Source organism: Heteronotia binoei, chromosome 21 (assembly GCF_032191835.1).
Source record: "Heteronotia binoei isolate CCM8104 ecotype False Entrance Well chromosome 21, APGP_CSIRO_Hbin_v1, whole genome shotgun sequence".
NCBI classification, from domain to species: Eukaryota; Metazoa; Chordata; class Lepidosauria; order Squamata; family Gekkonidae; genus Heteronotia; species Heteronotia binoei.
This window is the reverse complement of record NC_083243.1, coordinates 163,589,326-163,651,764: the sequence shown is the minus strand read 5'-3', so window position 1 is coordinate 163,651,764 and position 62,439 is coordinate 163,589,326. Positions and strand designations below refer to the sequence as shown.

General features: G+C 42.4%; 1 protein-coding gene across 1 annotated transcript; it reads left to right on the top strand.

Annotated features, from left to right (window-relative positions):
• The first annotated feature begins 3,185 nt into the window (after positions 1 to 3,185).
• On the top strand, positions 3,186 to 53,350 carry TESMIN (testis expressed metallothionein like protein). The gene is made up of 12 exons (XM_060262097.1): positions 3,186 to 3,773; positions 7,806 to 7,923; positions 24,545 to 24,603; positions 27,246 to 27,407; positions 27,579 to 27,693; positions 38,862 to 38,938; positions 41,027 to 41,100; positions 42,172 to 42,243; positions 44,195 to 44,297; positions 48,968 to 49,105; positions 51,236 to 51,408; positions 53,047 to 53,350. The coding sequence occupies exons 1-12, from the start codon at positions 3,243 to 3,245 to the stop codon at positions 53,237 to 53,239; spliced, it is 1,815 nt and encodes a 604-aa protein (XP_060118080.1). The 5' UTR covers positions 3,186 to 3,242; the 3' UTR covers positions 53,240 to 53,350.
• Positions 53,351 to 62,439: the final 9,089 nt, after the last annotated feature.

Genomic DNA, 62,439 nt, shown 5'->3' with positions numbered 1-62,439 from the left:
TTAATTTCAGAGTAGAGGCTGTCCCTCTTCTTCTTCCCTGTAGTGAAAATTCCTGGTTCAGGTTGGAACATGTTTCCTTTCTGTGCTATTTTAATAATTCCTTTTAAATTTTATGCTTTCAGTTGCTTCTATAAAGGATTATAGAGCAGTAAGGGCAAAATATTTCTGGGTGTTAAATTGTTAGGCAGATGCTTTACTCGTTTTTACAAGGTCTGGACCCCCCCCTCCCCCCCACACACACCCCATCTCATTTGCCGGATTCTACAGCCCTATGCCACTTTCGGTGTACAAAAATCAATGAGATGCAGTTTTACAAGCCTGCCATGAAGTATTGATTCCTTTCCTCCGTAAGAAAAAAAAATCAGTAGCCTTATTACTTCCTTATGAGGCTGAAGGATGTAAGTAAACCAATGAACTTACTATTGGATTTTTGCAAGAGTGTGTAGTGGTTTTATTCTGGGACTGAATCGTACACCGCACCTTATTTTTCCTCATACTTAAAATCGTTTTTTTTGCTGTTTCATACAGCTGTTCTCTCACAAACTGCCCGCGCTCCAGCGCACTTGAAGAGTAGCTGGCGGGACGGAGAGCAGCAGTAGGAATATTTGCTCAAAAGGCCTGCATCCCTCACCGTCCACAAGTTTGGGTTAGACAAAATTTTAACGGGGAAGCCTGTTGCGGACGTGACATTCCTCTCTGCTAGTTGCGTACACGAAAATTGCTGAAACTGACCCTTCTCTCTGCCTGCACGTTTTCTGCCCTGGTACCCGCTGGGATTTAAAGGCGCGTTACTACTTCGCGCGCTCCAGCTCCGCCCACAGCTCTAGAGGGCTTGTCTTTTCAGCGGGACTGAAGAGAAATCGGTTTCTGTCTTTCAGTCTTGCGCGTGACTTTCTAGTTTCCCCAAGGGAGACCACTGCTAGCGCCAACGGCTTTTCCACACACTGCGACGGACTACTTATGATGGAAGAAAAAAGGCGGGAACCTGTGGAGGGGAAAGGTGAGGGAAGGGGAGAAAAAGAGACGTGTGTTGATAGCCTTCAGCGCACTGTGACTACAGAGAGAAGAGAGGCAAACGAGCCTCATGTCATATGTATTAAGAGTAAACACCCCCACCGCTGAGGCAGGTGACCGAGCGCAGTTTCCGCCGCAGCATACTTGTGAAATATGAACATTTGTTCACACATGGGGAGCTGTGATAGACACAATCGCCATGTAAAATAGGAAGTGGCCAGCGTTCTACTTCACCTACGCAGCAGGGAGCCTTGCCTGCCCATTGTTCCCTGTGAATCGATGTACAATATCGTGAAATAGAGATGTGTGGTAACGTAACAGTTTTGTATAAACTGAGATGGCAAAACTTAGACCATGTGCGATGTACTAGGCAGTTATTTATAGTCCATTGTAGTAGGCTGGTGAAACGTGAGAAATCGTAGCAGACTGCATTCTTAGTAAAAGGAAGTGGCTAGCACACAATGCACAGTTGACACATGCATTCATTTTCATAGGATAGTTTTAAGCAGATACACTCCTCCAAAGAAGAAATAATTATAAAGGTCTGATTGGAAAATTTTGGAAAGCATAACCTAACGTTTTAAAAGGACGTTACCTTTTGTATTAAGTATTTTTTTTGTACAGGTTGCTGGGAGGCATACTGGTGTTATGCTTAATATTGTAGCTAATAGCACCTATTTAAGTTGCATGATAGTCTTACATCAGGACGATATCATAGGACAATATTTCCCAACTTTGTAAGTGTATACTGAATATCAAAATGTTAATGTTTATTAACTTTTGCTTACCTAATAAACTATGGGAAATTAATTCATATTAGTATAAAATATGAAAATGTTCATTTTACACAAATATCTTCAGGGGAAAATGGAAACACAGGTAATTTTAATGGAATGGAATATCTAATGAAAATGAGTGGGTTGGTCTCTTTAGATAAGTCCCTACCCCAATATGTCATTCAGGACCTCAGAGATTTAGAAAAGTCTAACATGTCTGTAATAATTGCTTTAAAAGTAAGCAGGCATGGTAGTGATACTGAAGTAAAAACAACCAATAGTGCATTCACAGATTATTTAAAACAAAGTGTTGCACTAGTATTTTTAAGCAATCCCATATCTACTTGTATCTACAAAGTAGTTAAAAATGGGTCATTTTGCAGAAAAAGAGGTGCTGGAGCTCATTAGCACAACTCATTCACATAACTAATTTGCATATGCCACGCACCCCTGACATCACCAGAAGTTGTACTAAATTATATCAGCTCAGCATCTGCCTTAAAATGCTGCTTGAATTATAATTGTCATAATAAAACCTTACTCCCATCCAGTGTTCCCTCTAAGCTGAGTTCGTGTGAGCTAGCTCACAGTTTTTTAGCCTCCAGCTCACACATTTTTGTCTCAGCTCAGGAAAAATGGCCCAAGAGCAAACTAATTTATACAGCAGCTCACAACTTTAATGTCAGTAGCTCACAGCTTTAATGCCAGTAGCCTACAAGGTAGAATTTTTGCTCACAAGACTCCACAGTTTAGAGGGAACCTTGCTTCCATCCAGTGTTCCCTCTAAGCTGAGTTAGCATGAGCTAGCTCACAGATTTTTAGCCTTCAGCTTACACATTTTTGTCTTAGCTCAGAAAGGATGACCTCGGAGCACAATAATTTATGCAGTAGCTCACAACTTTAATGCCAGTAGCTCACAAAGTAGAATTTTTGCTCACAAGACTCTGCACCTTAGAGGGAACATTGCTCCCATCCTACTTTTAAAATTACTTTATGTGACAACAGTAGCATGATGAATATTTCCATCTGTCTTCTTTATCTGTTTTGGTTATTTTCCATTTTGTGGGGGGAAATATTAGAAACTTTGTCAAATCTTAGAGTTCAGCAAAATTCTCATGGGGGGGTTGAACAATGGAGCTCAAAAGCAAGTGGCACCTGGTTTTTTGGCCACTGTGTGACACAGAGCGTTGGACTGGATGGGCCATTGGCCTGATCCAACATGGCTTCTCTTATGTTCTTATGTTCAAGTATTTGGGGGGGGGGGGGTTAAGGCTCTAATTGTGTGATTCTGTGTATAGAACTAATGACTGATTTTTATTCTGAATTTATTTATATGTGTGATCAGGTTTATGTACTCCACTAGACAAATTAGCCTATTTTAAGACTGGGGTTTATGTTGGATGTGTTTTGCTTGATTTTTAAATTTATTCTGAAGGAGACTCATCTACCAAGATGAAAAATGACCTAGGACAATTGGATATCTCTACAGAGGACAAACACAAACAGATTGAAAGCCTGGCTGTACCTGTGGAAAACCATGTAAATAATATGGATAATGGATTTGTAAATGAAATATTTAATCAACAGGACATACTTAGTTCTGAAAAACTTAACATGAAGAGTGATGGGATTAATAAACCAGCTGACAAATTCCTCTGCAGCCAAGATACCTGCTTAAGTAATGTAGACAAAGCAACAGTTGATCAGCTGACATATACTCTTAGAGAAAGTGAAAATGTAGTTCTTGAAGTCAAAATGCAGCCATGTACACAAGATTGTGATGAAGACTCTGGGAAACATCAGAGATTATCAGAACAGACTACTTCTGAAGAATCAACATGTACTTATTTACCTCAACTGCAACTGCACTCCTACAATATACATTTTCCGTCTTCCATAATGATGCAGCATAGAAATTCTGTGTTATCTCTTGGTATCAACTCTTCTGATGAAGCAGTCAATACGAATGTTGAAATAATACCAGTAAGATTGTCTAAATTAATAATTGTTTTTTAATTATATCAGATAAAAATTCACCCAATGAGCACTGTGTTTCTACAGCATAAGATATATAGTACTATTGATCTAAACTAAATTAACTTTTCAAAACATGGATGGAAAATAGGAGCAATGTATTTTAACTGGCAAATACATTTTGTAAATACAGTTCCTTAATTAGAGAATTTTTAAAGCACAGGCCGCTTCTAGCACTGATTCCTGTGCAAAAGTTCTTTGTGACTCTGTTATTATGCTTTCCTGCGACTTGTTGTCCACCCAAAAACCTGGGAGTTTTTTTTTCATAAACTTGCTGCGTCTTTTACTGGATGAATGCTACTGTTTTTGTTCTCAGCACCTGGTATTCAGAGATGCATTGATTCTGAACATTTATATATAATAGGTATACATAGAATTTTATTGTATGAGGCCAAACGCCCTAACAATATAAAAATAGCTGCCCAGGCAGTACTAAATATTACAGTAAAAACACAACAAGGTTAAAAACAATGTTAAAATTGTCAAGACCATAACATAGTGAGAATACAGCATATTGAACATCAGGGTAGAAGTTCTGCACAAATCTTCTTGGCAGCCAGTGCATATATTGACATCATATAGATGACATAATGATCACCATAAGATAAGAGGTGGCTGATTTTGTCTGCCAGTGAATGCAAGGCTAGCCTGGCTAAAATGGCTGCAAGCAATTTTGGCACTGGCCGTTCCTCTGAGCCTGCCCAAGCATTGCAGAAGCCCATGCCACTCAGAGCGGGCTCTGAGCAGCACAGGCTCTGCCCCTCTGCTTTCTCCTGCCTGGGCCTGACCCAGACACGCAAAAGCAATGGCACGGTGGCAACATGCATGCAGTTCCGAGTTTTTCTTCCCTGTAATCAACAGGACAATTTAAGGGAAGGAAGGCTCTGAGCTGCTCCTCCACTTTCACCTGCCTAGGTATGTCCACTAAGGCGAGCGACATGTACACTGCTCCAAGCCTTCTGAAGGCTCTGAGCAGTGCAGGTGCTGCCCCTCCTCTTTCACCTACCCGGGTCTGTGCACAGCCCAGCAGGCGAAAGCAACGGTACAGCAGTCACATGTGCACTGCCTGCTGCTCTCACCCCCCAGCTGCCACACTCACCCTTGCTGCTTCCAGCCCCCCCCCCCCCCCCCATGGAGGAAGAGTGCACCATACAGGCGGTGGGGCTGGAGGTTCTTGCCTGGGGCAGCAGAACCCCTCGCACTAGTCCTGCCTGGGAACTGAGTAAAGGTCCCAAAACAGGGCATAATGAAGGAGATCCTCCCAATTCCAGGGCTCCACAGATGCATACTGAGCAACTGGTGTATGCTGATAACAGCCAGTTAACATGGCGGTTGTCATTGTTCGGAATCTGAGAGCTGTAAAGACTTCTCTAAGTTTCTGGAAGGTGATGTCAGACAAATAGGAAGCTCTGGTGTGATCCCATTTGAGCAGTTTAAATTATGGGAAAAATCTAGAACTGATGATAGCTTCTCTATCTAAAACAGCATCTGTCTTGAATATCAGATCCCAACTTTTGAACCCACCCAAAGGAAAGCCCTGGGGAGTCAACAGGTATTGAATAATGGCAGAAAAGCCTGTGATAGCTGACAACCCAAGAGCTCGCAACCTAAGCTTTCTGGAGCTGGATAAAGCACTGCTTAGAAACATGACTAGATGGAGAATTCTTCAACTTTTTCCAGTAATCAGTTGGCAGAATGGCACAGGCCCTAATGGGAGGCAAACCAGATTCAGCTTCTAGCAGGGCAGCTGGAGTGCCTTGAGGCTGGATCAAAATTCTCTTTAGAAAGGAGTTTTGTGTTATCTCCAGGCTAGCTGTTGTGTTGTCATCTCAATCCCAAATCTCAACCCCATACAGGAGTTGGGTAATTATTTTACTCTGGAACAATTTCAAGGCAGGGTCTGTCAAGAAGCCACCTTGTGAGCAATAGAACTTAAGTACAGCCCCAGTCATTCTTGCAACTGAGGACTTCGTTGTCTCCAGATGAGCCTTCCAGGAGCGATTTTTAGAAAATGTTACCCCAAGGTGTTTCAAACTGCTGAGCTGATCGATAGCAATGTTGGCTAAGTGCCAGTGGAACTTACAGGGCTTCTTGCCAAAAAAATCACCTTAGAGTGATTGATACATAGAAATTCTTCTTTGCAGATGTTGCTAAACCTGTGCAGCATTCTCATTAGGCCAATGTGTGACAGACAGCAGAACCATATTGTCAGCATACAGAAGAATAGATACTTTCTGTTGATCACATGAAGGTGGAATGAACTCTGGGCCTGTCATTCTCACCACTGTGTCATTGAGATAGGTTGAAGAGCAGGAGAGCTAGAACACAATATCTGTTTTACCTCTCTGAGGACTGGGATCTCCTCAGTTAGTGAACCAGAGGTGCCCAGTCTTATTTCAGCTGTTAGATTGCTATGGAGTTCTCACAGCAAAAACAGTAGCCATTTATCAATTTATTGACCAAAGCTGGTCCCTATCCACTGAGTCAAAAGCAGTTTTTCCACAAAAACTGCAAACAGATGTTTGGTAGGGCTCGTCATGCTTTTTAGGACAAAATGTTATAAGATCATGCAATAATCAATTGTACTTTGTCCTTTTTCTGAAGTCTGCTTGCTGTGTGGGCAGATAATTTGGTCAGAGGCTTCCCAGTCCTCCAGCTTACCCAAGAGATATTTGCTTTACATTTTCAGTAGGCTAAATGCTTGGGAACCCGATTATCCCCATTTTTATATAATGAGACCACAATGCTGCATTTTCAACCCAACGGGAGGACCCTGGTTGTGTTGATTTGGGTGAATAGCTTGACCAAAATTGGGCCCAACAGTCAGGGAAGTGTTTGAATAGTTTGGGAGTATCACGTTCTTTCCTGGGGCCTTGTCAGAAGAAAGGGAGGATATCAAACCTTTAATCTCAGAAGCTGATATGGAAAACCACTCCACTACAAACCTGTGACATAGGCTAAGCTGAAAGTGTGTGACTGACCCAAGGCCACCCAGCAAGCTTCCTTGGCAGAGTTGAGATTTAAACCTGGGCCACTCAGATCCTACCCCAGCACTCTTAACTACTACACCACACTACGTGTGGTGACAGGTCAGGATGGCAGGAATGACTTCTGTTGGCAGAGCTGGGGTGGAACAGACAGGAGAAGGTTTGAATGAGGGGGATATAGACAGGAGTACCCTTAAAGGGTGAGTGGGCTGTCACATTCTCACTTTTTGAGAAAGTAGTCCTCCCACATCTGAAAGTTACTTTTGCAATGAAGAAAATGAGGTTAAAATAATGGAAGAGGGGAACACTGATGATTTTTCCCACCTTTTAATTGATTCCCAGATGTAGCTGGCTTCATTAATTCTGCCTGTTAGATGAATGAAGAGGTAGTGTTATTGTGATTTTTTTTAAAAAATTTGCTTTTGTTTGGCATTGCTATTTTATTTATTCTACTGTTTGGCTATAGCAGTGATCTTATGCATCTTATGATCTTATACATTTTAGAAGCTTCCTTATTGACCCTATCCAACCAGTAGAGATCGCCTCTATTGGTTGTGCCATCTTCTGCTACAATTATTTGCTACTGGTTTTAATTTGTTTTTAAATGATGTTTTATGCCCTTGTTGCACTCCAGCCTGAGCCTGGCTTGCCAAGGGAAGGGCTGTTAAACTAATTAAAATAAATTAAAAGTAACACATAAAATGAATTAATATTTGTTCTAATGTCTCTAGATTAGTTTTAATTCTACAAACAAAAACATAAGTATAAATGTATTCATTCTGAAACAGAGAATAACATGAACATGAAAGCATCTTATCCAGTTTGATTTTTAATAAGGCAGACATCCATAGAGCTGACTAAAGGAATTAATTACTCCTTGATTATTTTATTGTCATGTAAATATTTTAATCTCTTACATAAATCAAGTGTTTATTTTTTACAATATAAATAAAAGCTTACTATCAGATTTGAAGATTATGCTTGCTTTCTCCAGGTACTGACGCCATCATTCCCTTCAGGTGCAGGTGCAAATAATTGTGTTTCTTGTGACCAAATTAAAGAAATTATTAATAGTTCTGTATCACCACAAGTCCTACCAGGTTGCTGTGGGGGTAAGTGATTTTGAGAATAAAAAATCCTTGTGTTTGTTTCTATTATTTTTTGCTCCCTTTTATCCCAGATAAAATGTTAATTCTATGAGCAGTTGTGCTGCTGAATAATGCAGTGATTAGTAGAAGATAGCATGGATTTGTCAAGAACAAACCCTGCCAGATTAATCTTATTTGTTGTATGCATTTTTTTTTTTTAAAAAAATGGGTTACTAGCCAGGTGGATTGCTGGATTCAGTTCTGGTTGGAGAGCCATATTAAAAAGTGCTTATCTGTAATACTTCATCAATCTGGATGGGAAGTCATGAAAGGGATCCAGTTTCTGGCACTGCACTTTAAGAAAGATGTACACAAACTAGAATGGTTTGTAAAGAGGACAACAAAGTTTATTGAGGTTCTAGAAAACAAAACTGCTAGGAAGGGTTGAAGAAACTGGCATGTTTAGCTTAGTGAGAAGAATAAAATAGATGAAGGAATGTCACAAGACAGCAAGGATTTGTTCTGTGCATCTCTAGACTAGATCTAACAATTAAGTAACAGGACAGACAATTTCATTAAATAATGTGAGAAAGTTCCTAATGAACATATGAAGCTGCCTTTGATGGACTCTCGGTCCATCAAAGTCAGTATTGTCTACTCAGACTGGCAGCGGCTCTCCAGGGTCTCAAGTTGAGGTTTTTCATGTCTATTTGCCTGGGTCCTTTTTAGTTGGAGATGCTGGGGATTGAACCTAGGACCTTCTGCTTACCAAGCAGATGCTCTACCACTGAGCCACCATCCCTCCCCAAGAGTAGTTTGGGAATTACTCAATGGTAAGAGTAGTTTGACTATAGAAACAGTTGCCTGGGATGATGTAGGAAATGAACTCTCCCTCATTCAGGATTTTCAGAGAGAGGCTGGACAGCCATCTGTTGTGAATGCCCTGGTTTTAGATGTCCTGCATGGAATGGAGATAGGCCTACAAAGCCCTCTTTCGGTTCTATGATTTTATGTTGTGATTGCATTTTCTTACTGAACATCCAAACTTCTGTGGAATGGAATGAAGCACACGGTAAACATCTTCATTAATCCCACTGTCCCTCTGAAAAGTTTGAAAACCCTTGGGAATAACATGGGATGTAGTGGGAAGGATTAATAGGTAGAAATCAACCTCACAAAGTTCTATCTTGTCCACTGTGCTCTTTAACATCTACATGAAAGTGCTAGGTGAACTCATCTAGAGGTGAATTTGGTTGTAACTAGGGTTGCCAACTTCAAGGTGGTGGCTAGAGATCTCTTGGGATTACAACAGATCATCAGTTCACCTGGAAAAAATGGCTGCTTTTGAAGGTGGCTTCTACAACATTATACCCCACTGAAGTCCCTCCCCCCAAACCTGGAGCTGCCGACTCAAGTTGATATTAATAATGGGATGACCCTCAGCTCTATCTCACACTCCCAGCTGATAGCAAAAAGGTTGCAGAGACCCTGAACCCACATCCGATGCATGAAAGTAGGCCAAGTAGGCAGCTGCCTGGGGCCACACCTGGCCTATGGGGTGCCGCCAGGTACCCCCTCTCCCCATGCATGGCATGTGTACTCAGGGCCGGCGTGTGGGAGTTGGCGAACTAGGCAATTGCCTAGGGCGCCTGCTCCCAGCAGGGGCGGGCGCCCCCTCCCCGCTCACACCATCCCTGAACCTCCCACTCATTTTTTTTCTTGGCTGTGAGGGATCATAGGAGTTCCCCCAATCCCTCAGAGCTGAAACAGCGGCGTTTCCCTTCCCCAGCGTACTCCGAGGACACTGAGGAAGGGAAGGGCTGAGTGATCTGGCCCTGCTCGGCCTTCCTGCGCCACAGAAGGGTCATGCGGGGGGGGGGGGGCTTTTGACATGAGGCCTCTTCAAGAGGAGCTATGATGGACTCAGGCAAGTTAGCCTGGAAGTTGGGAACAGCCTTGCAACAATTGGCTGGGATGCAGCCATGGTAACTAAAATGTAGCGAAATGAAGGGGCTGCAGAAGGAAAAAAACACATCAGAGAGTTTAGTTTGAGGTCTTCAGTGAAAGTCTGGCGTGTGAAGACTGGGACTTAGTCTGGTCAGTTGTGCTGTGAAGCAACTGGACAAGAAGCTGAGAACAGCCAGTGGGACTGAGTTCCTTGTAGAGACATAGCTGGGCTGAGTTTCTGTCTGAGAGAGAGTTTGAAGTCAGAAGGGGGCAAGACCAGGCACCTTCTGTGGGAGTTCTGCCAGTTCGTCTAGGCAGACTCTTTGTATAAACTGAGATCACGCAAACACTCTGGAGGGAGGACTGGATTCTGGTGGCTAGAAGGGAATCTCAAGACTCAGACAAGGAATCTAGCTGGGGCTGAGACAGGAATGAGGGGCTGGTATTAGCTCTCAGAGGTGTGAGTCCTGGAAGCTAGTGTGTATTCCAAAACAATTTTGGAATGTATGTCTGTGTGGGAGAATTAATCTGGCACCAGTCAGGAGTGTGTGAAAAAGAGTGACTGTCAGTTTATTATTTTTATGATTTGAGAAGCCAGAGCAGAGGGCTATATCATCTGAACTACAAAGCATTCCTAGTGCTCAGTAGGCACTGCCTGTCTTAGGGTATTGTATAGTTCTAAAGCCTTTCAGTGTTATATTTATTTTTTATGTTATCTCAGCCTGATGAACCTCTAATAAATACATTGATTATTCCAGTAACCATCTGCCTGCATCTCCCTTGCCTTTTGTAATCCAATAAATATTTCTTTGGTTTTTGACTTTTAAACTGTCTGGTGCCTAGTTTACTTTAGTTTTGACAGGATTTCTGTGTGTGTGCCTGAGGGACTGAGGGAAGGTGACTGGGGAAAAATTTATAGTGGTCACCCTCCCAAGCTGACCCTAACTGGTTCCTCACAGGAGCCCTCTGTGCAAGTGAGGCCATTTGGCCCCGCTCAGCCTTCCTGCACCGTGGGAGGGTCGAGTGGGGGGTGTTTGCACGGAGGGGAGGAGCCCTTCATGCAAATGAGGCCATGTAGCCCCGCTCAAACTGGGTAGGCTCCGAGGACCACATTGCACAGGCGCAACCCAGCCACTATTGCATTCCCCAGGTCTGTAGCACAGACACGAGGAGTGCAAAGGCAGCCGCTTCCCAACCCTGCTTAGGCTTCCCAAGACCTGGGAAGGCTGAGCGGGATTGGCAGGGTTCCTCAGCTGTGAGTGCATTCAGAGCCTGGCTCCAATCATGGCTGCTGCTGCGGCGACCCCACCCAGGCTTCTCAAGACCCAAGAAGTCTGAGCAGGGTCAGCAGTGTGCCTCAGCAGCGAGCACACTCAGAGCCTGGCTCCAAGTGTGCCTGCTGCCACCCTGCTGAGGCTTCCTGGGTCCTGAGAAGGCTGGCGAAGTCAAGGGCACCCACTGCCACCATAACCCCGCTCAGCTCTCTCGGGATACAGGAAAGCAAGGCAAGATCAGGGGCGGCATGGCAGCAGGTGCATTCGGAGCCAAGCTCTGAGCAGCCTGCTGCCACACTTCCCACCCATCCCACTGGAAGTGGGGGGCGGGGTTCTGTCCAAGCGTCGGTCCTACCTGAACCAATAGCTAGAGGCAGTTTTGGAATGAATGCAAGCTAAAAAACTGAAAATTAATCCCAACAAGACAGATGTGCTACTGGTGAACAGTTCTGAACATGTATTTAAGGTGTCACCTGTTCTGGATGGGGTTGCACTCCCCTTGAAGGAAAGGCCTGTAGTCTGGGGATGCTCTTGGGCTCAGGTTTACTGCTGGATAAGAAAGTGGAAGCTGTGGCCAGGAGTGCCTTTTTGATGGCTTTGACCGGTTTGCCAACTGCAGCCTTTCCTGGGCAGAGAATTTATAAGCTAAAAACTGTCTAAATATTTCTTCCTCAAATCCTCACCAAAACACCAGAAGAGCAAAAAATGTTCCAAAGTCTCGATATGACCATCCCCACACTCACATCTTCTATCTGAATAAGAAATACCTGCATAACAGCTCTCAGTAACCATTGACAGAAAGTCAGTATAAATGCCCTTCTATACTGTGACACTGTGAAGTTAAAAACATACTGTGGAATAAAATTAAAGGGGGTTAGGTCAGAGGTGTCAAACATGTGGTGCAGGGGCCAAATCAGGCCCCTGGAGGGCTCCTATCAGGCCCCCAAGCAACTGGCTGTTATCTGCTTCTTTCGCCCTCTCTTTTGCTTTCTTCAACATCTCAGCTTGCTTTGCCAGGCTCATTCTATCGCACAGGAACTACAGAGCAAAACCTCTATTTTCTCAATTTGGCTGAGGCTCCCCCCTTGTGGAGGAAGGGGGGAAGGCAGAGCTTATTTTTCCAGGCTCTCTCAATCGCACACTAGAGTTACTGAGCCAAGCCTCTCCTCCTTCTCCCTCCTGGTCCCCTGGGGAAAGAAGGAAGAAAAGACCCAGAGCTTCCTTTGTCCAGTTCCCTGGATCCCATGGGAGAGATAAAAAAAGCACCTTTAATACCAGCAAGTGCTAACGTTTTAAGCAGCCTTTAAGGTATTATTTTTTTAAAGTATTTAATTATGTTTGTCTGTGTCCTTTATAAAGTTGATATCTCTGCTACCTAATCTTAAATAGGCCCAGCCCAAGCTGTCATGGCCCGGCCCAACAAAGTTTCATTTATATCAGATTTGTCATAACAAATGAGTTCGACACCCCTGGATTAAGTCATGAGTTCTCTCCTGCATACTTCTAAAATCCAGAAATATCACTGCTAACTTGTTTTCTTTCATCTCATATGCTTGCTTTGGGTTGAAGCCCAACAACTGAAACTTGTTTTCAGTTATCTTTTTCCAAGAGTTCAGCAACTGACCTTTTCTAATAAGACTTAGGAGCATCTTTTTAGACATAAGCATCTTACCATATAACAAAAAATGGTATTTGGCATTGTCACACAGGAGGGGACCAAGGAGGGCCTTCTAATGGCTGCCACCACTCTGGCAAGGGTCTGTATGGGAGGTTCCAGAGCATCCATCCAACCCCCGTATCTTCCCTTTTAGCAAGTACCTTTTAACCATGACCAAAGAGGTGTGAGGACCCAGGCAGTTTAACAACAAGAAGTTTATTATAAGTGCTCTAGAACAAGTGGGTAGTAAAACATTTAGTGCACAGTGAATATAGAAAATAATAAAGGTCAGGGCTTTTTTTGTAGAAAAAGCCCAGCAGGGACTCATTTGCACATCAGGCCATGCCTCCTGATGTCACCATTGTGTCACATTGAAATGAAATGAAATGAAAAAATAAACACAGGGCTTTATTGTAGAAAAAGCCTAGCAGGAACTCATTTGCATGGCAGGGCACACACCCTGACACCAAGCCAGCTGGAACTGCATTCCTGTGTGTTCTTGCTTTTTAAAAGCCCTCATAAAGGTTGGTATAAAGAAATAAAAACCCTGACACGCCTAATTAGATGTTCCCTTCTTCTAATACCAAACAGACTCACCTCCTTGGTCAAGGGAACTCTCCAGCTGCCTTTTCTCCAGACTGCAGCCTCTCCATAGAGAACAGCCCTGTCTGCTGCTTGGGCTATTTATGCTTTCCTCACAGATCCCACCTCTCCAGTCCAGTTTTTCCTCCAAAACTGCTTTCACCCTATCAGAGGGGATCCTGGAGATACAGGTCCTGTAGCTACTCCTACACAGGCTTCCCTAGAGACTGTAGGCCTCACTAGAGTCTGTAGACCCCACATGACAGCCATACTAAAGCTTCCACATATTTCTGATTTAAATCTGCTCTGATGGCTACCCCAGAGACACAATTTGGCATGCCTGGTATGCTAAAGAGAAATGGCGTTAAATGTTGGTTAATTGCTTTGTCTACCACATCAATCAAAACTCCAATACCATATAATATTTGGGGAATTACTTTAGCATTAAATGTTTTGATTGCTCCAGGTATAAAATTCCCAGCCCAGGTATGCAAAAAAGCAAATTAGAGCATTACTAGATACTTCTGCTTTTTGTTTAATGTTTTTCAGATGTAATTTCTAGTTTAAATTTGCTTGAAATACAATTAAATTGCATAACTTGATCAGTTTTCGTTCCATTTATCCAGTTGTCTTACCATTTATATTCAGAAATATTTCTTGCTTTAGAAAAGACCATGATTTTAAATTTCCGGGTGTTTACAGCATTAACAGTATTTTTTGATCTGCCCAAGTAGGGACATACAACAAGTGGGGAGCTAAAAAGACAGCTAAATCATATAGTTCAAACAAAAAAGGGACCAATCAACAACCTTGCCTAACTCCCTTATTTTGGGGTATCTCTTGTGTTAACTGGCCTAAAATTCCCATTTGAATTTGGGCCAAGGTAGTAGAAATAATTGTTGGATTAGCCTTAATAGCCTTTTGTTCATTGAAGGTTTTTCTAACTTTTTCTAAAGTTGCTGTCTTGTGATTGAATCAAAAGCTTGTTCTAAATCCATAAAAGCTGCATAGAGAGTTCCCTATTTTACCATTTCCCCACTAGCGATTGTAAAACCAAACTATGGTCTTCAGGAGACTAGCCTTTATGAAAGCCAGCTTGTTCAATTCCAGAATGTTAGATGAAAAGCCCCTTATTATATAGGAATGAATAATAATAATAATAATATGTCCTTATTATACAGGAATGTATAGAATTTTCCTACTATGGTTTATTATTATTTATTGTATGGCAGAATTACACACGGAAAGCATCTGATATAAAATATGTAACAAGTTGATGCAACAAATATGCAGACCAAATGGGCAATCCCTGTAAATACTAATATCTAAATTTTCAATCCACTCAATCACAGCTGGGAAGAGTTCAAAGAACTCTGTCACATCTTCCTAGAAAACATGGCACTCACATTCCTGTGAGAGATAGAAAATAGTTTGGCAACTGCACTACAATTGCATTTGGGTCCTGGTATTTTGCCCCTTTTAAATAGCAGGTCTGCACAGCTGCCAAAGCTTGTTCATAGTCTATTAGCCATCTTCCATACTTTACATGGCAAGTCAAATCCTGCAAACCTCTTGGTGTTTGTCAGGTTATGGATAACAGTACGGTTAATAGGTTTATAGGTCAATGATTTTGTGGTTCTGAAAAGCTTCCTTGCTTGTATATTGGAACAATAATAGTCCTCCAAGAATTGGGCATAATTCCCAAGCTTCCTATTCTTCACAAAATAGGAGCAAAAATCCACACTGGATTGGCCTTAAAAAGTTCAGCTGGGCATAAGTTTTGACCAGAGGCCTTATGAAGTTTTAATCCTTCAATTAAACTTGATATTAATCTAGTAGTAACTGGAGACCACTCTGGGCCACCAGTATATTTTGTACCTTTGAATTAACAATGGTGGGGTCAAAAAATAACGGACAAAAACATTGTTCCCACATGGAAGGAGCAATGTGACACATAAGCTTTTCTCTTGACCCTGTAGCCTCTGTTATCAGTTTCCAAAAGACATTTGAATTGGCTGATAATGATACTTCTACAACAGTTTCCAACCCATCTTTGTATCTTCTTTTTTTCTTTTGGTTCATCAGGTTTTTTAGGTCCTTTTCCAGTCCCAATAACTATAATAGATCCCATTTGAGGTTATATTTACGGAATCTTCTGTGTGTTTGTCTTACCAGCCTTCTTAGAGAACTGGAATTGTCAAACCATTGATTTTCATGGGGCTCTGATTCTTTGAATAAGCTTGTTTTAAAAAATAGGTTTTAATTTTTCAAAAGACACTTTAATGATATCAAATTTTGCACCACTGAAGATTCATCCCTTATTTGTTTAGCCATATTTAGGCACTGATCTGAAAACTTAGTAACTCTCACCTCTCTTTCTACGTCTGCTGTCCAGGGTTTCACTTTTACTTTAACATCTTCCTGTATTAAAGGATAATGGGATGAGTTAGGGAGATTGAATTTTCAACAGTAAGGGAAGATGATCACTCCCCATAAGATCACCTACAGAGAAGGCTAACACTAGTTGTTATCATCATTAGTCAATATATAATCAATAATGCTCCCCCCCCCTTTATCTGTTTATTGCATTGAGTTAGAACATTTTTATTTTCTTGTTTCAACTCTGTTGAAATAGCTTTTATTTGTCATGGAACAGATGACATCTTCTCAGTTATTATTTCTATATCATCTGCAAAACCATATTCTTTTTTTTACTGCCCTTGTTTCTGTTACCATTTTCCCAAGTTTTCTTAATTTTTTTCTCCATTTAAAAGCTTTATACAATTTTTTCCATATAACTATAAGGTCACAAAACCATATGTATGGTCCTGGAGAGTCCTACCCCTGCTCCCAGACACTGAACCACAGCCACCTGGACCAGCCAGGAGCCCCGAGGGTTCTAAAATTTTATTTTATTAAATCTAATTCAATACAAAGGGAGCACAGGGAAAATAAATAATAAAAATATAAATCTAACATAAAAAAATCCAATTTAGATAATTGGATACATATAACAATTAATTTACAAAAACAATACATAATATGCTAGGTATTAAGAATTGAGAAATAGCCTAACAATTCATTCTATTAGGCAAAAAGGAAATATTCCAAAAGAATTCCAAAACCGGGGCCCAAAGCAAATCATAATCTATAGCCAAATCAGTATCATTTTTGAAGAAAGGGTTATCCATTGTCTTTCCCATTACATACTGATCCCATAACTTATACCACATTTCAATCGTGGGGGTATGTGGGGCTTTCCAATTTTAGCAATCGTCATGCGAGCTATCGCCAACATTGTCAAGATTGAAGATTTCTGATCTTTTCTCACCAATTTATCAAGCCAGATATCAAATAAAATAAGTATAAAATCTACTAGAGTGGTTAGATGGAATATAAGTTTTATTTGCTCTATCACTTTATTCCAAAAATTTGACACTGTTGGACATTCCCACCACATATGATATGGGGAGCCTTTAGTTTTACAATTCCTCCAGCAATCTGGACTTGAGACCCTAGAGATTTTACTCATCGTGACAGGGTTTAAATACCAAAGTGCATACATTTTTAAAAATTGGATACCAATGCTTTTAGCCTTAATGGAAGGGAAGTTCCAGATCATTTTCCAATCTCTTTCATCTAGCCTTTGAGATAGCATTAAATTCCAGCATTTAATATAAGAGGGTAGATTTGAGTGAAGAGAGCCAATTAAATAATTACCGGTATATATTTTAGAAAGCAAACCCTTCTTGCCATTGCCCTCCTCTTTAAGAAGGACCTCAAATGGCATCAATTCATGTCTAATAGTTTCTTTCCTCTGAAGAGAGTGGACCATATTCTGAACTTGAAGGTATTGATACCAATTGATATTAGCTCCTAAATTATCTTTTGCTTATTCCTTAGTAATAATATTATTTCCTTGTATCCACTCCCCAATTCTATCCAACCCCTTAATCTTCCACGGATTGCTGGAGTTAGCCTTAATGAATTGTGGAAAGCAATCTTAGTTGAAAAAGCTATCTACTAAGGAAATATCCAGCACAATCCATTTCCTTCGCTTATCCCATATTCTTAATGAATTTTCCAGGAAGGGATTTGCTGGTATAGAATGTGATCTCTTCTGATGTTTAGACTAAAAAGTTCCTCTCAAAGAGAAGGGGAAAACATACTCTTCAGCACACTTCTTCAGATTAAATGAGCTGGAAGAAAACCATTCATACTATCAAACTCTTGTTTGATACTGATCCAAGCTTCTACTGGATTTGTCCTAATCATATTAACTATTTGGGCAAGATTAGCTGCATAGTAGTAGATTCTTAGATTGGGCATTTGAAACCTCCCCTTCTTGATGGATCTACACATTGTTGAAAATTTATCCTAGGCCTACCATTATTCCAAATAAATCGATTTAAGATTTGTTGCCATTTATTAAAAGTTTATTCTGATATTTCTATTGGAATAGCCTGGAAAAAATATAAAAATAACACATTTGATACTCATGATTCTTTCATGCCAAGAAAGGTTGATTCTGTTCCATTTAACTAATAATGCTTGAACTTCCTTTAGCAACTCAATCGATTTAAGATTTAAATCGATTTAAGATTTGTTGCCATTTATTAAAAGTTTATTCTGATATTTCTATTGGAATAGCCTGGAAAAAATATAAAAATAACACATTTGATACTCATGATTCTTTCATGCCAAGAAAGGTTGATTCTGTTCCATTTAACTAATAATGCTTGAACTTCCTTTAGCAACTCATCATAGTTGAATTTCATTAAAGCCTTAATTTATTTTGGGATATTTATCCCTAAATATGACCACATCCACCCATGAATAAGGGACTAGATTCCTTAGTTTTGCTTTGGTATCAACTGACAGATTAATAAGATGCAAAAAAAAATCCAGGTTGATTTTTAACCCAGACACAAGACTAAATTGTTTTAAGATCTGATTGATAGCCTGTAATGACTTTATTGGGGAAGTAGTATATAATACAACATCAGCAGCAAAGAGCACTATTTTATGGGGTTTAGAACCTATTGAGACACCCACGATATCTTGATTTCTTCAAATACGTTCTGCCAGAATCTTTTTTAATTGTGGGAGATTAACTGAGATTCCTTTACAATTTATTTATTTATTTACTTTAATCTTATATCCCGCCCTCTCTGCAAGCGGACTCAGGGCAGCTGACAATCAGTTCAAAACATTTACGATTGTAATTTAAAATGATAAAATAATTTAAAATACATTTTAAGGTGCTGCTCAACCTCCGTATAGGCAGGATCTTCTCTCTTCTGGCAGTGATCCTATAATGATTGTAATTCCTCAGCAGTGTAGGGTGGCAGTCCTCTCCTGGTTTAGATGTTAAAGGCTTGCCAAAATAATTCAATTTTGCAGACCCTGCGGAATTGAAAAAGATCCTGCAGGGCCCTTATGGCCTCCGGGAGGGCATTCCAAATTTCTGGTGCTGCCACTGAGAAAGCTCGAGCCTGTGTGGAACACAGTCTGACCTCCTTTGGTGCGGGGATAGATAGTAAGTTTTGTGTCCCTGAACGCAGTGCTCTCTGGGGAACATGTGGAAAAAGGCAGTCCCGCAGATAGACAGGCTCTTGACCATATAGGGTTTTAAAGGTCAATACCAACATCTTGAAGTGGACTTGGAACACAATAGGTAGCCAGTGCAGCTCTTTCAGCACTGGTTGAATGTGCTCCCATCGAGGGAGCCCCATTAACAACCGCACTACAGTGTTCTGCACCAGCTGAAGTTTCTGCATCAGGGTCAAGGGTAGCCCCTTGTAGAAAGCATTACATTGATCTGTTCTTGAGGTCACCATAGTGTGGATCACCATTGCTAAATCATCATGCTCCAGAAAAGGGGCCAGCTGCCATACCTGCTGAAGATGGGAAAAGGCAGATTTAGTAGTGGCTGCTACCTGGGCCTCCATTACCAAGGAGGGCTCCAGGAGCACGCCCAGACTCTTGACCTTAGGGGTCGGTATTAGTGGCACCCTGTCAAGAGTTGGTAAAGGAATCTCCCTTCCTGGGCCACCCTGGCTCAGATAGAGAACCTCAGTCTTCATCGGATTCAGCTTCAGGTGACTCAGCCTGAGCCAAGACGCTACAGCTTCAAGAGCCAGGTCTAGATTATCCGAGGTACAGTCGGACTGGCCATCCATCAATAGATAGAGCTGGGTATCATCTGCATATTGGTGACATCCCAGCCCATACCTCCTGACAATCTGGGCAAGGGGCACATGTAGATGTTAAATAACATTGGGGACAGAACCGTACCCTGTGGCACACCACGTGTAAGTGGGTGACTTTGGGATTATTCTTCCCCAATCACCACCCTTTCTCCCTGACCTTGAAGAAAAGAGGCCATCCATTGCAAGGCTGACCCCTGGATTCCCTTGTCGGTGAGGCGGATAGACAGTAGCTGATGGTCAACCATATCAAATGCGGCTGACAGATCTAGTAGTTGATCCAGGTGCTGCATGGGGTCATCTATGAGGGTGACCAGAACCATCTCCATCCTGTGACCTGGCCAAAAGCCGGACTGGAATGGATCCAGTGTGGAAGTGTCATCCAGGAATCCCTGTAGCTGAAACGCCACTGTCTGCTCTATGACCTAACCCAAAAAGGGTACGATGCCCTTTTCATCTCCCCTTAAGCATGAAGATAACAAACAGCATTTTTTCTTTTAGTTGGGGGTGGGATGCGGTATATTTCAAGTTTCATTGCATTACATTATAATCACTATATGTTGTTCTAAATACTGTACCAATTTATATATGCCAGGTCCATTAATAACAAGACCAGGACACTGCAAAATTATCTTGCAGCTCAGTCAATGGACCTGGTTTGCATGACTGAGACCTGAGTTCAGGAGGGCAAAACAGTCACCCTGAAAGAACTTGCCCTGCCAGGCTTTTTGGTCCTGCATCAGTCCTGAACATGGGGGCAGGGAGATGGCCTTGGTCATCCAGGAGGCTTTCTCTTTTGAACCACTCTCCATCTCAGAGATCACTGGAATTGAATGTGTTGGTCTGGTGTGGGAGTCACAGGTGAGTCTGGCCTTCTGTCTAATATACTGATTGCCTAGCGTACCAGCAGATGGCCTTCTAGGCCTGCTGGAGGTGATGACCAGGTGGGCACTGGAGTATCCCCAGCTATTGGTCTTGGGGGACTTCAGTGTCCTCTATCCACCTCTGTCCTGACTTCAGAACTAGTGTCTTCCATGGTGGCACTAGGACTCAATCAGATTGTCTCAGGCCCCACTCATCAAGCAGGCCACACATTGGATTTGATCTTTGGAATGGGGTTGAATGTGGATCTGACCTCAAAGGAAAAGGTCCCATGGTCAGACCACTTGGTTTTGAAGACCTGGCTGGATGTTCCTGCTCCTTCCTGTCTAGGCAGTGAGCTGATTTTTGCTTGCCCATGAAGACTGATGAACCCTATTGGTTCATTGTTTAACTTCTATATGTGCTCCCTTGCCCAGCTGGTACGGAGTTTTGGGCTAAGGTGTCATCAATATGCAGATGACACTCAGCTATATCTGCTGTTGGGTGACTGGCTGGCCTCAGCCTCATTGTGTCCAAAGTTTTGGAGACCATGGTGGGCTGGCTAAAGAAGAGCAGATTGAAACTGAACCCCTCAAAGACAGAGATTCTTTGGCTAGGGGGACCGGGGCTGGAGTTGGAGTGCAGATTACCAGCTATTGACGGGGCACTATTAACGCTAGTGCCAGCTGTCAAGAGCTTGGGAGTGACCCTGGATGCCTCTCTTTCAATAGAGGCCCAAGTTGCACATATTGCTAAAGTGGCATTATTTCATCTATGCCAAGCCAGACAACTGACTCCCCTGCTGTCTCATTCGGACTTAGTCACAATCCATGTGAGACTTACTCCATGCGATGGTCACCTCCAGGCTAGACTACTGTAACTTGCTGTACTCTGGCCTACCCTTGACTTTGACCCAGAAACTCCAATAGGTCCAGAATGCAGTGGTATGAGTCCTAATGAGAACGCCACATATTCTACCAATGCTACATCAGAGAGCACATATTCTACAGACAGCACATATTCTACCAATGCTACAACAGCTACACTGGCTTCCAGTTAAGTACCGAGTCAGATTCAACGTTTTGGTTATGACCTTAAAGGGCTTGAGCGGTCTGGGACCAAAGCATCTATGGCAGGGGTGGCCAACGGTAGCTCTCCAGATGTTTTTTGCCTACAACTCCCATCAGCCCCAGCCAGCATGGCCAATGGCTGGGGATGATGGGAGTTGTAAGCAAAAAACATCTGGAGAGCTACCGTTGACCACCCTTGATCTATGGAATTGCCTCCTCCACTATGTCCCTGGAAGAGCATTAAGCTCCACAGGTTGAAATCTGCTGGTGATCCCTGGCCCTAAAAAGATTCTGCTGTCCTCAAAGAGGGCCAGGACATTTTCAGTCCTGGCCCAGACTTGGTGGAATGCTCTGCTGGAAGACACCAGGGCCCTGCAGGATCTTTTACAATTTTGTAGGGCCTGTAAAGCAGAGATGTTCCACCAGGCTTTTGTTTGAGGACAGTGATGGTTGCTGGGCTGGCACCCCACTCCTTTCCCCCTCAAGGGGAGCCCTCTGCCCCGATGCAGCATCCAGTAAGCAGAAATTTGGTAGCACTTTATAACAGACATCATTGGGCTTGTAATCCATTTTTAGTTAATTGGTTTCATTGATTATTGTATATGTTTTTACCATGTACACTGCCTAAAGCCCGGCACTAGCTGGAATGAGGCAATTCATAAAATCAAACAAACAAATAAATAAAATATTGTTCTGTCTTTGCTTATTAGAGTTGCTGTGTCAGAAAAAAAAAATCTATTCCTATATATTGCTTTGCATTACAAACAGTATTCCATTACATTATTCAAAAGGGAGATGGGGGGGGGAGAGGGAGAGAGAGAGATGCATAAAAATACAGGGGATGTATAGGCCTTCTTGGTGAAAATGTGTTTAGCATATGTAATAAGAAACCAATATCCCTGTTAAGACCTGGGGGGGGGGGGTTTGTTCTGAGTGCTGTAATAACTTGGAATTCAGCAATTTGCCTTTCCATTCTGTTCCTGAAGTTCCTTTGCAATAAAACAGCTACTTTGAGGTCACACATTGGATGCTCTGGGTGGTTAAAGTGTTCTACAGGTTTTTCAGTTATGTGATTCCTCATGTCAGATTTGTGTCCATTTTTTTTTTTTTTGCGTAGTGTTTGTCTAGTTTGCCCTATGTAGAGAACTACAGGGTATTGTTGGCATTTAATAGCATATACAATGTTAGAGGATGAGCACATGAATAAGCCTGAGATGGTGTAGTTGATGTTGTTGGGTCCAGTGATTGTGTTGTCTGGGTGTATGTGGCAGCATAGTTGGCATCTGAATATATTGCAAGCTGGTACCAGTGTCAATGTTCAAATTAGATGTTGCATTATTGTGAGTGAGGAGTTGTTTGAGATTGGGTTGTTTGAGACTGAATTGTCTGTGTGCAAGAAAAAGTTTGCCCCCAGTACTTGTGAAAAAGAGCTGACATTGTTCAATAGAGATTATAAGTTGTTGATGATACATTGAACTGTTTTGAGTTGAGAACTATATGAGACCATTAGTGGTGTTCTATTATTGTCTTTTTTAGACATGTCTTGTAACAGGTTTTCTCTGAGTACCATTCTGGCTTTGTTAACCAGTTTCCTGACATCATCAGGTGGATACTTCAGTTCCTAAAAGGTAGATCCTTCAGGTGGGAATCTCTGCAGGATTGGAGCAGATGCAACTGTAGCGTAGAGCCTGGCTGTATACAATGGATTGTTTGGTATGTTTAGGATGGTAGCTGCAGGCATGTAGCTATGTTTGGTGGCACCCCCTCCCCTCCCTTGTCAGATTTGCAGTGCCGCAACGTGGCACCACACTCCAGCCCCACCCACCCTGGTGCGCTCAGAGGAGTGATGCTAGCTTTCCCCTTACCCAGCCGCTTCAAAGTGGGCATCTCACTAAAGCGTTCTCTTAAGAGAGTACACAATGCAGCAAGGCTTCGCTTCCCCTTCGCTTTGAAGGGAGTGGGGAGTGAAGCCTCATCACGTTGTGCGCTCTCTTAAGAGACCACTTTAGTGAAATGCCTGTATCAAAGCAGGTAAGGGGAGACTGGCGTCGCTCCTCTGAACATGCCGAGGGGGCAGAGAATTAGGCATTTGTCTGGAGTATGTGGGGGGGGGAGCCCAATTTGGCACCCCCTCGCAGCGCCCTAGGCAAATGCCTAAATTGCCTAATGGGCGAGCTGGTCTTGTTTGTTGGTCAGTAAGTTTCCTTTAAGGTATAAGGTGGTGTCTATGTGTCCATTGTGTATTTTTACAGTACTGTCTAGAAGATTTATTTCTTGCATAGATTGATTCATTGTCAGGTTGATAGTGAGGCAAAAGTCATTGAATGCCTGCTACAATATGTCCAGGGCTTCTTTACCATGTGTCGAGATAATAAAAATGTCATCAATGTAATGTAGGTATAGGAGCAGTATGAGTGGGTGGGAATTTAGGAAGCATTGTTCTGAGTCAGCCAAGTAACATTGTATGAGCTCAACCTGGCTTTCATTTCACTGGGTAGAAGTGGTACTTTGATGCAGACGAGACTCTATATTCATATGTAATACCATTAGTTGCATGCAGCAAGAACTCGCTCAGATCCATAATGCTCTATTTGAACATTCCCTTTTTGAACTTGAGTTTTTCGGACCATTGTAAAAAATGAAATTATTTTTGGTTTTATTTCTGCAAAATAAAATGGATGTTTCTCCATCAGCTAGCATTTTATATTTGTGCTTGTATTCCTTTAAAATTTATATTTTAAAAAATGTTCTTGTTTAGAATCTGTCATGGTAAGATTAAAGTTTACTATAGAAAAATTTCCCCAGTGAAATGCTTTTGACAGGAGAGTTTAGATTTCAGTAAAAAGAGCTGGGCTCAAATAGCAGTGACAGTTTCTTCTCCCTCTCCAATATTCTGAATAAGTCTGGTACAATATATTCAGTGTCTAATGAAGAGTGCATTTTCGGTTAGCTAATTTCTTTCTGGGCTCAATTAATTTAACATAAGCAAAGGACAGATATAATATTGTCTGAATATCTTTAATTCAATTTTGTTTTGTATTGTAGAATCTTGTAACGGTATCAGCACTGTGCCTCAAGATACTGCTGCTTTCTGTGATGAACTTGTGAGTATGCATTTTGTATTTTTGCTATTTTATTGAAAATTCATATTTTTGTGTCTCAGAAAAAAATTGTTGATGATGAAGTTTGTGTAATGGTGTTCCTTATGTTGGTGGGTTTATGTTGCTTAATTATTTTATAATTTGCATGTGGTTTTTAAGTTGCTATGAGAAAACCAGGATACAGGCATTTTAAAATAAAAATATAAGAATATACAGCAGGGGTGGGCCAAACCTACTTAACGTAAGAGCCACATAGAATAAATGTCAGATCTTTGAGAGTCGCAAGACATGAACAAGTATTACACACATGTTCTTGTTAAAACTCTTAATACTTCCTTTACACAGAAAGATAAAATACGTATGTATTCACTTTACAACGTAACCAAGCTGGGAATAACAGTCCCTGTAAGACTAGCACAGGGAAAGGTTAGGGTTTGGGGGGGGGTTGCACCAATGGGAGAAGGAAACACACATGTACCATATAAATCACTGAATACCATTTGCATCATTATGCATCTCTCTTTGCTTTGTCATCAAGGTTAGTAAATACAGTTCCTACAAGAGCTATGAAACTAAGGGGGAACTTTGCAATCAGAAGTTGACTGAGGTCCTGATGCTATGTACACTTACTTGAGAGTAAGTTCCTCCTCAACCTTCAGGAGTTGCACAATATGTGAAAGAGCCACATACAGCTCCTGTAACAAAAAACTAAGACCGTTTTCGCACACAGCTTACCTCGCAGTCACAATCCTGTTCCCTCCGCAGCATCTGGTCGGATTTCCCACCATCTGTGCCGAAGTTACAGGAAGTGCCACAGCTTTTGCGTAGCAAACGTAAACTACTAAAACCCAGTTTACATTTGCTACGCAAAAGCCGCGGCACTTCCTGTAACTCCAGCACAGATGGTGGGAAATCCGACAGACGCTGCGGAGGGAACAGGATTGTGACTGCGAGGTAAGCTGTGTGCGAAAATGGTATAAAACATACAAGAGAAGCCACGACCATGAAAAGCCCACAATAGCTATAAACATTCCCTGCAATACACTCTTATTCAAAGTCCTCTTATTTAAGGTCTGATATTGTGAATAACAAACTATCTTGTACATATAAATCACCTCGTCATACAGTTGAATTTAAACAGTCCTCCACAGTGACAGGGTCTCAGTGTTTCTATGGTACATTCCAACAGTCAAGGTGAGGATATCAGTCCACAGCAAGCAACAATAGTCCACAGTCTTCTTCTTAACCCAAGGCTTACATCAATTTAAATGGGCAAAATAGTTTCAGTGTCAGATCTTCCAGGCTTACATCAATTAAGGAGCAAAATAATTGCAGCACTAGAAAATAACTGTGGTACTAGGAAAATAATTGCAGTGCCAGGAACGTTTTTAGGCTCCTCCTCCAGTACATTGCTGTCCTATTTGGAGGTTACACATGGTGTTGTATGCCCTCGCAAAGTTTCCCTTTGAGCCTTTCAGGGAAGTTGGTCTGTAGTTGGGTATGTATGAAGACTCTCTCCTCTTAATTGTTGTAACCTCGGCTCACAGAGTCTCAGAGATCACTGCCTTATCTGGAAAATCAAACCTTTGCATCTTTCACATAGATAGGGTAATGCTCAGGACTGATCCAACATTTTTGCCTAACGTTTCTTTGAATTTTCATATCACAAGAGATCTATCTTCTCACTTGCCCATAGTCCAAGTATGCCAAGGGAAAATATGTAAGAAAAATTTGGAGTTTAAGAGTTAGATAAAGATCTAAGCTGCTCTTCCTGTAGAGGCAGGAAAAGAACTGAGGAGAGGGTCATTCCAAAGGCACCGACAGGAAGTGGGGAAAAGTATTTTTTGCCTTCCTGAAGGATGGATGGGAATCATCCACTGAGAGAGATAGCCTCCCCCTCAGAGGGAGAATTGATTAGCAATAGATTCAGGGCAAAGAAAATGCAGAATTTACACAATGCATAGTAAATTAACAGAATCCGCTGTGACAAGATGTGGTGATGGCCATTGGCTTAGGTAGCTTAAGACGATTTGACACATTTGTAGAGACATAGCTACCTATGGCTACTATTAGCCATGATAGTTAAGTAGAACCTCTAGGGGCAGACACATACAAAACAGGGAAAGGCGTTGCTTTCATAGGCTTGCTTTGTAGCTTCCTGGAGGCATGGGACTAGCCACTACTGAAAACAGGATGCTAGACTAGATGGCCCCTGGGTTATAACTAGCAGGACTCTTAGATTCTTGTGAATGTATGCCAGTCCTTAGAAAAAAAAATACTTGATGGTTATTGAATTTTTAGGATTAATATAGCTGAAAGCCATTAGTGATTCATATTATTTATTTAATTAATTTAAATTTGGCATTTCCAATTAACTGCTTCAAGGCATTATGGTTTTAAATAATCCAACAGCATATATCTATAGCTATATATCTATATGTTTCAGATTGTTTGCCATATTTTATTTCTTACTGTTTAGACATAATCATGAAATAAATTTTAGTTGCAACAACAACAATTTGAATTATCAGTTCTGTCTATCACTTGAGTATAAGGGTTGCTGTCAAATTTCTTATTTATGAAATGTTGGGTTTTTTAAAAAAAAATATAACGTGCTTTTAAATTATGAAATTCATATAATCTAGGCAGAGGTGAGAGAAGCAGTTGTCAGCATTATTTCTAATAATCCTGAAGAAGTAGTGTGTCAAAGTACAAATGATGGAGAACACAGACACAGCTTGCCTGCTTCACAAAATGCAGTGGAGGAACCCAGCTGTTCACAGAAAAATTATTCCAGTCCTCAAGTGGTAAATAATCACTACATCTTTCTTTCTAAAATGCAAATATATTCATTATCACCTTTTGAAATTAACAAGCTAACTTTAAGTAACTATTCCAAAGACAACGCCTTTGCATAAATGATTTTGCTATCTTAAGAATGAGTATTACTGTGAGATAACAATGATTATGCATTTCAGGTTATCTTTCAGCTGAAGGGTGGTACTCATATACTCTGTGTAAACAATACTGACACAATGAAAACTGTTAATTTGGTCCCCCAGTATCAAGATCAGCATAAATATCTTCCATCAGGTATCAACATTTTTGAAAAATATAAACAATTTGTCAGATATCATCTCGAGTATTTATCATATAGCTGCATGCTTAAGTTTCTGTATGTAGATGTTAGGTAAAGACAGATTAGCCCATACAGTTAGGTAGACAGATTTATATGTTGCAAATGCACAATAGAATTTCAGAGATGGAAGGATTTGGGACCAATTCTAAATAATTTGTGCAGCTCATGAATTGGGGCTCACAACTGGGATATGACTTTACCTTAAGTAGGTCAGTCTAGAATGGGATGGTTATCTTTTTGGAAAGAAAGATCCCAAGAGAAGAAGGAAATTGAATAAATGGAAGTCTTGCTTCCCTTTACATCCTACCTGTATTATATAAATATCCTTGCATCCCTATATTTGTATGGTTAAGATATTTTATCACTGGTTTTCTATTATCATAAAATACCTTGAACACCTTTGATAAAAAATATGGTTTGGATTTATAATAAACAAATAGAGATGGTATGTACAGCATTAAAAGATACATAGATGAAGAAATATGCTGAGAGAGAGGGAAAGGATAGCTCTATTGCTCTTTCTAAAAAAAATAAATCTGAAAGTGCATAAGAGTATGTGGTAGCACAGAAGGAGATGGATAGTCTCCCACTCCCCACCCCGTCAAGTCTCAGCCAACACGGTGACACCATACAGATCTTCTTCGTGGTCTCTGTGCAGTCCCACACATGGGTTTTCCCGCTGGAACGAACCCGACCTCGGAGAATTCAAAGCTAGCCTTAGGCGTTATTTTTGGCGCGCACTTCCTCCCGCCCTGGGGAGCAGGCATCCACTGCGCATGCCTGGAGCGGGGGGAAGGCGCTCCACCCACCAGTTTCTTTCCGACCGCCGCCCGGGATAGTCCTTCCTCGTTGCGTCTCCTCTCAACTAGCCTCCTCAACTGTTTTTTTTCCGCTACCGCTAACGTCTTTCTTCGTTTTTCTCCACGTTTACTTCTGTCTGGTATAGTATAACAAAAAAAAAAAAAAAAAAAATTTCTTTGTATATCCTCCTGTTTCCTTTATCTCTCCCCTTTTCCTCCTTCCCCCCCCTCCCCCCGGGCGTATGGAAGGAAAAGTAACTAAAATCACTTTTAAAAAGTGTATTCGCTGTGGGACTAAGATCCCCTCCTCAGACGGCCACGCTTTGTGCTTAATTTGCCTGGGCGACACCCACAGGATTGACGCTTGTGCTCACTGTGCCCAGTTCGGCAAACAAGCTAAAAAGAACCGCGCAGCTAGACTGAATAGTCACCTACTGACCCAATCTCTGCGCCCGGCTATGTCTCAGTCTTCTGATCCGCAGAAGTCTCCACAGAGGGTCGGTACGGTCCAGGCAGCTTCTGTGGCTATGACTCCCAGGAAGCTTAAGCCCTCAAAACACCCGAAGAAGCACCATGATTCCAAGAAACAACATGGTGACTCGACGGGAAAAGAGAAATCTTGTTCGCCTCACCAGTCAGCTTCGGATGCGAAAGCCGCCTTAGCGGTCTCTTCACTCCGAGTGCTCACGGCTCCAACACCGCCTCCAGTCCTGACTCCGGTAGATGCTATCGAATCCGAGGTCATCCGAATTGGCTCTCGTTCGCCTTCAATACAGGAATTCCTGCCGGAGGACCTCTTGGCGAAGGAACCTACACAACCATCTTCACAGCTTCTTCAGCAACAGCAACTGCAGCAGCAAAAGTTTCTACAGCAACAGCAAATGCAAAAACAGCTCGACCTTGACTCCTTCCGGGACGTTACTGTCCCTCGTACCTACAAGGACGCTATGGTGTCTCCACTTCGCTTCGACTCTCCACGCCATCGAGACCACGCACCCGATAGACGTCACGGAAGATCACTCTCTAGGGACAGACATCTGGCGTCCCCCAGAATGAAGCACCGGTACCAGACATCCCCATACCGGGAGAAGACCACACGATACCGTGAGCGATCCTTCAGTAGAGACGAGGGGAGTCGGTACTATAGCAGATCACGCTCTCCATCCCGCTGCTCCTATCCGCGCTATACGCCGTCAAGATCCCCTTCTATAGAATCCTACCGCACCTGTAGACACCGTGACCCACGGCACCAGGATGTGGGACATCGAGAAGGGTACCACGGCCGGTATCAACGACACGACTCGTCTAGGTACCAACAACAGGACCCGGCACGGTACCAGCAGCAGAAGGAATTGGGCCGGTACCAACCACAGGATTCAGCAGGGTACCAACAACAGCACAGCCCAACACAGTACCAACAACAGCAAAGTCAAGCACGGTACCAACAGCAGCAAAGTCCAGCACGGTACCAACAACAGCAAAGCCCAGCACGGTACCAACAACAACAAAGTCCAGCACGGTACCAACGCCACCTGTCATCTCGTTCCGAGCATGCGGTATCGCCTCGCCATCGAGTTCCAGTCTCTCCTACACCGTCAACATCCAAGCAAACTAAACCGCCTTTACCACCGGATCCCGAGGATCCACGGGACGAAGACGAGTCAGACCTTGAGGCTTCAGACTCTTCACAGTCCTTATCTCAGCCGGCCTCCCCAGCCTCTGACATAGTCAAGCCTGCAGATCTCTCTCCCTCAGAAGGGGCCAAGTCCTATTTGGACCTCATAACCGACATGGCCACAACTTTGAACATTAAGTTAACCACCGACCTTCCCAAGGTTACCGATGTCGTCCACGATTTGATCAATGCAGACCTACCTGCTACTTCATCATTGCCCATGCTTCCAGTACACTTAGAGGCCCTCAAAGAGGCCTGGGATAAGCCAGCCTCTATACCGCCAACATCCAAACGTGTCGAGTCACTGTACAAAATTCACGCCCCGGAATCAAAATTTTTGTTTAACCATCCAGCGCCTAACTCTATGATTGTGCATTCGTCGTCAAAAACTAAGCAAACACGCCACCCTGTACCACCGGAGAAAGAGGGGCGTAAACTAGATACACTGGGGAGAAAACTTTATTCAATCTCCACAGCATCAGTAAAAATTAATAATTACATGGCTCATTTTGCGGCATATGCACACAACATTGCAGCACAGCTCACCACTCTGGTACCATCGCTACCTGAAACATCACAACGACAGGCCACCAAACTGCTAAGAGAGCTCAATCGTCTTAGCAAGCAACAGATTAACACTGTTCGCCACTCAGTCGGATGCACATCCAGATCAATGGCAACCGCCATAGCTCTCAGGAGACACGCCTGGCTTCGCTCGTCCTCCTTACAACAGGACATTAAGTATAAAATAGAAGATCTCCCATTTGATGGGCAGGGCCTGTTTAATGCCACCACGGATGACATCCTTACCACCGTGGATGACAGTAGGAAAAGGGCGAAACGACTGGGGGTAACCCAACAGCAACCTCAAGGTAACAGGCAGAGACCTTGGAGGACCCCCTTTTACAAGCGCACCAGATCTCCAAAGCAATCTGATTATTGGAGAAGAAGGGCACCCCCTGCAAAGCAACCCTTTCAACAACGCCAACGACCGCAGGCTCCCAAAAAGACCACTCCTCCAAACAAGCAGTCTCTTTGACTTCACCCCCACTCCCAGACTCCTCCCCTTCCTATCGAACTGGCAGTCCATAACAACGGACTCTTGGGTTCTGCAAATTGTAAAGAAGGGTTACTTCATAGAGTTCACCTCACAACCAAAGAACTCGCATTTCCTTGTAACCCCCCCCCTCACAGGCTCTAAAAGACGAAATCAACATCCTTCTGGCCAAACAGGCCATAGAGCCAATCCCCCCCCAATACCATCGCACGGGGTTTTACTCCCGGTACTTTCTGGTACCAAAGAAAGACGGGGGCCAGCGCCCAATCCTGGACTTACGCAGACTAAACAAATACATACGTCCCACAAAATTCCGTATGATTACCCTACAGTCCACACTGCCACTCATTCCCAAGGACGCGTGGATGGCCCTGATAGACCTGCAGGACGCGTACTTCCATATTACCATCAGCAGCTGCCACAGAAGATTCCTGAGGTTCGCCATAGGGGATGCCCACTACCAATTCAGGGCACTCCCCTTCGGCCTATCAACCGCACCAAGGGTCTTCACAAAATGTATGGCAGTGGTAGCAGCGTTCCTCCGTCAGCGGGGCATAGCCCTTTACCCCTATATAGACGATTGGTTGATGGTGGGAACCTCGGAAGAGCAGCTCAAGGAGCACATTCAAATAACACTTCACCTCCTCGCTACCCTAGGGTTGCAGGTCAACCACCGAAAGTCTCAACTCTCCCCCTCGCAGACAATACAATTCATCGGGGCATATCTATCCACCACAGACCATATGGCATACTTACCCATGGACAGGGTCACGACTATCCAAACCCTGGCCAACAGTATAATCTCCCATCCGACACAAACAGCTCTCGTGTTTCAGCGCATGTTGGGTCTGATGGCAGCAACAACCGCTGTTCTCTCATATGCTCGGCTCCACATGCGACCTCTTCAACTGTGGTTCGTCAAAACCTTTCATCCACAGAGGCAATCACAACGGACGCTACTTTCAGCTCCCAACCACATTCTGCCATCCCTACAGTGGTGGACAAGCCAGCACAATCTTCTACGAGGAATGCCATTCCTGAAACAATCACCCTCAACTGTTGTCACCACAGATGCGTCGAGGTGGGGGTGGGGAGCTCACCTCGATTCTCTGATGGCCCAAGGTCAGTGGACGGCGAACGAAAAGCTCCTGCATATCAACTGTCTCGAGCTCCTTGCTGTTCACAGGTCACTGAAATCCTTCCTGCCATCTCTGCACGGTCGCCACATACAAATAGCATCGGACAATGTGGCGACTGTGTTTTATATCAATCGGCAAGGAGGGACCGCGTCCTCCCGTCTCTGCAAGATGGCACTACGCTTGTGGCATTGGAGCATCGCCCACAAAATCCATCTGACTGCAGTGCACTTACCAGGAGTGCAGAATACGCAAGCAGATACTCTGAGCAGGATGACAGTGAACGATCACGAATGGTCTATCAACAGGAAGTATCTCCTCCCTGTCTTCACTATGTTTGGTGTCCCAACCATAGATGTCTTTGCGTCCCCGGACAACGCTCAATGCGACATTTTCTACATGAGAGGCCCCCCATCCTTCCTGTCACCAGGGGATGCGTTCCTACAAACGTGGAACGGCCCACTTCATTTCCTTTTTCCACCGATCCCGCTCATAACAAGGACAATTCAGAAATTGCAGCTGGACCACACGAACTGTGTCTTGATCACTCCTTGGTGGCCGCGCCAGGTGTGGTTTACCACTCTACTCCTCCTATCGAACAGGACTTATCACTGCTTCCCGCAGGTACAGGATCTTCTGTCACAACAGAAGGGCAGGGTCCTACACCACAATCCTTCAGTCCTCAAATTAACAGCTTGGAAGATCAGTTTTTAGGTTTTCCTGACGATGTCAGACACATCCTTCTAAACGCCAGGAAGCCTTCTACTAGGAAATCCTACACCGCCAAATGGAAACGCTTTACTCAATATGCCATGCGCAATAATTTCCACCCTGCGTCCTCCTCCATCTCGCAGATCCTTACTTACACCGTCTCTCTTTCGGAATCTGGCCTCACTTACTCCTCACTTAAGGTGCATCTGGCCGCCATCTCCGCCTTCCACCAGAGCATAGAGGGCCGCACAGTATTCGCACATCCTGTTACGAAATCCTTCTTGAAGGGCATTCTCCACCTTAAACCGCCGACGAGGCAATTCTGCCCTACATGGAGTCTATCTGTCGTGCTTAGTCAATTGATGAAGCCCCCCTTCGAACCAATGGGGTCTATCCCCCTGCACCTTTTATCGTGGAAAACAGCCCTGCTAGTTGCACTCACCTCAGCTAAAAGGGCCAGTGACATTTGCGCTTTTCGATCTGATCCACCCTACACTGTCTTTCATCACGACAGAGTGGTTCTAAGGCCGGACCCAAACTTCTTACCTAAAGTGGTGTCACCCTTCCACCTCCAAAGTGTAACCACTTTGCCATCCTTTTTCCAACACCCCTCGGACTCGGGACAGAAATCCCTCCATAACCTCGACGTGCGTCGAGCCCTTGCCTTCTATTTGGACAGGACTGCTGCTTTCCGTAAAGATACCGCATTGTTCGTCTCCTACGGAACCCACAAGAAGGGACAGAAACTCTCTATACAGAGACTGTCTAAGTGGCTGGTTGAGGCTATATCACTTTGTTACAAGTTAGCTAAACAACCAGTTCCAGAACCTCTAAGGGGACATTCTACTAGGGCACTAGCCACATCCTCCGCCTTTGCGAGGGGCATACCCGTTGAAGACATCTGTGCAGCAGCAGTGTGGTCTTCATCGTCCACCTTCGCCACGCATTATGCTATGGACATTCATGCAAGGCGAGATTCTTCTTTCGGGCAAGCCGTACTCCGCTCCATTTTCAACTGAGATGCCATGCCCTCCAATGGTGAGTGGAAGTACCTTTATCCATCTGTTATGTATAACCTAACTTCTGAAATTTCTCTTTCAGAAACAGCACCCACCTCCGTGCAGGTTAGCTTATCAGTCACCCATGTGTGGGACTGCACAGAGACCACGAAGAAGATAAACAGGTTGCTTACCTGTAACTTATGATCTTCGAGTGGTCATCTGTGCAGTCACACACGCCCACCCATCCGTCCCCGCTGCTGTTTATGCGATTCTACATTTCTCAGACTATCTTGCACTTAACAGCGGCTGGAAAGAAACTGGTGGGTGGAGCGCCTTCCCCCCGCTCCAGGCATGCGCAGTGGATGCCTGCTCCCCAGGGCGGGAGGAAGTGCGCGCCAAAAATAACGCCTAAGGCTAGCTTTGAATTCTCCGAGGTCGGGTTCGTTCCAGCGGGAAAACCCATGTGTGTGACTGCACAGATGACCACTCGAAGATCATAAGTTACAGGTAAGCAACCTGTTTTTTTCAAGGCAAGGGACATTCAGAGGTTGTTTGCCATTGCCTACCTCTGTTTCAGGCCTAGACTCCCTTGGTGGTCTTCCATCCAAATATTAACTGCACTCACTCTCTCTGGCTTCCAAGATCTGATGAGACTGCACTAGCTTGGGCTATCCAGATCAGTGTGGATAGTTAAAAAGGTCATATTATCCTTTAGATTAAAATGTAAACGATCACAAAATGGTGTGAGCATGTGGGTTAATAAACAACCATGATCCTCCTCCTTTCCCTTTCTACCAAGAGATACACAGAAGGTGATATATATTCTTTTATATGGATTTTTCATCTAGACTGAGCTGAATCATTTGGTAACAAATGGGTATTTGTGACATTAAGAAATGGTTGTGCATTGGAAGCAATGAATGTTGCAGTTACTCAGACTATCCACCTTATGTCACTGTTTTCAAACTATAAAAGCATCAGATGAGGGGGAGAGAGATTTCAATTCATTGTTTTTTCTAAAAAAAAATCTAGTATACTGATAATATTTAAACAAGAATTTGTTTTTCAGTGGGACTGTCATATGTGGTACATACAACTCCCTTTCTAGGATTCACCTGGACAGAAAGTTTGCCCATCCTATCATAGCCATAGTCTTCATTATCAAACCCTTTTTCTTTTAGATTTTTTAAAACATGGTGGTCATTGTAGCTGTGCACACAAGTGTCATCTATATAACATTTAAAAAATAAAGTAAATCTCGATCTTTCATACTTCTGGAACAAGTTCTTCCCTTTTGGGGATGGGAGAACAACTTGCAGAATAATGCATCTGGTAGTTGCACAAACTTAAGAAAAAAACCCTTCCAACTACCATTCATCAAGTTAATATGAAAGGAGAAAGTGTAAATGTAAGTATTGAGAGAGCTAGGAAAAATTGATTTGTCCAAAGCTTTAGAAGCTTGATCCCCAGTCTCCTGTTATTCCTACTGAGCTTCAGTAGTTTCCTGTATGGATGTTTTTTTCCCCATAGTATCTGTGCCTTTTCTGTCCATGTATGATAAATATTCAGTTTTATTTGGATACATAAATTAAAAGATAGATGTCGAACTCACAAACTGTTCCCTTCTTTAACAAACACCTTCTTTAACAAAAATGGAAATCTGTATTATATTTAAACAAATACTAGGAATAAGGCACATTGTGAAGAAAAATACAATGGGCCTTAGAAAGGCTCTGGGTGAATGCTCCCCACCCTTACTGTCTTCCCACCCAGCCAAGTGAAGGCATTCACTCCCCCACACACTCAAAGGGAGCTGATCTCTGCCATCTGGAAAGCAATTCTGAGTGATCTCCAGCCCTCACCTGAAGATTGGCAACAGTGGTTCCCCAGGAGGAAATGGCTGGTTTGGAGGGTGGAGTGTATGGCATTATACCTGTATGAAGTCCCACCCCTCTTCAAACCCCACCGTTCCCAGGCTCCACCCCTTAAATCAAAGAAAAACAAAGAAGGGAAAGAAACTTAACCCAAAAACTGGAGTAAGAAACCTAAAAGGTTAATATGCAATTAAAGGGCCGAACATTCAAAACAAAGTGTAAAGAAATCATAAATCAACATACATGTATTTATTGTTGAAAGCTAAAACCATTTAAGAGCCCATCATAAGCCTCTACCTTATGTAAAATCATAAAACCTCAATGGGAACCCACTCAACTTGACCTGACGTGTTTTGACCTAAATTGGTCTTCTTCAGAGGTCAGAAAGGTAAGTACACATATTGGCTCATAATACAGAACAGAATAAAACAATAGAACAATGTTGGACCACAAGAAAATTTCTGTAATATAAAAGAGAAAAATTATAAATTTGTAAAAATATTTTTTCATGCTATTTAAGGATAATATTTAGAATTCATTACTTTCAGTGAAGTGACAAAGGCTTAGAGATATTCTTGAGGCCTCTTGTTCTATAGCTTTATGTCTTAATCAAGAGCATACCTATAGCATTCAGTGTTCTTTTGTATGCCTAAGAACAAAATATTAACCAAAATATAAAAGTTAAACCACACTAAAAATAATACCGAATAAAACCATAAATGTCAAATTTAATCAGTTGTCTCACCATGTGGTCCAGAACTGATGAAGTAAAGTCAGAGCCTATGTGCCAAGAGTTGTGTTGCATTGAAACTAGTGCTTAGCTTAAAAATGCTAGGAATCAGATGATGCAATCCTGGCCCAATCAAAGCACATGATGTAATTAGAACAAAGGCAAAACCAATCAATTTCCTCATTCAAACCATGAGGTGTTAAAATCCCTAGAGTACGAATCCAAAATGTCTCTCTGGCCTTCAGACGTTGCGCAAGCTGTAATTTTGGAGCATGTATTTGTTCCAAGACAAAGAACTGCAGGTGCTTATCAGAGTGATTTGATGAAGTCCAGTGTTTTACCAAGGGAGCATTCTTCCTTTGAAGACGGATGTTACTTCTGTGCTCACCAGTCCTGGTTTTCACAGTCCTAGTTGTATAGCAAATGTACATTAAGTCACAGCAGATTATACAATAAATAACAGATTTGGAATTACAATTAAGGAATGACTTAATGAAATACTTCTTCTACTTGGTAGAGTCAAGAAAAAAATCAGTGCAATGCATTAAACTGCAAACAGAGCAGCCCCCACATGGAGAGCTACCTACTGGTCTGACCCTGCCATCCACTCCCATCTGTCTTGTTTGAATGGATTTTAATCTGCTGTTAACTAAAACATCCTTCAAGTTCTTAGATCTCCTATATGTAAAAAGGGGAGGAGGGCAGCATCTGGGAACCTTGGTGAGGAGATGCCCGCGTTTCATAATAATTTCCTTTACCTGTCTTGACCTGCCATCAAATGTTAAGGGGATAATTAGTTTCTCAGTTTGACTTTGTCTAGTTTTAGGGGCCAATAAGGATGACCTGCAGGTATTTTTTGCTTTGTGATAAGCTTGTTTAACTATTCTGGAGGAGTAATCTCTCTCCCTAAACTGTCTCATCAATAAAGAAGCCTGTTTAACAAAATCAGAGTATTGGCTGCAATTCCTTCTCAGTCTCAGCATTTGAGAGTATGGTAGATTCTTCTTTAAATGTTGGGGGTGGAAACTCACTGACAAGTAAGGAATAACATCAGTTGGTTTTCTATAAGTGTCAGTCTCAGTCACATTGCCCACTCTCTTCACTACCACATCCAGAAAATTAATGGTATTTTTATCACAATTCATCTCAAATTTAATACTATCATGTCCACTATTGATGAATTGTTGAAATTCAACCAGTAGTTGTTCTGAGCCTCTCCAGATTACAAATATATCATCCAAAAATCTTTTATACATAATGATGTTGCTTGCATAAATATTATCATTCAGGTTATACTTGTTTTCAAAACTGTTCAAAAACAAAATTGCCAACTCTGGTGCAAATTTACAGCCCATAGCTGTCCCAGATATTTGCCATAAAAACTTATTTTGGAATTGAAAGTAGTTTCTCTTTAAACATAGCTCAGCTATTTGGCATAGGAATGCAGTAGGAGGGTTAGTTGGATCCTCTCTCCCATCAAGTGTTATCTGCAGTACCTCTTCTCGCCACCCCTTAAATCACCAGGAATTTCCTAACCTGCAGTTGGCAACCCTATCTCCTTGCCTTTATCTGCCCCTCTGACTTCAGCTTTCCATTGCTTCCCCCTTCCCTGCAGCTTCCACCTAGGGGAAGGACAGTCTTTCTCCACAGCAGGGAACCAAAGCAGCTTACATCATTCTCCTCTTCCCCCTGTGGTCTGCACAACAATCAATGGCACACAAGTACTCTTGAGTCTTGATGGTTTGACTGGCCAAAATTTGATGCAGCGCAATCCCAACCAATGAAGGAGCTAGGTGTTTTTACATATATATATATATATATATATATATATATATATATATATATATATATATATATATATGTGTGTGTGTGTGTGTGTGTGTGTGTGTGTGTGTGTGTATACACATACACACCTACACATATATACACATATATATATATGGCTTTTTTGAGCAGGAGCACACAGGAACACAGTTCCAGCTGGCTTGGCATCAGTGTGTGTGGCCTAATATGCAAATGAGTTCCTGCTGGGCTTTTTCTGCAAAGCAAGCCCTATATATAGAGAGAGAGAGACAGACATATGTATTTGTGTAAATCTCTATTGCATTGACTTCAATGAATAAGTATTTTCTTATTAGATTCAACTGATTCTGTGACATCTGTACTGGAACAATTTTTACCAGTTGGAGGGAAACTGAATACCTGTGCTCAAGAGGTGAGGATGTTTATTCCACCATTTATTTACAAATTTAATTGGATAATCAGTCTCCAGAGACTAAAAGCCACCATAAATGTGCCCCTTCCTATTTCTATCAAGATATATGCTAGATGTGCTATATATTCTTACTAGGTAACCATTGTCTGTTCAGGTGCCTTATCTCACACTTCTGTGTCATCTCTGCATGGATGTATGTTTTAAGAAAGTTTCATGGCAGAACATGATGGCAACTGCATTTTCCAGATATGCTTCCCTTAAACACAGAGCGGATCAAGAAACCCACTTTTCCTATAGGCTACAGCACTTGTGTATTGGAAAAGCTGCAGTAAAGACAACAATGACATTGGATTTATATTCTGCCCTCCACTCTGAATCTCAGAGTGGTTCACAATCTCCTTTATTTTCCTCCCCCACAACAAACACCTTGTGAGGTAGGTGGGGCTGAGAGGGATTTCCCAGAAGCTGCCCTTTCAAGGACAAGCACTGCGAGAGCTATGGCTAACTCAAGGCCATTCCAGCAGCTGCAAGTAGAGGAGTGGGGAATCAAACCCAGTTCTCCCAGATAAGAGTCTGTGCACTTAACCACCACACCAAACTGAGAATTTACAGCTACAGAAAGTAGCAAACTAACATAATAATCCCTTAGCGGGTAAAAAATAAAACAAAAAGATTGTATCAGAATAATCAACATCAACAAAAGATGCTGAGAACTGAAGACTTAATAGTATGAAGTCTTGTGGCAGCTAAAATAGCAAGTTTTTGTTTAATTATTAAAACAGAATATACTAACATTCCATATAATATTGTTTAAAATATATAAAGTTATATATTTATTGAAAAATTGCTAGAAGTTTTTCTTGGATTTTCCCCAAAGTCCTTGCCTTTCTCTTTTAGTGCTTCAGGTGTGGGGTTTTTTTTAAGGCTACAGATCTGTGGATAGAACATGTATCTGTAGACAGCAGCCAGCAGCTACTATGTTGTTCTCCCATTTAATTGTCTTTCCTGGTTTTATTTATTTATTAAGCACTTTTAATCTGCTTTTCTCTGCTCAGTGCAGACACAAACATAGCTTACCATATCAAAAAAGCAACAACAGAAAACCAATTCTAAAAAACGGGGGGTTTTAGTACAAGTTACTAAACAAAAAGACTGGCCATTAATGAATCCACAGAGTGGAAAGGGGAACGGAGCAGGTGGTAACAACTGTGCCCCAAACGAGCAAGCAGTCAAGTATCACTTCCATCCTTACAGTGGATTGCTTCCCTTGATCATTATGGGAGCTGGAGGACAGAGGCAAAGCCAGTAGTGTCAGATCTTCCCATAATGCAAACACGAACAGGCAAGTAGGTTGGTAGGCAGATACTTAATTCTTTCTTCTTCATTGTTCTTTCTTTTTCCTGCCATCTTCCATCTGTTCCTTTCTTCCTGTGCCACCTTGAAATTTGATTCATCTTTTCACCTCTCTTTCCTGTGGTTTCCCGTTGTGTTTCAGAATCACCCAAACGCCTGTCCTCCTGCTTTTACCTTTTTTATTCAGCCCCGTTTAGTCATTCACTGTATTTATGACATATGGCATATCTGTGTGTGTGTGTTTGTCTCTCTCTAAATTCCTCTACTCCATCATAGCCCCACTGCCACATGCCTTGTGCCCTTTGGATATGCTCTTCCCATTCTCCCATTCTTCATATTTTTCCTCCTCTTCCTCTCTTCCTTCTGCTATTATTTTGTTACTGCCCATTCATTCCTTCATTCATCTAACCCTTTCCCATACATCTAGGCCCAGTGGTAGTATTTTGCTAGGGAGAGGGCTTAACAAGTCTGGAGCTGGTCTTGATCAACAACATTAACTATGTCAGTACCTAATAGTATAATGGTGTGAATTGTACTATAGATTGAAGGCAAAGCCCCACTATGGCAGATCTTTCTAAGAACACATTCCAGACATTATAGCTATGTTGATTTATGAATGCTTTACATTGTATTATTTCTATTTTATAATCTTTTTTCTTTTCTGTAAGCAGTAAAATTGTATAAAAGAAATGATGACTCAGCACAAATATAATTTATGGTTTTTATTTTGAGCAGCTTGGTAATGGATCCTTATGCATATGTCATCCAGATTCACATATTCAAGAACCAACAAAACTGACTCTGGTTGGGTAAGGAATTGATATTTATTGTTAGTTACAGTATAATGCATGGTTATATAATCATCTCTACAGTATTTTAAAAATCTCTTCAAACCCTGATGTTTATGTTAGTTTTCAACAAAACACAGGATTTTCATAACACATGCTTAAGTTGATGGCTACATTAAGTTCTACTGTATTATTCTGTATAATTTCAGTAATGTGGATAAGAGATCTGAATTCCTTGTTTAAATTTAGCATTATATAGTCCATTACATAGTTCAGGTCACTTATTCAGTTATTGATCCATGCAAAAAAGTTTACTCTGTACATTGACAAGTTACATAATCTGGCCAATGGGAAGACAAATAATAAATGTGTATTGTTTTCCCATTTTATAACAGTAAATTGTGAGGGCCAAAATCCAAGATACACAAATTGGGTCACAGGTGCCCAACCAGCTTGTAATAACACAGGGGTGGCCAAGGGTAGCTCTCCAGATGTTCTTTGCCTACAACTCCCATCAGCCCCAGACAGCATGGCCAATGGCTGGGTCTGATGGGAGTTGTAGGCAAAAAAGCATCTGGAGGGCTACACTTGGCCACCCCTGGTCTAGAGAACTCATCTTCAGAGCATTCTATTGCTCTGTTCAGCTCAGCTTTGGAACAGAGAGGAGGAAGGAGGTACTTCAGGCTTCCCTCCCATGGAAACCTGGAGGTGGAAACACTGGGGGTGGGGTCCTGTTTGCCTCTTCCTTCAGTTCCATGTGTCCATCCCAGAAGCTGAATGGAGCAATGGAATACTTTGAAGATGATCATATGCATTAATATGAATTGGGCTGGGCTCCTGTGGCTTGACTCACATATAATATATTCTGGCCCTAAATATTCCTGTGAGGATTTCTTTGCAGCAGAGAGGAGTTCCTTTGCATCAGCAAAGGTGGAGGATTATAGATGGCAAAAAGAACTTTAGATGGAAGGAGTACAATTGGGGATCTCCATAACATCCGTTACTGAATGAACATTGAAACAGAATCTTTGCTCTTTTTGTACATTTATATTATTTCCATATTGATTTTATTTTTAATTCACAATTGTTTAGGTTGCCTTTCGGTTCCTGGGATACAAAGTCTAAAAAGCCATGCAACTGTACTAAATCACAGTGTCTCAAGTTGTAAGTAAACTTTATGTTTTTGAAACATCCATTTGGTGTGTAATAAACATATATAATTACTGTATTCAGGTAATATACTACCAAATGTGTTAGATACATATCATTCATTTCTCTTTCTGTCTTCATTTTATCAAGAACCTTAATTAAAATTCAGAGTGTTGAAATAAAGTATTTTATTAAGTTATTAATTTACTTAGAGAATTTCCTACCCCACTTGTTTCTGCCATCAGACCCCAAAGTGACTTATAATAACGCATAGAAATGGTGTGTTGCTGGCGACCAACATCAGATTAATTCATGCCATAGTATTCACCATTACTATGCATGTTTGTGGAAGTTGGACAATGAAGAAAGCTAACAGGAAGAAAGTTGATTCATTTGAAAGGTGGTCTTGGAGGAAAGTTTATGGATACAAATGGGCCACCAAAAAGACAAATAAGTAGGCTGTAGAACAAATTGAGCCTGAACTCTCCCTAGTACCTTAAATGACCAAACTGAGGCTATTGTACTTTGGTCACATTATGAGAAGACAAGAGTCAGTGGAAAAGACAATCATGCTAGGAAAAGTTGAATGCAGCAGAAAAAAGAGAAAGACTCAACGTAAGAGGGATTGCCTTAATCAAGGAAGCCACAGCCCACAGTTTACAAGACCTGAGCAAGGCTGTTAACAATAGAATATTTTGGAGGACATTAATTCATATGGTCATTGTAAGTTGGAAGTGTCTTGAAGACACTTAACACACATACACAAACATACTGACACATAGTGGCATGACCAATGCAAAGCTTCATATGTAGGAGGGAAACGCATAAGGAAATATAATGCAGTTCCCTTGGCTCTTGAAGCTTCAGATCAGTCCTTACCAGGAATGTGAGACTTTTCCCTCTGCATCTCTCATGGAAGGATCCAGCAGCTCCGCTCTTCTCTAATGCAACGTATAGTAGCTATTCTAATTAAATAGTAATTAGCAGGGCCTTTTTTATAGAAAAAGCCCAGCAGAAACTCATTTTCATATTAGGTCACACACCCTGACATCAACATTGTTTAGCATAGGGCTTTTTTTGTAGAAAAAGCCCAGCAGAAGTTCATTTGCATATTAGGCCACAACCCCTGATGCCAAGCCAGCCGGAACGGCATTCTTGTGCGTTCCTGCTAAAAAAAAAAAGCCCTGGTAATATGGACTCCACATGAGCCTGGTAATGGAGCACTAATTTAGGCAAAAGGTAAGGGTATCCATTGGTTGGAAATAATTTTTAAAAAGTTCCCTACCTTTATCAATATCACAATATGAGAAGCATCATTCAAAAATTCTTATTAGGTGGTTTATTTATTTATTTATTTATTTATTTGACTTATATCCTGCCCTCCCTGCCAAAGCAGGCTTAGGGCAGCTTACATATCCATGAAACATCACATAAAACCAATTAGACCAAAATATTCCTAATACATTAAAAACATAAAACAATTTAAGGTGCTATAACAGTCTTATAATGATGATATATTTAATGATGGTGGATAGATGCCTATCCATTCTGTGTCTAATCCCATCATCGGCTGTTACAACCAGTTCCTTAGAAAAAAAAATCTTAGGTCGTTTTCGCACTTATCTTATTCCGGAGCGACATCCTTCTTCACCGCGCAGCGTCTGCGCGGATTTCACACTACCTGCTCCGCAGAACCCGGAAGTCCCGTGGCTTTTGCGTCGCAAATGTAAACTGGTTTTTGGCGGTTTACATTTGCGACACAAAAGCCGCGGGACCTCCGGGTTCTGCGGAGCAAGTAGTGCGAAATCCGCGCAGACGCTGCGCAGTGAAGAGGCACGTCGCTCCGGAATAAGGTAAGTGCGAAAACGACCATTTAGTGCTTTTCAACTTGATAGATAAAAATGTCAGATGAAAATGATGAACTTTTATAAAAATGTGTTCTATATGTTGTCTTTGTTAATCACAGATACTGTGATTGTTTTGCCAGTGGTGATTTCTGCAGTAACTGCAACTGCAATAATTGTTATAACAATCCACAGCATGAAATAGAACGGTTTAAAGCAATTAAGGTAATATAAATGTATTCCTTCTTTCTACTTTTTACATGCAAAATATGTTGCTTATTTTTTTCTTAAGATGTGTTAGGGTTGCCATTCTCTTAAAAGCATATATACAGTTGCCAATAATTTCCTTATAATTCAATATGAATATGTTAAATGTATTCATTCTCTTCATAAGATTGCTTCTTTTGAAATAGTAATGTATTGCATCAAAATAAAATAACATTTCCTAACACAAAAAAATAACCAAAACTTCCCTGTTAGTTACCTAGGAGAAATTCCTAATCCTTGCTTGTAACCATACTAGTGCCTGTTCACAAACTTTCAACAGACCAGCTTTGTTAGATGACTGGGTTTCTTCTGGAACAATTTGAAGAAACATCATAGACATGCATGACATACATGAGGGCTTCTAGTGTTCTGGCCCCACTGATGGACCTCCTGATGGCACCTGGGTTTTTTGGCCACTGTGTGACACAGAGTGTGGGACTGGATGGGCCATTGGCCTGGTTCAACATGGCTTCTCTCATGTTCTTATGTTCTCATGACCTAACTATAACTTTCTAGTTCAAAATGACTGAAATGACTGAAAAGGCGCTCCTCCCATGCATGTGGTGAGGTCGATTTTTAGCCCGCCCTTCCCATAGGACAGGCTCAGGGTGGGTTACATCATAAAAACAATCAACAGTAAAAATAATAAAAGACCAATTTAACATATATAAAATCTAAAACTACAGAATGATAATGGAACTAAAATGGCAGGTTCTGCCTCACAGACATGGCCTATTGTCCAAGTCCAACAGATCTTATACCACTGGAATGGAATGAAGGGGGGAGGCCGGTAACAAGTGACGTCCACTGCCTCAGCTGAAAACTTGGCGAAAGAGCTCTGTTTTACAGGCCCTGTGGAATGGGAGCAGATCCCACAGTGTTGATGCATGTTGAGGGGATAGTGCTGTTTTCCCCCTCACAGTTCTTACTTTGTCACTGATTGCAGAGGAATTCTCTAGCCTAGTTCATGGATTTCACTTCTTTTGAGGTTCTTCATTGTTCTTTCTTGATCTTTTTAGACTTGTGATATGTTTTAATGGTCTTTCTTTAAAAATATGTTCAGTGCAGCACCAAAATGACACTCACTGATGAACATTATTTGCGTATTCTGTGTCTGTGTGAGTCCCACAATGTCAGGGCGTGCTGCCACTGTCAGCAAATCACCCCAAAGGGCCAGAGTGATGAGGAAACCTGGCTTAAGGCAGCCCTTTGAGAGAAAGCCCTGTCTCTAATACCCTGGCAGCAAAGCAATCTGTTGAGCGGGACTCATTCATTTCATCTAGAATCAATGTCTTCAGTATGTTTGGTTCCATCCTTGAATGCACCTCACTGTTGGTCCTGCTGTAACCTGAGGGTAGCAGCAATTACATTTGTAGCAAGTATCAGTTGGTAGCCCTGCTGGAGGAGAAGATACGGGGACTTGAGACATGCTTATCCACATGACAGTGTATAAAGGAAAGGTGATGAAAAACCTCTTTCCCCCTGTCTTGGCACATGGGTGCCTGTGCTTCAAATACCCTTTAAAGTCGCAGAGTCCCTGGACAATTTATGGGTCAAAACAATTTATCAAAGTCCTGCAGCTACGCCCTCCCTGTAGGTCAGTAGTAACTGCCACCAGGCTCTGAGACTATACTCCCAGAAGCACTGAAGGCAGAGCCAACCTCTAGCCTTTTTCTGGGAGGCCAACAGTAGCACCAGCCCTGCAAGGTTGTCTTGCACTGAGAGATAAAATAACACTTAATCTTTGGACAAGCAGTCAGGTCACCGGACTTAGCTTTGAGACTTAAAAGAGCAAAGATTTCACAACAACTTATAGTAAAATAAATGTGTGCAATTATAATAAAAGACAAGACTTGTAGGAAGGGAAAGAAAACAATACAGCCTGTTCTTAACCAGTCTAAATAACACAGTTGTTCATAGTTATCCATAGTTACAGCAGGCAGGCATAAGGATGTTGCACAGAGTATTCCATAGTATTCAGCCCGGCGCAGAGTCTGGGTGGTTACCCATCTGATCACAGCATGGTCACCAATGAGTCACAGAATGAAGACTAAGGGGGTCTTAGCCTTAGCAATGGTCACAGCATAGCTAAACTTATGCTCAGGTCTAATCAGTTGCTGGGCTTTTAGCAGCCAATCAGAAGCAAGCAAGGTGATGTCATTTCCTTGGTTAATTGCTGTACACTTTCATGATTTCAGAGTGGCCTTGGGTTTCACTCCTTCAGCTGAATGGAATCTCTTAATTGGGGAGCTAGCACTAGGATGGTACCACTCCCACAGGTGCACATTGTTATCAAAGGTCACATCCCAATATACTTATCTCAGCAGGCACAGGCAGTTATTTTGCAAACAAGAGGCCTAGCTGGAAACTTAAAGAGAAACTCCTTTTGACCAAAGTTTTATGTCAGGCCAAGGACCAAAGTCTAGTGATTTCTGGGTCAGAATCACTACACCCCCGTGATGAGCACCATTTGCATCCACTTTTACCCTTATGGCACAGAGGAGTTCACAATCTAAAGAGTATGGACCCTCAGCCAAGGTGACCAGGGCACTTGTTTACTAGCGCCCTCTAGAAGATATCGCCACTTGCTCCTGGCTCCCCCTTCCCATTTAGTTATTGAAATGAGTGCAGGTTTTTGTTGTTGTTCAGTCACACAGTCGAGTCTGACTCTTTGCGACCCCATGGACAAAGTCGCGCCAGGCCCTCCTGTCTTCCACCATCCTCTGAAATCTGCTCAAATTCGTGTTAGTTACCTCAATAACGCTGTCAGTTACATCAGTTACAGCAGTAAGGCAGGTTTTTACACTTAGCCAATTACCATATTCTGAAATCCAGCCTTGAAATAGATACAGATGGTGTCTAAGAGAAAGCCCAGTTACAAACACCTGCAAGCTGAAGCAGACCTACTATTACTCACATTAACTCTTGGTGAAATTAGTATGCTTTGTCTTATAGCCCCTCTGCTCTGCGTGAGCAGAGAGATGGGGTAGCTTAGAGTGCTGAGTCCACTAAAACCCAAACCCCAGCAGGGAAGAGGAGTTCACAGTCAGAAAGAATATGCTCTTCTTTCAATAAGTTCCCTGCCGCTCTGTCTAACTGCCAACAGCTAACAGAAGAGAGAACGTGGAGCTGAGCTGAGGATATATGTAGCATTCTGATCCCATAGAGCAGAATGGAAACTCATTGGCAGCCAGCAGTGCCTATTAAGCACTAGAGGGCCCCTGTCCAGATTTCCAAGGCTGGAGAAATTTGCCCCACTGTTGCTTGAAGTTTTATAAACAGTTTAATTGAATGAAGACAGCCTGTCTGGAAAAGTATTCATTAATGTACAACCACAAACAGCATGAAAGTTTGTAGAATGTTTGTGTGGTCATCTCACCATGAGCATCGTTTCATTAACCACAAACGGGCCCAGATTCATTATGAACTTTAAAGTTTATGAGTCAGTTCATGTCAATCCCTTCTTATTAGTGCAGGCTCTGGAAGCTCAGGAGAACTGAGGGGAAATGGTGCTCTTCCCCTCAGAGTGTGCATCAATTTCATCGGGGGGGGGGTGCCTTTTCAGTCAATTTGAACTAGACAGTTCGTTCTCTGTGACTGGCCTGCACATTCATAGTCCAGTGTGTGCCTGCATAGAAGATGCTCAATGAACACTTAAAGTGAAACCCTGTTTTATATCTTCCTCCCTGGGCCCATACAATCAGATCTGGGGTGGGAGTTCTGTGGTCACAACCCAGTTCCAAGGTGCAGGAACACTATGCACCGCATTGCACAGTGAGACAGGGCTTAAACTTTCCCCCATGTCCAAATTGAAGTATCCTTGTTGGGGAAGCATCAGCATGTAGTTTCCCCCAACAGGGCTCATAGAGATTCCCTGAGGGAAAAAAATCTCCTGGGGGAAAAAAATGGATAGATGACTTGGATATAACAACAATAGAACACAAAGCTTGCAGAATGGCATTTTTCTCCCTTTCTCTGCCACTGTAGCTACTGTGCTCCCTGAAATAAAATTCAAGGGACTCTGAGAAACAGTTCTGGGCTTAGTGTTGGGTCTGCAGTAGGAGGAAGCCATACAAGCCGATAATGGGGCAAAATGCCATAACTTATATCTCAGCTTCTATTTAGCCAATCCAGGGAAGTTACTGTAAAGAGATTTTGTGTGTGTGTGTTTAGAAAAGAATATTTCAGTGATTGTTTTGGTAGATTTGTCCTAGTATAATTATGAAAAATCTGAAATAACATCTTGAAATTCATATGCTCATAAACTGAAACTTGTGATTTCATCATATATGATGAAAACTGATTGTCAGTTTTACAAGGTAATGCAATGGAAATAAGTTTCAGTTAGATGCACCTGGAATTATAAGAGTTGCTTATAACACAAGTGAAAATGCCAAACATCTTTATTTAAGGATTCAGGCCAATGAACATAAAATAAGGTACAGGACTGGTATTTGGGATAACTACCAAACACATTGGTATGAACTCCTTTTGCCTTGTCTTGTATAACTTGCAGATTGTATTAATTATTGCCATTGATGAAACTATAGCAAATTTTAGAAGTAAAGTAACTTTTTTCTTCATTTAAACGTTTCTTAGTTTCATGTAAACAAAGTGTTTTGTTTTAGGCTTGTCTCGACAGAAACCCAGAAGCTTTCCTGCCAAAGATTGGAAAAGGGAAAATGGGGGATATTAAGCCTCGACATAATAAAGGATGTAACTGTAAGCGTTCAGGGTGCCTGAAGAACTACTGTGAATGCTTTGAGGTTTGTTATTTGGCATTCTCTAACTTGGCTTTTTCCACCTAGAAAGAGATGAGTGATAGCTCAAGCCTGTGATTCCACATGGGCAAGCAGTTACAGTGCAACTGCAGTTTTACTTTGGGAACTGCATTCCAAAGCACCGTTGGCATGATTCAGGACTGCAGCATGGGGGGAGGGGCTTCAATCTTCCACCTCACACTACAATCCTAATCTGAACTGGGCCCCTGTGGCATTTTGGAACACAGTTTCTGCTGCTGCAGTGTGACTGCCAATACCTATGGCAATTGTGTTAGACACAGGATTTACTCCTCAGGAGAAGTAGGAAGCTGCAGCAGCATATATCCCCAAAATGGCTGAGATGGTGGAGTGGTGGTGGAAATCTCTAGAGTGGATAGTACATGCCCTGCTCCCAGATACAAGTATGATATCTTGGGAAACAGTATGAAGAGTGAAGGCAGAAGAGGTGGAAAGTGAGGCAAAGGAACTTCTTTGGTGGCTGATGATGTGATGAATGATCGCCTATCCTAAATGACAAACCAATTGTAAGCAAGGTCATAGGTGCTATAGGCTCTCTGTGACATTACTAACTTGTGCTCTAGTACAGGTGTGTCAAACTTATTCGTTATATGGGCTGGATCTGACATAAATGAGGCCTTATTGAGCTGGGCCTTGTGTGCCATAAAATGTAATGCCAGGTAGCAGAGATAAAAACTTTATAAAGGACAGACAAACACAAAGATTTTTTTAAAACTTAAAAGCATGCTTAAAATATTAGCACTTGTTGGTCTTAATGGTGCTTTCTTTGTATCTCTCCCATGCGATCTAGGAAACTGGGTAAAGGAAGCTCTGACTCTTTCCTGCCTTCCCCAGGGGACTGGGAGGAGGATGAACCTCAGGTAATAGAAGGAAGAGAGGCTTGACTCAGTAGCTCTGCTGTGCAATTGAGAGAGCCTGGCAAAGCAAGCTATCCCTCCTCTCCTTCCTTCCCAAGATAGAGAGGTTCACAATCAGGACAGTATGGGACCTGAGCCAAGGCACCCAGTAGTTAAGCCCCTGTCAAGGAACTAAGCCACTGGGGAAAACAGAGGCTTTGATCTGTAGCTCCTGTGCAGTTGAGTAAGCCTGGCAAAGCAAGGGTGATGCAGAAGGCAGCAAGAGAGAGGGACAAGAAAGCAGATGACAGCCAGGTGCTTGGGGCGTGATAGGAGCCCTCCAGGAGCCTGGTTTGGCTCCTGGGCCACATTTTTGACACACCTGTTCTAGTATAAAATACTAAATGCATGTATAAGAATGCAATGCACAGCTATATTCTCTCAGTCCCACTTATCATTTACCCCCTGGAATCTTCCCATGCAGGGCCAGACCTCCCACTAGGTGGCTTAGGCAATCACCTAGGGTGCCACCAGTCCAGGGGTACAGAATTAGAGGCACAGGTGGCAGGGCTTTCTTCCTGCTTTTGCACCCCGGAGTGCAAAAGCAGGAAAAAGATCTCCCCCTGTGTCTCTTAGAGTCTTCAAGAGGTACAGGCTGGCAGGGCAACCCCTTCTCTTGGGTTGGGCCACAGCAGCTGCCTGATCTCTCCATTCTATCCTATGGGCCCATAGGATATAATTGGTTATCGGGAGAGGGGGGGGCACAAGTAGTTAGCCTTGTCTGGGGTGCCAAACAGTCTTTTCCCAAGGGAAACTTAAATAACTGAAATTCTCCTTCAGATTATTCCCCCCGTTCTCTATAGAAAAGAGATTTCAGCTTCTTTCTATACAGCTAACCCAGCTGCAATGTCTTCTGTGGTCCATGCTGAGAGAGGATAACAGAAATACCAAAGTCTCAGAGGTCTAACCTGAGAAGATGAGCCTTTGAAAATGAATTGTGCCCTTGCTGTTGTTAGTTTCCCCTACAGTGTGATAGTCTGTATTTCATACAATGTTATAGTCTGGAAAAAATGCTGCATCATAGCTACAAACCTCTGCATGCTTATTTGAAAGCAGGCTGTATTGAATTCAGTGGGAGATACTTCCACGTAGACATGCAGGGGAGCCAAACCTGTGTGTGTGTTTTCTGCCATTATAGATTGTTGTTGTTATTATTCAATAATAATATCTATATGAATAAAGGTATTTTTGCACCTTCTAGGCTAAAATTATGTGTTCATCAATCTGCAAATGTGTTGGCTGTAAAAATTATGAAGAAAGTCCAGATCGGAAAACACTAATGAATATGCCAAATTATATGGAGATTAGAAATGAGGAAAATGACTCTATATCATTTTCTACTTCTGAAATATTATCAAAAACCAGAAAAGACGGGTGAATATTACAAATTATCAAAATAATTTCAATTTTTCTAAGACTTGTATCTTGAAATAGCAGGTTATTTTTGTGTATTAGTATTGATTTTAACTACAAATGTATCTATAATTTATTTATTTGAAATTTAAATTTATATCCCACCCTCTCCACAAGTGGACTCAGGGCGGCTAACAGCTTAAAAGTACATTAAACAGCCAAAAAATTACATTTGCTAACAAAAATTACATTAAAATTGCTAACAGTTCAAAACTAAAACCATAATACATCACTATGGTGCTAATCGTAATTTCCATAGCGGTTCACAATGTTATCAAAGATTTCAGGTTTTCACGGCTGGTAACATCATTAGGCTTTGTAGAATCTTTCGGGCTCAAGTGCCGTGTTCTACTGGAGAAAGTTTTTCTTCCAGACGTTTCGTTCTCAGCTGCGGAGAACATCCTCAGTGGAGTTGCAGCCGGAGCAGGCGCTCTGACCTTCTTGGCTGCTCAGTGCACAGCAGCCAATGCACAGCAGCCAAGAAGGTCAGAGCCCCTGCTCCGGCTGCAACGCCACTGAGGATGTTCTCCGCAGCTGAGAACGAAACGTCTGGAAGAAAAACTTTCACCAGTAGAACACGGCACTTGAGCCCGAAAGATTCTACAAACCGTAATGGTTCACAATGTCTTCAGTAGGCTGATTTAATTTCAGTCTTAGGTGATGTCTTAATTTACGTGAAGCCTTGAGTCTAGCTGTCTGCTCCTTTTGACTTCTGCTTGCTTCTTTTAATATGCCTTATCCTACCTATAGTCAGAGCTAGATAATTTATTCCAGCTACATACTGCAGCAGTGGTGAAGGAAGTAATACTGCAGCTGTTTTGTACTAACATATACTTTATACATGTATGCATGAGGGTAGCTATGCTACATATGCTATTAAAACTCACCATAAGAACATAAGAGAAGCCATGTTGGATCAGGCCAATGGCCCATCCAGTCCAACACTCTGTGTCACACAGTGGTAAAAAAAAAACCCAGGTGCCATCTAGAGGTCCACCAGTGGGGCTAGAAGCCCTTCCACTGTGCCCCTCCCAAGCACCAGAATACAGAGCATCACTGCCCCAGAATACAGAGCATAGCTGGTTGTCATGTTTTCTTGAATACTAGGTTGGAATATGTCCCTATTAAATGTAAAAAATCCCAACCCTTTATATATCATATTTCAAAATGTCTCTTGATTTGTCTATACAGGCTCTCAAATGTATGTAGTTGATAAGATGACAATTCTGTTAAAAATGCAGTAATAGGCTTATAGACAAGCCTTTGAAAACTGTTGCACAGAAGAACTGAATAACAAATTCTGATCTGCCAGTTCCAGCAGGAATTTTTAATGTCCCCATTTATCTTGAAAGAGGGAACATGAATTACTGAAATACAAGGGAGACAGCTGAGAAAGCACAACTAATTTCTGTATGGGGCAAAGACATAGCATCCTTTTCTCTATTCCAAATCACATCTACCTCCTTGCATATATTCAGTGAGGGACCAGATTTTCAGATCCCCAAGTGTGTTTAAATAGAATAAGCATTTTAAATCTTTTTTCATTCATGTACCTATTTAAAAGTTAAAGGTATTCATTGTGGTTTTTTTCCCCAGTAGGCAGTCTAATACATGTATATCATGGGAAGTGGTTGAGGCAACATGTGCCTGTCTCCTGGCTCAAGCTGAAGAGGCAGAAAAAGAATCTTATACTGTTTGCCTAGCTGAACAAATGATTTTGGAAGAATTTGGGAGATGCTTATCACAGATTCTACACTCTGAATTTAAATCCAAGGGGCTAAAAGTTGAATAATGTGCCTTAGCTACAAAAACACAATATGGCTTGAGATAGCCTTTTACAATATTTATAAAAATCATCCTTGTTGATATATCACACCATCTATTCATTATTTTAATCTCATACTGGTTTCCGTTCTTATAGCTAGTAATTTGTTTCAGATATCATTCAAATTAACAGTACCACTCAACCTAGATTTTTTGTAGATTTTCTGTTTCTACTAGCTCAAAGAAAAGAACGATTTAGAATAACATTTTATAATTTAAATGAAAATATTCTAGTTAACTAGTTTGGGGATCAAACATAAAATTGCTTACAAATTACTTGGATTGTGAGATCACATGCAAGGCCATTTCTTGCAAATAATCTGTAACATGGTTGAGGTTAAACGTTTTTGGTTGAACCTGATAGGGGTTTCAAAGTTCCCTTTTAAATTTAATAATATTGCAGATACCAGTATGAATTTTCCCAACTAAAGATGCAAAAATGAAGAGCCTCAGATATATTTTGGCCTCACTATTTATTTATAATGCTGAATTGTTGGAATTGCTTCAATAAGAAAAATGTTTTCCGTTTACTCTACTAGATTTGTAATGATGAAAACTGTGATATGTCTTTTTAGCTAATGAACATCTTTAATAAGGCTTTCCCTTATGCTTAAAAAGAAAAACATGACCAAATGTGAAAGTAAATGTTGAAGTCATGGCATTTGAGTCACAGTGCTAATGAATTCTGCTTTAAAATCACAAAACTTCTTAATAAGAAATCTACTTTTAAATTTGAAATAAATACGTTGTTAGACAACATATATTTACAGGTTTTCACTATTTTCATTTTTAAGCAACAATTCAGAAGCAACTTATGCTGGTACAATATTTAGTAAATGTTATGCAAGGCATTCATCCTCACTTACTGAACTTGTTTGCTGCTACATAAAGCAAGGGATCATGCATTTCCACTAATGTGCTCTCCCTCCCTCACACAAATTTAACTAACTTACACACAAATTGCAGCAAACTAATTTACCATTACTTGTGAACTGATGCTTTGCTTTCCCTGCAAAGCAGAATTCAAAACACTTGCAGACCAGAATTCTCATTTGTAAGAAAAGCACCAATTTTCCTGAAATCAGATGTAACAGTAAGCTATGGTTTGTCACAAAAGTACAAAAAATCTCATTAGTTGTCTATGCTTGAGTGGAACAAGGATGGAAAAGAGGGAAAATGTGAGCCCAAGAATTTCCCAGGCTCATTAGTGTTATGTCTGAACAATACCACAGCCTTTTCAGGTGTATTAAAAGAAGCACAGAAGCTCAGATGGATACAATAATACTAATAGGGTAGAAATATGAGATCCATATGGCGACTGAGAGGTTTCTAAAATGTACTGAGTTGGATCCTATGAATCATAAGTACTAGGCGCTAATGGAAGCAGATCTTCTGATGTCTTCCTTTCACTCTCCCCCACAAACTCTTTTGGAAGTACAGAAGGCTTGGGGATCAGGGCACTCGTGGACAAAAGCCTTGGGTGGCTGGACTGAGGAGGGATTATCCAGCGTAATCACCACTCCTGACGTGTCTACTGGTGCAAGAAGCAGAGAGGGCCTATCTTGCTGTTTCTAAGTTCCTCCATTTCACTGCTGCCATCTGTGTTGTGTAGCTTTTTGTCCACATGGATCCATCTATTCCAGTGATGTTGCTACTGTTTAGTTCCTTCCCACAGGCACAAGACAGGGTTCCATCACAGAGCTTTATATATACACACACACACACATACAGGCAAGGCAGTTATGGGGCACATAAGTGAAGGACTCAATTGTACACAGACATGCAGGTCAAGCCCTGCATACTTTATTGTGATGTGATGAAATAACAGGAGAAGGGTGTTGCTCAACTTTCTAGGCTTCGCTTTTCCTGTGCCTTCTGTGATACAACATTCCTTGACAGAGGCTGTAAGATTCATGGGCCTAGTTATGGCACATAATCAACCCTATGCTTCCCCCACACTCAGATCAGTGGAGTGGCAGTGCAGTCCTAAACAAAATCCTGGATTTAAGATAATATATACTTTCTGTTTAAAATTACACCTTAAGAGACAAAAACACTGAAAGACACAGGGGTTCCATTTGTGCTGTAGACTGCAGTACACTGGAGTGGCAGTATCTGAGACTTAGAACTATGACTACTTTTCATATTTTAGAGAAGAAAATGGTCCAGACCAGAACTGGCCTGTCCCCCATGATGATGCGTTATAAGAACTTCTGTCTGTTGATTGAGACCTAGCCTGTCTAACTCCTGTTATGTGTAAGAAACAAGTGGGAGACCTGCAAGAATATGCAGTGGAGCAACTCTCCCTCGCTATTTCCTCTTTCCCTTGCCCAAAAGTCCCCATAGCTTTCCCCCATTTTCTGCTTCCTTCTTATCTACCCGCCAATTTTATTTATTTATTAAATTTTTGACTCACCCTCCCCTGCTAGTGCAGGCCTCAGGGCAAACAACAACATATTATAATCACAATAATCTCTATATAAAAGGCAACCTGTGTTGCTGACAACTCACTTTTCACACGTGCACACTCACCAGAAGTTTTCATGCATCCACTTGAATGTGAAGAAGAGGTCACTGGTGACCACAATTAGGGCAAGCATGAGGAGGAAAATGCCACTGTGCCCAGGGCTGGTGCTAGGTGAGGCTCCTACTTGCGCATCCCCCCCCCCCCAACACAACCACTAAGCACTTCACAGTGCACCTGCCCCCCCACAATCCCTGGATTCAAGTCCTGCAGAGTCTGACCTTGGGAGGCTGCTGGGACAGAAAGTGTTTCCAGGCCAATTTTTTGATAGAAAAGAAAAAGTTATTTTAGCTCATGCTTGAACGAAGACCAATGGAGCATTGCAACAGGCACTCAATGTATTATTCTTTCCAGTTAAAAAACCTAATGGCATCAATCTCCAAGTCTGACATGTTTATTGCCTTTGCTGTCCCCCCGCCCCTCCCGTTGAACCCAGGCTTTAATTTGTTAAAAACATCTTCACTATTTTGCATAGTAATTCATTGCCCACTCTATATATGCAGGACTGCTAATTCCATTCCATACTATTGTCTGGAAAAGTGTGCTTGGCACATAAAAGCTCACACTTCAAATAAAATTTCATTGGTCTTAAAGGTGCTACTGGGCCCAAACATTCACTAATAAACAGTTGTGCAGGAAAAGAAAATAAACTGAAGATTCATCAACTGGTCATCTGAAGTGGCTTAAGAGCCCTAGTTTTGGGGATGACCACAGACTGCTTCCTAAATCTCCTGCTTAACATGCTTAAGGGAATCCTCAACCTTTGATTTTCAAGGTCAGCACTCCAGCATTAACTAGTAGAGGTTAAATCAGTTTGCTCTCTAGTATACTTAGAAAACACAAGGAACTAAGAACATAAGAGAAGCCATGTTGGATCAGGCCAATGTCCTATCCAGTCCAACACTCTGTGTTACACAGTGTGCAAAAAACCCAGGTGCCAACAGGAGGACACTAGAAGCCCTCACACTGTTGCCCCTCCCAAGCACCAAGAATACAGAGCATCACTGCCCCAGACAGAGAGTTCCAACAATATGCTGTATTGTCAAGTAGAGTCAAGTTGTGCACAAAAAAATTCACAATAGAGCTTGCAGTGCTGCACAAAAGCACATACCTTCTGGCCCCAAAAAGCATGCTCACTCCAGCAAAATTAAGCTACTTTGATAGTCTCCACTTTATACAAAAAAACTCTGGGAACTGGGAAGGCTTAGAGATCCCCAGTAAAAGGACCTTTGTCTCTTTGTGATCCACTTGATTCCATTGTCTTACAGTAAACAAGTGCATCTGCTATCTCTCTCAAGAAGATCCCAACAGTCTATGGAAAACTTCAGCCTTTCCTTCAGGCATTAATATATATATATATATATTGTCCTAGTGTATGTGTTGTATAAGTCTAAATAAAGTTTTTTTTCCCAAAAAATTACCCTCCCATTCAGAAATGAGCAACTTTTTTATATTTTAAAAAACCCTGTAAACCCCCCCACTTTTTTTTTTTTTTAGCACCAAGTCTGTGGAAGAGTTCAGGCTAACTCCTAAGTCTGCAGAGGAAGAAGTCTACCAATTGTCTTTCCCCTTCCCAGGCTATGGTTGCCAGCCTCCAGGTGGGACCACGAAAGCATTTGATACAATAAGTCTTTAATCTTTAAGGATCTCCAAGACTTACTTACTTATTTCCTGCCTGGCTTCCTCCCTCACTCCTAATCGATTAATACCAACCTTCCTCTGCAATTTGTGCTCAGAAGCAAACTATTCTTGATTTCCATGTGTTGTCAAGATCGGATGTTTAGGACTTCAACTCCAACTTTGCTGTGTTTAGTTGCAAGTCATGAGCACAGTTACCTTGGATTAAAATGACTTCTGTCCACGCAAGTGGTTCTGTCCAAGACAACATCCCATACTCTGGAGGGGCGCCCAAGAGGTGAGGCGTCCTTCTCTTCTGCCTTTAATGCCACTTGCTCTCCCATTTCATGTTATTAGCCAGGGAGAGGTGGGGTTGTCTTTGGTGTTCAGCTTTAGCAGCCCCCAGCTGAAGCATTTAGAACTCCTAAATCGTAGGAAAGGGGAGACCTCTCCATCTGCTGCGAGTCTACTGGAAGCCTACTGGGGGGGCGGGAATGGGGGCTGGAACCCACACTTTGGGTTACAATTAGACATCTGGAAACCCAGCTAAACTTATTCAGAGATAGTTGCTGGAAATGGGAAAGTGGGGAAAGGGTGGGTGGAGGAGGAGAACCAATAATGTGACTATAACATAAGGGGCCCTTTGCGCAGGCTAAAAGGGTGAGGCAAGGCACGTGGGGGAAGAAGATCCCAACTTAGGAGTGAACATAGTGAGCAGGAGCCTCTCCTGGGGCGGCAGGAGGATGGCAGCAGGGGATGATGAGCCCAGTTAAGGAAAGGCATGGGACACAGGGGGCTCTTGCATGTTGCTGAGGGCCAGGAGCGTGGCTCTTTCCAGGTGGGGGCAGATTGGAGCAGCCCCATCCAGCTGCACACACTACTGAAGGAGGGAAGGCAAGGCTGGCATGGCTGAGGGGAGGTTTCTGAACCTCCCTTTTTAAAAAAAGTGCTAGCCGCTCTCAGCATGGAGAAGCAGCTCCTACTAAATAATTTTTTCAACCAAATAAATCCCATGCTAAAGGCCTGTATGAGGTTAGGTAATCCTGGTTGGGGAAAGTGGCTGAGAGGAGAGAGAAAGATTCCCCCCCTCCCCCCACAGCCAGCTGTCTTCTCCTGCATCAAAGTGCATGCATGCAAAAAACCCTCCCTGCTCTTGTGTGGGATGTGAATTTAGCCTCCAAAATCATGCCCTGAAGAGAAGGGGGAGCCAGCCAGCTGGCAAACAGGCTGCAGAGGCTCCACCAGTGGTGCAGTGTGGACTTAACAACAACAGCAGCTTCCACATGGTGTGCGCCTGCTCTGCCCCCTCTGGTGCCACCATCTAATCACTGCCTGGGAGTCCAGGAAGTCAGCACTGAGACATGGACTCACTAGCACAGCAAACTGGGGGCTGAGTTTGTAGTGTCTGGCTGGGAAGGAGGGAGGGCAACTTTGCAGGCAGGCAGGGGGCTGTGAAGGGCAGGGGCGAGCAGCTGCCGCTTCTCAGTGCCCTGAACCTGGCAGGAGAGGATGAAGGTGAGGCAGCGGTCTTGGGTCTCTGACCCGGGAGCCTGCTGCATTGGGGAGAGAGGGAGGGGATGCCCAGTGGTGCCCCTGTAGGCTAGACAGCCACCTACCTTGCCTACTCCTACCTACCAGCCATAACTGTGCCACAGCAGCATGAAGTGACTGCCACAATAGAAGCCCAAGGTTTGGAGAGAGAAGGGACTTTAATGGGGTACAATGTCATAGGATCCACTGTCCAGAGTGTCCATTTTCTCCAGGCAATCCTTGGCGTCTGGAGGTCATTTGTATACCAGGAGATCTCCAGGCTCCACTTTGAGGCTGACAACCCTGTATTATCCCTAATGCCTCTGTGGAGGGAATTGGTGAATTGGAGCAAGCCAAGTTTGGCTCACTGACAGTCTCCCCCCCTTTCCAGTCATGCTGGTGGGCAAAACGGGGAGTTAAAGAGCTTCTGCTAACCACACAAGACTTGCATGCTCTTTCCTTGTCAGCTATATCTACTTTTACCTGTCTATCTTCCAAAGACAATGTGGTATGTTTTAAAAGGTAAAGGTATTCCCCTGTGCAAGCACCAGTCATTTCCAACTCTGGGGTGATGTTGCATCATGATGTTTTCATGGCAGACTTTTTATGGGGTGGTTTGCCATTGCCTTCCCCAGTCATCTACATTTCTCCCCCAGCAAGCTGGGTACTCATTTTACCAACCTCGGAAGGATGGAAGGCTGAGTCAACCTTGAGCCGGCTACCTGAACCCAGGATCAAAGTCAGGTTGTGAGCAGAGAGTTTGGACTGCAGTACTGCAGTTTTACCACTCTGCGCCATGGGGCTCCATAGGCATATTAGGGATGTGCCAAAAAAAAAAAAATCAGGCAAATTTGAATATGGGGATATTTGTTGGCAAAAATATTTGGGGGACCAAACATCCTCAAATATCAGGTTTGGGCACCGCAAATATCAGATCTGAACACCAATTCAGGAGATATTCAGCTATTCCCAAATATATGGCTCCATTATACCCTGTGGGCCATTGAAGTCAATGGCAAAACATAGGGTACAATGTATGGGGGCTGGGGAGGAGCGGGGTTGAGGGAGAGGCACCAAATTTGCAGCAAAGCTGCAGGAGCCTCCCCGCCAGAAAACTCCCAAGTTCTAAAAAGATTGGACCAGGGGTACAATTCTAGTGGCACACAAAGAGGGTGCCCACCATTATTTCCTATGGGCCATTGAAGTCAAAGGAAAAACAGAATCTCTGCAGTCAAGTCAAATGTGTTGAGGGTACTTGCTTGCAAGGAACATAACACCTAGGGGTGTGCAAAAAATTGGTAAAATCCAGATTCAGGAATATTTGGGAGTAAGATATTCGACATAGTTCAATATTCCTGAATTCCAGATTTGGCTCCCAAATCTGATTTAGGAGATACTTAGCTATTTCCGACTATACAGCCCCACCATACCCTATGGGCCATTGAAGTCAATGGCAAAATAGGGTATAATGAAAGGCAGCTGGAGGGAAGGGGTTTGAGGTAAAGGCCCAAAAGTGGTAAGGAAGCTGTAGGGGCCTCTCCCCTACAGAACTTCCAAGCCCCAAATAAATTGAACCAGGAGATCCAATTCTAGGAGTACCCAAATAGGGTGCCCCATCTCCCCATTAAACCCTGTATATGCCATTAAAGTCAAAGACAAAACATAGGGCACAGGTGGCCAAATTTGCTTAATGTAAGAGCCACATAGAATAAATGTCAGACATTTGAGAGCCACAAGACATGAACATCAGATGAAGGAAGGAAGGAAATAGATGAGGGGGGGGGAGGATGGAGGGGGAAACTTTAAATTCATTCTCCAAGCCAGTGGCTCACTTGACTGGGAGGAGTGATTTAGAGAGACAGATGGCTTCTCCAAGCCAGCCAACAGGGTGGTGGGGGCTTTGAGAGCCACACAAAATATGTGAAAGAGCCACATATGGCTCCTGAGTCACAGTTTGGCTGCCCTTGACATAGGATACAATGAAAGGTGACTTGAGGGGAGAGGATTTGAGGTAGAGGCCCAAAAATTGCAGAGTAGCTTCAGGGGCCTCTCCCCTGCAGAACCGCCAAGTCCCAGAAAGATTGGACCAGGGGGTCCAATTCTAAGGGCATCCAAAATAGCCCATTTCTCCCAATGGTGGGGGGAATGCAATCAGTCACCTCTCCTACTGTAATTACAGTAAGGAAAGTGACACTGGGGAGCAGAGGGTTTGAGAAAGAGCCCCTAAATTTGCAGGGTAGCTGCAGGGGTCTCTTCTCCACAGAACCTCCAAGTCCCAAAGGAATTGGACCAGGGGGTTCAATTATAGGGGAACCCAGAAAGGCCCTGTGACAAACAGGAGTAATATGTATGCTAAGGACCATTGAGTGACAGCTAATAGAATTCACTCTCATTGGCAGATAGCTTCAAACTGTCAAAGGAGAGTAGCAGTTAGGCAGTTGAAAAAGTCAGCTATGGAGCTGAGGGGAGTTGAAGACTGACTCGAGAAGAAAGCAGAGGTCTTTTGGAGATGCTCTTGATATGAGAGTATGACAAAAGTCACAAAGCCAAGTCTAATGCAGAGCCCATGAAGTGGGGTTTTAAATATTAGAGACTTTGGTGAGAGAATGCTCTCAGAAGTGAAGAACAGTCTTTGCATTTGTTAATCAAATAAGCATATCTTGAGGGAGGAAACAGTCCCTTCGTGTCCAAAGGGGGGGAAAGACTGAAAGGCTGGCAGATCAAGCTTTGGAAAAGCAATTTTGAGGCAACAGTACAAGATCCTCAAAAGGAGCCAAATGCCCAAGTTACTAGTCTGAACGAGCAGATAGTAATGATCGTGCCACCAGGAGAAGGTCTAGTGCAGCGACCTTGGTCTTAGACTCCATGGGACAAAGCATAGGGCACTCAAGCTTGTGTGCAACTGTGAAGTGGAAACATTAACTAGAAATATAGTCCAGGCGTCAAAAGTTAAACCAGAAAGATACTTGAAACCTTTAGGGAAAAGTGAAGCAACTTTCAGGGAAACACTGTTGTACATGTGCAGCCATTCACCTCAGAAGTGTTCTGTGTGCAGTTTTAAATGTCTGTTTCCATCTGCTAAAGCTCAAACATCTATGTACATATTAATCCTCTTCCCTGCCAGTTTGTTTTAATAAAACAACTTTTGCTTAATCCTTCCCTTTGCCTACTGTGCCATTTTCTGAGGGGTAAAATTAAAACAGAAATAGTGACAGGGTGATTGATTTTAGTGGAGTGCTGGTTAAATCAGTCACATCCATCTCATAATTAGTGGCAGCAGTTGGAATTCAAAATCCCCTCTTGTCATAGACCCATTTCTCCCAATGGTGAGGAAAAAGTAATCCATCACCTTTCCCACTGTAATAACAGTGGGATAGGTAACTCTGGGGAACAGAGGATTTGAGGGAGAGCCTCCAGATTTGTAGGGCAGCTGCAGGGGCCTCTCCCCCACAGGCAGTGCCATGTCCCTGAGCGGAATCAATGCCACTTTGCTACTG

Bases quoted from the DNA above. Each gene is read 5' to 3' on its own strand.
- TESMIN (XM_060262097.1), top strand. From the start codon at position 3,243: ATGAAAAATGACCTAGGACAATTGGATATCTCTACAGAGGACAAACAC. The intron at 7,924-24,544 runs GTAAGTGATTTT...TTTGTATTGTAG, and splicing joins CCTACCAGGTTGCTGTGGGG to AATCTTGTAACGGTATCAGC. The intron at 27,408-27,578 runs GTAAATAATCAC...TATGCATTTCAG, and splicing joins ATTATTCCAGTCCTCAAGTG to GTTATCTTTCAGCTGAAGGG.